The 72,089-nt window shown below is 38.7% G+C and overlaps 2 protein-coding genes and 2 long non-coding RNA genes across 6 annotated transcripts; 2 read left to right on the top strand and 2 right to left on the bottom strand.

Moving 5' to 3' along the window:
• Positions 1–32,786: 32,786 nt before the first annotated feature.
• LOC131599443 (uncharacterized) lies at positions 32,787–34,679 on the bottom strand. Its single transcript, XR_009282777.1, has 2 exons — positions 33,810–34,679; positions 32,787–33,130 (listed from the first exon to the last, which is right to left on the bottom strand). It is a non-coding gene; the product is annotated as an uncharacterized LOC131599443 (long non-coding RNA).
• Positions 34,680–35,061: 382 nt separating this feature from the next.
• Positions 35,062–36,671, top strand: LOC131597633 (PKS-NRPS hybrid synthetase cheA-like). The gene is made up of 4 exons (XM_058870317.1): positions 35,062–35,126; positions 35,408–35,960; positions 36,048–36,562; positions 36,641–36,671. Exons 1-4 carry the CDS (start codon positions 35,062–35,064, stop codon positions 36,669–36,671), a joined length of 1,164 nt encoding a protein of 387 aa, XP_058726300.1.
• On the top strand, positions 36,672–38,034 carry LOC131597631 (uncharacterized). The gene is made up of 2 exons (XM_058870316.1): positions 36,672–37,805; positions 37,876–38,034. Exons 1-2 carry the CDS (start codon positions 36,672–36,674, stop codon positions 38,032–38,034), a joined length of 1,293 nt encoding a protein of 430 aa, XP_058726299.1.
• A 10,851-nt stretch (positions 38,035–48,885) lies between these two features.
• Positions 48,886–50,515, bottom strand: LOC131599442 (uncharacterized). 3 transcript variants are annotated; one of them, XR_009282776.1, is made up of 4 exons: positions 50,171–50,515; positions 49,950–50,090; positions 49,595–49,828; positions 48,886–49,214 (listed from the first exon to the last, which is right to left on the bottom strand). It is a non-coding gene; the product is annotated as an uncharacterized LOC131599442 (long non-coding RNA). The 3 variants fall into 3 exon arrangements; XR_009282774.1 differs by having other exon boundaries at positions 49,950–50,515; XR_009282775.1 differs by having other exon boundaries at positions 49,595–49,822; positions 49,950–50,515.
• Positions 50,516–72,089: the final 21,574 nt, after the last annotated feature.

The raw sequence follows: 72,089 nt of genomic DNA, 5'->3' as shown, positions 1-72,089 counted from the left end.
CGCGCCAGATTCAAAGCTAAGTTCCAATCCCTCCTTTTATTTAATTATTAATTGTACCTTATAGATTAAATTATTAAATTAGGGTTTGATTCCGACTTTAATGAATTCCTCCTACACTCACCCCTTCTGTTTATTTTTCTTTTTCCAATTTTCAGGGTTAGCCAGCCGGTCAAAGCTCGATTAGTCGGTAACCCTGAAACTCAATTTACTTTATTTCTTCTTTAAATTATTACTTATGCCAAACCCTATTTCTTTATTGGGGGTTTAGATTTAGTATTGCTTTCTCCCCCATCCTCGTGGTTCATTATGTAACTGCTTCTGGTTTGTATTGTTTGGCCTTGAAGGCACTAAACACTGTATATATAAACTACGTGGTTAGTAATCCTAGGGAGTGATAACCTCGAACTGAATCTAGAATCACCTAATTACAAGATAATATAACTGAATCTGGTCACGTGATTGTTGCACCCACACATCTTTTATGGTAACCTCTCTTGTTGCCTGTTGCATGTTGCATGTTGCCTGTTGCTTGTTGCCTTGTGTTTTTCAGTGCAGAATAGCCAAGTCCCTTGAATACGAGGACGCCTCAGCAATGTTGCCCCCAGTTCATTCAGATCATAAGTCCCTAATGATGTTGCCTTCGATTCGCTAATATGACATCGTCCCTCGAAGTTGCCTACGAAATGCTGAGGTGTCCTCCGATTGCCTAAAAGTAAATGGCTATTCTGATCCTTCCCTTAGACTACCTGCCCCTCTATGGCAGGGACAGTCTTGTGGAGAACGATGATTCGACGACCCTTTAACCGCCAAATAAAAGGACTTCCCTACCCTCCTATGGTATGGGTAGCCCTGAAAGGTTAAAAGAACATTTTTCATCTAACCGGGTAATTTGCCCCTAATTGCTTTGCTCTGGTTTAAAAATCTTCTTATTACACTTCTTCTTAAAAAACTTCAATAAGGCTATGCTCAAGTCCTTATCTTTTTTCTTCTACATTTCTAAACTTTTGGTTTCAAAACTAAAGAGCAAAGCAATTAAGAGCCCATGGAAAACCATGGATGCAAAGGGTGCCTTACACCTTCCCTTTGTATAAATTACCCCCAGAACTCAGTTTTTATTTAAAAGGTTTTTCCTGTTCTTTTAGCCTTTCTATTAATTTGGATAAAATAAAAGTCGATGGCGACTCTTGCTTACCGCGACATTTCAAATAAAGTCAGTTCACCGTATTACACTAACATACTTCAACTAACATAGCTAACAGTCATGCATCATTCAATTACATACCTCATTCATACATAATGCATATACATACATGGCTCTCATTTATTTTGAGAAGCTCACTGCATCATACATTACATGCATCATAACATTGCATCAAGCTAATTTTACAATTCAGGATGGGATTCATGCTAACAAGAAGTACTATTATCACAATATCATCCCGTTGGTTGTGATCTCCTGCAAATAGCATCTCTAAGCCTATTCCTCATAATATCCTGGCTAGCACCAGTAAACGCAAATTTCAGGGCATTTTAGTGTTCAATCATCTTCTACCTTTAGATCATGATAGGCAGACGTGCCTATCTGACTCTTTAGGTTTAAGAAGATTGAACAGGGGCAGGTGTCATACCCCAAAATTTGCCCATCTCATTTCATCTTCAAGGGTTCAAGGTTCAATGGTTAAACTCAAGTCACTCTCTCCTAATCAAAGGGTCCTCAAGTTAGGGCTTTAGATTTTCTAAGGAGAAAAGATGTATCAAGGTTTCCAATGGATTTTATATGGTTTATCATGGTTCAATGTATCTCAATGTCAAAAGTCAAGCTTCAATTCCAAGGATTGCTCATTCAATGGCTCAGATGATCCACAGTCGACTAGTTTGATCTAAAAGTCAGCTATGGTCAAAGTATAGTCAAAACTCCTGATTTTTGGTCAAACATCAAGTATTTGAAGTTACATCCATCATTTGATCAAAGGTTGATCATGATTCATTAATAAACACTCAGAAATGAACAAAGTCAAAAGGTTCAAATTAGGGTTTTTTAAGTAAAAAGTCAACTGAACTTTGACTGAGCATAACTCTCTCATACTTTATCAGAAATTTCTCACTTATAGCCTACTCTGAAGGAAATTGGATTCTCTACAACTTTGTCTCTCACATGCTAAGGCCAGAAATGTTTCATTCAAGAGATATGGTCCAATACATTACAGTTCCTCCAAAAAGGTCATTAAAAGGACATCTTCTTCAAAAGCCCATAACATGAACATGTAAACTTCAATGGAGATGAAACCAAACAGGACATTTAGAGGACTCTTTAAGCTTTCTAAAAAGTCCTAAAACACCTCTATAGGATCAAAATTGAGAGAGATACGAGGTGTACAAGTTGGCCAAATTTCAAGAAAGACATGAAACCCTAAGTGAATAATTTTGGATTTTTTGGTTAATGGGCCTAAGATTTCCACTCCAAACGTGACCATGGCCCATAAAAGGACTCTTAAACCTTTTATTTTATTTTTATTATATTTATTTTTATTTACTTGAATTTTTATTCATTTAAACATTAATAAATCATATAAATATGAAATAAATAGTTTCAAATCAACGATTTATTTTCTAATCAAGTTTCAATGATCCAAATATCAAATATATCATGAAAGTTTCATGCTAAGGATGATTGGATGAGATTGAACAAAAATAGAAGCTTTTACATGAGATTTTCAATCAAATATGTTTAAGTGAATATCTTTGATTCTTTCCAATCCTATAACCCTAATTCACTTGGCTATATAAGGATATCTGGAACCAATGCCAAGGGGGGAAAAGGAGGAGGGAGGTAGCAGCCAAAGAACTAGGGTTTACATATCAAAAATTCCAAATCAAATTGCACCATTAAATTTCAAGTTTCAGCCATCCCCGATCAATTCTAAGTGTTCAATCTTCCTCCTGAAGTCCCCAGGATCTGATTCCTACCTTCATCGAAGCCCAGGCACGCAGAGGAAGTACATACAGGAGCACGAGTTTCACTTTCTCTTTCAAATTTCTTTTTCAATGTTTCACGCATTATGAATGTATTTTGGTTGTTTATTCATGATCACCATGATGTTTGAAGCGTTTCTGGGCCATTAAACATAAAAACTAGCGCATGAATCATAGTGCACCATTGTTAGGGCACTGAGATCGAGGAGCATCAAAACCATAGCTACAGGGCGTTTCAGTCCAAAGTAACGATTCCATTGAATTCGCAACCCTTTATTTGGTGGGTCTGGGCTATTTGTTTGTGCGTTTTGGTTGATTTTGCAGAGATTCGTAATATGCCTTCGCCGGAGAAGACGAATAAACCACCGCCGGTGGTGGTTTGAAATTTGCAGGCGGTGGTCAATGCTTATGTGTCCCGTTCATGCTTTCTGGTTGGAGGGTTTACGCGTGGGGTTTCTCTCTCCGCTTGTGATTCGTTCAAACATGCTAAACTGGGACCCATGGTTTGACTTACATTGAACTTGCTATTGGGCTGTGTTTGTTTTTTATTTGTTTAAATTGTTTGGTTTTATAAACAACTAATCACTGCAGTGGAGTTGGCAAGCGTGAAGGTTACGCAACCTCTGGGACCTGGGTTCGATACCCAGCGTCCTACAAACTTATTTTTACTTACATTTGCTGGTGAATGAAATCAAATCAGGTACGCATGACCCACCAAGGCCTACGATGCGTCCTCTCATCCTGGCCATTCAGATGCGCACCCAGCAAGATCAGATGTCCCAGTAGCGCAGACACACCATGGACACTCAAAGAGCCACCACATAGAATCAAAACCAGGTTTTTTCTATATATTTTTTATTTAATTATTTAGATTAAATGTAATTAGTTTTAATTTAATTTATTTATTTAATTAGGGTTAGAATAATAAAATTAGGATTAGGTTAATAACTAGGGCTTAGAATTATTTTCTCGATTATTTCGATTATTCGATTTAATTAAATTAATCAACTTTAATGGTAAAGATCACAAAAAACCCTAGAAAGTTATCAAAGTATTAGGGTTAGCCCAATCCCACTGGCCATTGGCCATAGTATTAGGATTAGGGTTTTCTAACCAACTTAGGTTTTAGCCAAACAATCTTAGAATTTTATCCACTTCGATTAAATTAATTGATCGCGGTGGGTAATAATCAATTGTTTAATTAATTTACTTCAAATCATTTATTTAAAATACATTTATTTTGCTAAAAGGTTTTAACCATTCTATTGGTTATGATGATTAGCAATATCTTTTAATTCGTTAGTGGTTTTAAACAAATCTATTGATTGTGATAACTAACGATAATCAATTTCCAAAACAATTAATTTATTTAAAATACACTTATTTTCTATTAGTGATAATCGAATCTATCGATTAGAATTGTTAGCAATCCTTTACTAATCTATTAATTATGGTGATCAAACCTATTGATCATTGCGATTAATAGTACAAATTATAATCAGGGTTGTACGCCATTTAAAACACACTTTTTCAAACCACAAATTTCAAAACTACGATAAGGTAACTCAAAATACCTTCAAACATTCATACTAAAATCTAAGGCGTACAACCCTGCCCCGAACTACGTTGACTCTGATCCTCCATAAGGAGGTACTTAGGCACTTGGCAACAAGGCGAGTCCCCTTTCCCAAAACCTCAATTCGTTCAAATATCACTTCTCGCCCTATTCATTTCCTTAGCTATTAAACCTTATTATTTAGCCATAAAACTTTTGCCTTAACTCAAAACCTTAGGAAAGGGTTAAGGGTGCCTAACACCTTCCCTTGTCCCGAATATAATAACTTACCCTGAATCTCTTAACTGCGTAGGGTTTCCTATTCGCCCTGGTAGAATAGGTGGCGACTCTAAAAGTCTAATATTTAAGGGCAGGTTGCTACAACTAGATCTGTCTTAGTGGGAATCCAATGGTCAGTCTGTTGAGGAGTACGATAGTCACGCGTAGGACCGGTGCACTGGATCTGCAGATAACTCAAAACATTTAAGTGGTACAATAATAAGGCCCTGGTATGGCTCGAACACTGAAACCTTGCATCATGGAGCTTCCGTCGTGACCAAATGATCTGCGCGCTTGGTTTGTTAGTGGGCACACAAACAAAAAAGAAATATTAAAATACATTCCTGTATTCAAATTCAAACCCAAATTATAACGTGGGTTCCCTATCACTTGTCACGGACGAATGGGAGAAGAAAAGAGAATCCAATTTCGTTGACCTTCCAATACCAACACGCCAACGCATGGTCTGACTTTCAAAGTAACTATTCATCATCTTCACGAAAACCATGGCTACAAATTTGCTTCCATTCTGTATAAAATTTGCTACGAAAAATTCGCAGCTACACCTGCACATGGAACGATCGCAAAAAAACATTCGAAAAAATACAAAAAAACAGCCCAGATTGCATAATTAAGGTATCCTGAACATGTTAGTGTGGTCATTTTGGTCAAAAAACGCGGGTAGGCATGAGAACGAGAGGCAAGTTTTGTTTTGCCCTAGCCATGGTGGAACTCAATCCCGGCCTCAAATCTTGCGAATGATGGTTTCAACCTTCTCTAAAACATCTTACAAACCTAAAGCAATCATCAAATCTTATTAAAATATAGCCATATGCAGAAAAAAAATTCAAGAGGCATGTAAACATGATGAACATGATATACGAATGGTGGGTGCTTTCATATGCTATAAAGCTCGTGCACTTACCTTGTGTTACTTAGGGATACGATAGAGTCCTTGGAAGCTCCTGGAAACGGCTGTAGGTGAAGGTTCAAAAGTGCAAGTTTGTTTGAAAATTCTAAAGTCAAAACCCTAGCTTTGTGGCTGCCCTCTTCGTCTTCTTTTCGTCCCCTATCCATTGGGTCTTGCTATGAATATATAGAGAGGTATTTTAGGGTTAATAACTTGGACTCAAACTCAATCCAATATTTGATTTTATTTGTATGAAATCCTTCTAATTTTGGACTCAAACTCAATCCAATATCTCCTTCCTTGTTTTCCTTGATTTTGTGAATTATTTAGGGTTAAAAAAATTAATCACACAATTTTGTATAATTTTATTTGATTTCATTTTGGATTTATATGAAATATTTCCAAAATTAAAGGAAAAAAACCATCACATGTTGTGAGATTATTTTAAGGGCCCGTAAGGTGATTTTAGATTGATCAAGAATTTAGAAAATATTCCCACCATTATTTATCATTTAATTATGATCATATTTGATTTTATTTGAATTTAAGTGACTTAATTCAAATAAAAATGAAATAAAAATAAAAATAAAGGATAATTGGTTAATGGGCCTATTGTGTGTTTAATGTCACGTGGAGAGTTCAAAACCTAAGGCCCAATGCTAAAAAATAACAAATTCCTCATTTAGGTTTTCACGCATTTCCTCAAAATCGACCAACTTGCGCAAGCCATAACTCCTTCAATATTTATCATATGGGGATGATCTAGGACTTTATGGAAAGCCCAAGATGTCCTTTATAAGCCACTTTAGTACCATTTTTCTATTTGAAGATTTTATCTTGATGATATGGGCTTTGACAAAAAACTGCTTTTGGTTGACTTTCTAGAAAGACCTGTAATGTTTTGGCTTATATCTCTTATGCGGAAGCATTTCTTGACCTTGGGCCCAACATAAAAGTTGTAGAGAATTGAATTTCCTTGAGAATGAGCTTTGGTTGGGAAATTTCTTATAAAGCATGAGAGAGATATGACTTGTCAAAGTTCAGTTGACTTTTAGGTCAAACTAGTCGACTGTTGACCATTTGAGCAATTGACTGAGCAATCTTTGGAATTGAAGCTTGAATTTTGTCATAGAGGTATTTTGAAACCTAATAAGAAATATGAAATCTATTGGAGACCTTGATTCAATAATTTCCTTCAGAGGATGCAAAACCCTAGTTCAGGAGATCTCTACTTAGGAGAGTGTGCCTTAGCTTAACCTTTGAGTCTTGCACTTATGCATGAGCTTTGAAGATGAAATGAGATGGGCAAATTTTGGGGTATGACAGCTGCCCCTGTTCAATCTTCTTACACTTGAGGATGTAGATTGGCTTGTGTGCCTGTCTGAATCTGAAGGTGGAAGAGGATTGAACACTAGAATACCCAGAAATTTGCACTATCGGGGATGGGCTTAGAGATGCCACCCTATTATTGAGAGAAATGATTGAGATGGGCTTAACAAGATGCCATATGGATGTTGGGAGTATGAAGTGGGATTAAAGATGTCATCCAGGCAGAGTATTGTCGGAGATGGGCTTAAAGATGCCATCCGGATGTTGAGAGACTTGATTGAGATGGGCTTGAAGATGCCATCCATCTTGATAGACTTGAGAGTCAGAATACGTCGTACGTTATACCGTATCTGAAGGATATACTTAGGATGAGCCGTACGTTATACTGAATCCACTGTATTGATAAGTGTCAAAGTAAGTCGTACGTTAGGCTATACTTTTAGGGCGATTCATACGCTAGACTGGGTCCAGTTTGCATTGTTAAATGTCTGGAAAAGCCGTACGTTAGGATGAAGGATGGGTCGTACGTTAGACCGGATCTAATTTTCATTGATAAATGTCTGGAAAGTCGTGCGTTAGGCTGAAAGATGGGTCGTACGTTAGACCGGATCCGATTGTTTTGAGAATGGTCGGAATGCACTATACGTTAGGTGGTATCCTAGGATGAGTCGTACGTTAGACTGAATCCTTTATATTGAGAAGTGTTTGTTGGAGATTGATCGTGTCAGTACCGTTCATAGTAACTGAATTAGATCTTGGAAGGATGATCGTGTCTATACCGTTCGTGATGATAGAATTAGATCTTGGAATATTGATCGTGTCAGTACCGTTCGTAGTATCTGAATTAGATCTTGGGAAGATGATCATGTCTACACCGTTCGTGATGATAGAATTAGATCTTGGAATATTGACCGTGTCAGCACCGTTCGTAGTAACTGATTTAGATCTTGGAAAGATGATCGTGTCTATGCCGTTCGTGATGGTAGAATTAGATCTTCAAGTGTTGATCGTGTCAGCACCGTTCGTAGTAACTGAGTTAGATCTTGGAATGTTTTCGATTACTGCCAGGGGGCTGATGTAGATATCATTGCCAGGGGACTAATATGATAAGGACCGACTGATCACTGCCAAGGGACTAACATGATGAGAAGTATTTTGATTACTGCCTGGGGACTAATGTAGATATCATTGCCAAGGGACTAATATGATAAGGACCAACTGATCACCGCCAAGGGACTAACATGATGAGAAGGATTTCGATTACTGCCAAGGGACTTGATCGGTCACCATTTTCATGTAATTGCATCATGCATTCGGTCCATATGTATCAATCTGGTAACACTTTGGTGTGAGTTTCGTGGAAAAATGTTTAAGTTCTTGCATTTTATTTGATTGTTCATTTCATTGTTGGTTTTATTTATTTATTTAAGCTCTAGATGTTTTTTATGCCGTTTGGTTAGTTGTGTACAAGTTTCAGGTTTGAACAAAGCATCTTGAGTGTCAAAGCAACAAGGAAGAAGGAAGGGCAAGAGAAAGATGAAAAATCACAAGTCTGGGGTCTAACACGGCCGGCCGTGCTTCAGCACACGGCCCGTGTCCTAACTCAGATCCAAGCCCATAGTAATTCCAGGGAGCCAACACGGCCGCCCGTGTGCCTGAGCACAGCGCGTGTTGGTAGTCAGCATCTTCCAATAGAAATTCCAGGGGGCCAACACGGCCGCCCGTGCGCCTGAGCACGGCCCGTGTTGGCAGGCGCGTGAATAACCAATATTTGAGTTTGGTGACACTCAAACTTATCCCAGGGGCACTTTTGACTTTGTACTGCTAAAGGCTTGTATGGAGACTATTTAGGTTTATGTTTTAATTTATTTTGGGACACTTTTTTGAGAGAGCGTAGAAGAGAATTTCAGATCAAGGTTTTGAAAGATAGCCTCATCAAAGTTTTGGAAGACGAAGAGATTCAACGGTGGACACCATTGAAGATCAGAGTTCTCCTAATCTTTGTAAATGTCTAAACTTTTTGATTTTGATTTCTTGAATATTATGAGAGGCTAAACCCCCCAATGCCAGGGGGGTGTCCCTGATTTGAATTGTAATGACTCTGAATATCGTTGTTCTTTAATCAAGTATTCATATTTTTCAATTTGATTGTTTAATGTTTTTTATGCTTTCTTTGTCGGCAAAACAAGATTGATCCACGGTTAGCAATCTGTAGGACTACGGTTGTTAAGGTTTTTAAACAATTAAATCTTATAGTTATCACCTAGGACTAGGGATACTGTAAGGTTATTTGAAAAATTCTTGATTATTTACATCTTTGGTTTACAAACCTTTGTTTCTAAGGACTTAGGCATTAGGATTGTAAACCAAAAGGTTTTCACTAAGGACTTTGGAAAACAACCTTAAGAACAAATAGTTGCAACATATGAACTTGTTGAAGAGATCTTTTTTTTACAGAGTCATTATAAGGCTGATCACACACCTACCTTGGCATTACTCAAACTTTATACTCAAAAGCTCAATTTTACTTTCAGCTTATTTATTTTAATTCTATTATTTCTATATAAGACAAATCCCCATATGATATTTTGTTTAATTGACTCATCACAATAATTTGTATTTCCTACGCAATCCTCGTGATCGATACTTGGGGTAAAACCCATTATTACTACATCGGTGAAAATAGTACACTTGCTATTTTTCCGATCAAGTTTTTGGCGCCGTTGCCGGGGATTGCCAAAATATAAGTTATTCCTCAGTCAATTAAAATTTTATTGCTCTGCAATCAAAATTTTATTTCTTTCGCAAAAATTTGATTTTTTTTTTATTTTGACTTATTTATTTTTATTTGTTTACTTCCAGCTAATAACTGTCTAATGTTGTATGCGAGGTAAGGCCTCAGCTGAACTTCTTTTTGACGCAGAACCAGAAAGATTACTGCGAGCACGACTCCGAGAAATTAAGCAAAAAAGACTGGCTTCAAAAGGAGAATCACCTACCGTTTCAGAATCGGAAGACGAAGAAAGAATATCTATTTCCTCCGAACATTCAGAATCTGAGCCTGAAACTATGGCAGCTGACCCACCTCCTCCAGAGAAGCTTTTAGGAGATTAAGGAAGAGCTAATGCACCACTTGGAAGAATGACCATCGTAAATCAACCGGTCAACGTGGCGCACTTCCAACTACATCCCTCAACTATCCGACAGTTAGAAAGCAAGCCGTTTGCGGGAAGAATCAATGAAGATGCAAATAAGCATCTACAGAGATTCCTCACCACAACAACATCATTAAAGATCGAAGGCCATTCTGAAGAAGCCAAGAGACTCGTGATGTTCCCATTCACGTTATCCGAAGACGCGGAAGAGTGGTTTTACTCACTTCCAGCTGGAAGCATCACAACATGGCAACAAATGGAAACGGCTTTCCTTAATGAGTATTTCCCTGCATCAGTCTTTATTCGAAAAAGATATGATATTATGAATTTCAAGCAGAAAGAAGGGGAATCGCTGGGAGATGCATACAAAAGGTTCAAGAGGTGTTTGGTTGCTTGTCCTACTCATAACATGGACCCAACCGAGCAAATGCAGACTTTTGTTAATGGTCTCCGACATAAGACAAAACAGCTTATCGACACTGCTGCCGATGGCTCAACTAATTTTTCAACAGCCACTGGTATCAAGAGAATCATAGAAGCTATCGCGCTAATGAGCACATTGAGTTATATGACCGTGCAATGAGCCAACCGGAAGGAACAATTGACTTGAAACTTGCTGATCAGGTAGTTAAAATGGAAGAACAAATCGCGGCTGAAGTAGAAAGAAGATTGAAGAAGATGAATATAAGTGAACAAAACGTAGCACAAGTTGAGCCAGTCGCCTCAGTTGTTTGTGAAATATGTAGTGGACCGCATTTTGCGATGCATTGTGTGGCAACGCAAGAACAGGTGAAACAGATTCATATGTTGAGGCAAAATAATCCATATGCCAATACATATAATCCGGGTTAGAAAAATCATCCTAATTTCGCCTGGAAGGATCAACAAGGAAACTTTCAAAAGCAAGGATCAAACCATTTTCAAGTTCCAGCTCAGACACAACAATACAGACCTCCACAACAACAACCTCCATATCAGCAACAGTTTCAGCACCACCCACAACAGTTCGAAACTCAAGGTCAACAACAGGTACCAAAGAAAGCAGATTGGGAAATCGCTTTTGAAAAGATGGTCGCTCACAATTCTCAATTCCAAGAGGAAACAAGAAGCACTCTTAGGAACAAAGGAGCTTCAATCAAAAATCTGGAAATCCAAATGAGTCAGATTGCACAACAAATGACCAACACTCAACCACAGGGTGCTCTACCAAGTGCTACGGTTACTAATCCCAAAGACAATAATCATGTGAACGCTGTGACAACAAGGAGCAATAAATCGAAGGAAACACATGAGAAGAACTCTGATGAAGAAGATATGTTGATTGAAGTTAATGTGGAGATTAAAGAAAATGAGGTAGTAAGGAAAGAGGTCACGGGTGAAGAAGGTGTAGTCCAAGAAAAAGTTGTTACACCTAAACCAGCAGTTAGACTTCCTTTCCCCACAAGGAATAAGAAGAAAGAACAACATGAGAAAAACTTCGAGAAGTTCCTAGAGATGTTCAAGAAACTTGAGCTAAATATTCCATTCTTAGAGGCACTAGAGCAAATGCCTACCTATGCGAAGTTCATGAAAGATATCATTTCAAAGAAGCGAACAATTGACAGTGACCCGATTATTCTAACTGAAACTTGTAGTGCTATTTTTCAGGGAATGAAGATCCCAGTTAAAAAGAGAGATCGAGGTTCAGTAACGATTCCATGCATAATTGGTGATAGGTCTTTCAAGAAAGCTTTGATCGATTTGGGGGCAAGTGTGAGTCTTATGTCATTATCCATTTACAAAAGATTGGGAATAGGTAAAGTACAAGATACTCGAATGACACTTCAGTTTGCTGACCAATCCGTTAAAAGACCCTACGGAGTGGTAGAAGATGTGTTGGTGAAAATCGACAAGTTCGTGTTTCCGATAGATTTTATTATTCTAGAGATGCCCGAAGATGAAGAAATACCAATCATTTTCGGAAGACATTTTCTAGAAACCGGGAGATGCTTGATCGACATAGAAGAAGTTACAATGACTTTGAAAGTTTATGATGAAGAATTGAAGATTGATGTGCGAAACACTATGAAGTACAAGGATGATGTTGCCACGAGTCAACACATTGAGGTAATTGAGCAAATTTGTGATGAAAAAAACTCTTTGACAACACAGAAGCTACCTTTGGAAAGAGTTCTGAGTCTATCAATCTTCGAAGAGGAGGAAATAATTGATGAAAAAGACAGTGAAGTTTTAGCCATGATGGAAACATCCTTTGTCAAAAATTCTCGCCACAACCGATGGGAGGATCTAAGGCAACCATTAGTGGAAGGAAGTAAAGACGAACCAAAGAAGGGGGCTGAACTAAAGCAATTACCGGAGAACCTCAAATACGTCTTTTTAGACACTGAATGTAAGTGCCCGGCTATCATAAGTTCTCATCTTGAATTCCTTCAAGAGGATAAGCTTGTCAAAGTCCTTAAAAAGCATAAAAGTGCTCTTGGATGGTCAATTGAAGACTTGAAAGGGATAAGTCCAACACTTTGCATGCACAAAATCTTAATGGAAGATGATCACAAACCGGTTGTCCAACCTCAACGACGACTAAATCCAGCGATGAAGGAGGTGGTTAGAAAGGAGGTGGTAAAACTTTTGGACGCAGGGATGATCTATCTAATATCTGACAGTTCATGGGTGAGTCCAGTGCATGTGGTGCCTAAGAAAGGTGGAACCACGGTAATCAAGAATGAAAAGAATGAGTTGATTCCCACAAGAACAATTACAGGGTGGAGAGTCTGTATAGATTACCGAAGATTGAATCTAGCAACTAGAAAAGATCACTTCCTGTTACCTTTCATCAACCAGATGTTAGAAAGGTTAGTGGGTCACGACTATTATTGTTTCCTCGATGGATACTCGGGGTATAATCAGATAGCTGTTGCAGCAGAAGACCAAGAGAAGACCACATTTACATGCCCTTTTGGTATTTTCGCCTACAAAAGAATGCCATTCGGGTTATGTAATGCCCCAGCCACCTTTCAGAGATTCATGCAATCTATTTTTGCAGATATGCTTGAGAAACATATGGAAGTATTCATGGATGATTTCTCGGTTTTTGGTAAGTCTTTTGATAATTGTTTGACTAACCTTGCTCTTGTTCTAGAAAGATGCCAACAGACCAACTTAATCCTCAACTGGGAGAAGTGCCATTTCATGGTACGTGAAGGTATAGTTTTGGGTCACAAAATTTCTCACAAAGGAATAGAAGTTGACCAAGCGAAGATAGAAGTCATAGCGAAATTGCCTCCGCCCATGAACGAAAAAGGTATTCGAAGTTTCTTAGGACATGCGGGTTTTTACCGTAGGTTCATAAGAGATTTCTCCAAAATTGCAAAACCATTAACTACATTGTTAGTTAAAGACAGAGCCTTTGTTTTCGATACAGAGTGTGCCATAGCATTTGATACTATAAAGCAAAAATTAGTGTCAGCACCAATTGTTGTAGCCACGGATTGGTCTCTACCTTTTGAGATCATGTGTGATGCCAGTGACATTGCAGTTGGGGCGGTTCTAGGACAATGTAGAGAAAATCTATTACATGTTATTTACTATGCAAGTCATGTGTTGAACCCTGCACAGATGAACTATGCAACTACTGAGAAGGAGTTGCTAGCGGTTGTTTATGCCTTTGATAAGTTCAGGCAATATCTGTTGGGTTCTAGAGTCATTGTTTATACTGACCATGCTGCTTTAAAGTATCTTTTTGCCAAACAGGACTCTAAACCAAGGTTGCTAAGATGGATCTTACTCCTTCAGGAGTTTGATGTGGAGATTCGTGACAAGAAAGGGTCTGAAAACACTGTGGCCGACCACTTGTCTCGCATGTCACCTATTGAAGAAACAGAAGATACGCGCCCAATAAAGGACTAGTTCGTTGATGAACATATCCTCGCTGTTGTTGGTGTGCCTTGGTTCGCAGACTATGCGAACTATTTGGTAGGTGGGATTATACCTGACGATTTTGACTATAACCGTAGAAAAAAGTTTTTACATGATTGCAGGTTCTACTTGTGGGATGATCCATTTTTATACAAGAAGAGTCTCGATGGATTAATCAGAAGACGTGTACCCGAGGAGGAACAACGGGACGTGCTAAAAGCATGCCACGACTCCGAATATGGAGGACATTTCAGCGGTGATAGAACGGCTGCAAAAGTCTTACAATCTGGTTTATATTGGCCCACGTTATTCAAAGACGCCCAAAGTATTGTGAAAGAATGCGACAGGTATCAGAGAACGGGGAACATTTCAAAAAGGAATCAGATGCCTCAGAAGGGTATACTGGAGGTGGAATTGTTTGATGTGTGGGGGATTGATTTCATGGGACCTTTTCCACCATCCTTTGGGAAGAACTACATTCTTGTAGCTGTGGATTACGTTTCTAAGTGGGTTGAAGCAGTAGCTTTACCTACAAATGACGCTAGGGTGGTAGTGAACTTCCTAAAGAACAATATTTTCTCAAGATTTGGGGTTCCCAGAGCACTCATAAGCGATGAAGGCACCCATTTCTTGAACAAGTTGATGGAGAATTTGCTGAAGAAGTACAATGTTAAGCACAAGATTGCAACTGCTTATCATCCTCAGACCATTGGTCAAGTAGAGGTTTCGAACAGACAAATCAAGCAGATTCTCGAAAAGACTGTCAGCGCTTCGAGAAAGGATTGGTCTCTTAAGCTTGAAGATGCACTATGGGCATACAGAACAGCATTCAAAACGCCTATAGGTATGTCCCCGTATCAGTTGGTTTAGTGTAAAGCGTGCCATCTACCACTCGAACTTGAGCACAAGGCGTTTTGGGCCACCAAATTCCTTAATTATGATATTGTGCAAGTTGGAGAGTCCCGAATTCTTCAACTCCATGAATTAGAAGAATTTAGGAATCAATCCTATGAGAATGCCAAAATTTATAAAGAAACAACAAAGAAATGGCATGATCAAAAGATTCAGAAGAAAGAATTTTGGGAAGGGCAACTGGTGCTGTTGTTTAACTCCAGATTAAAGTTATTTCCTGGGAAGTTAAAGTCAAGATGGTCGGGACCTTTTGTAGTGCATAAAGTATTCCCTACAGGGGCTATTGAGCTCAGAAATAATAACAATGGAGACACCTTCAAAGTGAATGGCCAAAGGTTGAAACCGTACAATCCTGGACAAGGAGCTATCACACTCGAGCACGTTCGTCTTGCATGATGAGATGAGCGACCGTCGAGCCATGCGACGTTAAACGCAGCGCTTCGTGGGAGGCAACCCACAGGTTTACTAATACTTTTCCTTTTGTTTTGTTAGTGTGTGTATGTTTTATGCAGGAGTGGGAAGTGGAGATCACAAAAAGGGAAAATGTGCGAAGAAAGGAACCAAGAAACTAAGAGGAGAAGTGCAACAGCACGCACAAGCACGGCCGCCCGTGCTCCAGCACACGGCCCGTGCGAGTTCTTGGAAGCAGCCCCATACAAAAAACAGGGGAGAAGCACGGCCGCCCGTGCTCCAGCACACGGCCCGTGCTGATAAGAAACCTCCTTCACTCAAAAAACCAGAGGCGACACACGGCCCCACGCATTTTAAAACACCCTTTTATTATAAACAACTCAGCATCTTCATCTTCCTCCTCACAAAAACCCTATTCTCCTCCAAACCTCCATACCTCCATCAATCTTCAACCTCACTTTTCTCCATCATCAAAGCTCCGAATCCACTTCTTCTTTCACAAAGTTGGGCCGTTTTTCGCCCTCTACACAGTGACGGTAATCTTTTTCCGTTTCTCTATATTTCAATTTTCGCTAATTTTTCAGGTACCCATTATGCCCCCAAAGAAAGCTGACAGAGGAAAGGCCGTTGTTGTCGAATCTTCAAGGCCCAAACAAAGAGTTCGCCGAACACCGAATGCACACAACATCATTTTTTGAAAAGGATGAGCATGTCCAAAGGTACAAGACTCTCTTGACTAGGAAGCTTGTTCCCACTAGGTATGTGTGTGATACCACTATGAATACATTAGGAATCCTAGATGATGTGACACAAATGTTTAACAATTTAGGGATTCTTGAATTCATGCACAATGATGCGCCCACATACGAGTGCATTACTTTAGAATTCCTAAGCTCTGTGGAATTTAATTTGGAAAAAAACTGGACTGGGCACTCTCTTGAGTATATTGGTACTCTAACCTTTCGGATTTATAATGAGGATCACTCTATGTCTGTAATTCAGCTTGGGCAATGCCTCCGGTTACCGTTAGTGGGACACGGGGCAGTGCCAAATGAGTTTTCTGCTTCTTCTTTTTGGTCATCTATTACAGGTTTACCACAATATGAAGCCCGAACCGCTAAGGCCTCTTGGATCCAGAATCCATGCTTTCGTTATGCACAAAAGGGGTTGGCTTTTACTTTGTTTGGGTGAGGTGACAACACAGGTGTCGCAACAAAAAGAGAGCTCTATCTTCTGTATGCTATGGTTAATGAGGAACTGTTGCACTCCAAAATTTGCCCATTTATTTATTTCCCATTTGGCTCTCAAACCACATTCATGTGCATACCTCATTTAGGCCATCTAACATTCATACATTCATTGATCAAATAACTTTGCATTGGATCAAGGATCTTGGAAGTTGGGGTTTTATACGGTCGTTCATGGTGGACTTTTTCTCCTAAAAGCTACAAGGTTTTCCTCTATGAATATTTACCAAAAATCAAACAAATATTAAAGAGTTTCTCATTTGAGTGTTTAAGTTTGTCAAGGTTCATCAGTAAAGTTTAAATCAGATGTCAGGTTAAGAGATTTCTCTATACTTCAAGCCTTATCCTTTTAAGGATTTCTCAAGGTGTTGTTGTTGTGCTGAACAGAAATACAAATACACGCCGTGACGTAAGAGATGGATTCATGGATCCCTTTTGGATCAAAGGGGTTTTGTTCTTATAGTCGTTACTTGTTGCTTTCAATGAAAGTCTCAGCAGAAGGTTAATTAATTAGATCTCATCAAGTGAGGATGGATGTGGATTCAACATGGTGAAGCATTCGTTCAAGTGTGCTATGAGTTCAATATTTCTAAATGGTGAGAAGCGTGATTCAAGGTTGTGGGTTATGGTTCTCTTTTGATATCGAGGATCTCATGTGCATGTTTTATGCATCAATTAAGAGTGATTCAAAGGAATTTGTGTACATGAGTTAGTTTGAGTTCAAGGTTAATAATTCAAATCCATTCAAAATTCGAATTCGAGAATCAATAGCATTCATCATTGTTCATTACATGTCCAAATCCAAATCACATCCATTATTCAACATTCAAAACCAATTGTTCAAGTGTTCGAATCCATCCAAATTTTATTACAAAATTACATAAAAATGTCCTTGGCCTATTGCTCCTCATCTCTAAACATCATTCATCAACACCGTGTTACAATGTCCCTATCCATACTTCCATTCAAAATTCAATACAAATGTCCATTACATTTACAACTATAATTATCTCAGGTCCATGATACATCACAAAATAAAAATTATTTACAGACCCCATAAAAACCAATTCAGCACCTCCAGCTATAGAAACCGCCCTTGCGTTAATCAGGAATAAAACCGACTTGCATAGCCTGCACAATAAAGAGCATACCAGTTCAGAATTCAAGCAATAACTAGCCCCACAACATCTAAACCAGTCAAAAATTCTGCAGTTGAATTTAAATACCCTGCATAATTAAACCGACTCGGCACATTACAAAACTATAAGAAAATCGACGTGCAAATTAACTTTAAACTCAACCACATCAGTGAATCAGTGAACCACCATGAGAAAAAACCACATCGGTTCGGCAACAAAAAAAAACCGGCTGCACTTCACAAGAGCAAAACCTGCAAGCAGAAATAGAGGTGGAGAAAACCAGTTCAAAAACTCTTCACAACAAGGAAAAACTCAGAAAGAGGCAACAGAATCGAACAAGAAAAGTATAACAGAATCGGGATTCACGTAACAGAAAAACAAACTGGGAATCAAGAAAATATCAGAGCTCAATTACAGAAACTTCACAACAAAAACAGAATGTAACAGAAAACAGAAATAACTAACCGATAACTGAATTGTAACAAACTCTTGAAGCCTTCTCTTTTGATCTCGCTCTCCCTCCATTCTTCAGTCTTCTGATATAAGAGAACTCTCTCTCTGAATTCAGGACGTTCAGACGTCCATTCTCCATAACAGACTTACTTCACTCATTTTCACCATCTTCATCTCTCATCATCCTTTGAACCTTCTTCTCCCAATCTCCAATTCTCAGCCATAGCCGAACCCTCAATCACCAATCTTGAACCTACACAAAAACAGAACCTCTCACTCTGCCATTTTTCCACAAATCACCACCTATCATTCATCACCCCAATCGTCTTCCTCTCTCAGATTCCACACTCTCTCTCTGTAACACACCATTCCTTCGTTTTCCTTCTCCTTCCACCCTCTCTGACCTCACTCACACAAAGCTCCTTCGATATATCCTCTGAAGTTTCACATCGAAACTTCATTGAGATAGAGCTAGACCTCAATCCATTCTTCACTGAATTCAGAATAACAACAACACGCAACACGCCAAAAGTTCCCAGAGAAATCGAAATGGAAAAGGAGTGGAAGAAGAAGAACGGATAGCGAACAAAAGAAAAAGGAGAAGAGCAAATCGAGCCATTACCTGAGTTTCGCGGTGGTCGGGAACCTCCGCCACCGCACCGGAAATTCAGGTCCGATCAACAGAGTCTCGCTGTTGCCGTTCGGTCATGAGAGGGAAGAAAATGCTCGCCGGAGATGAGCGTAGAGGTTTGAACGGGGAAGGGATGAGATAATCGCCGCCGCGGTGTTTCGATCGGAGAAGATTGAGACGAAGATCCTGCTGCCGTCGATTGAGAGAGGGAGAGAGTTTCTTCGTCAAGAATCTGAAAGGTCACAATCCGGTAACAACCCTAAGCCCTCTTTTATGATTTCTAATTATTTTTTAATTGATATTAGGCTTTAATTGTTTTTTATTGGAGACTAATTGTAAGTCAGTAAGGTAAATAACGAAGATTGAATCATAAATCTTGGAATTGATAATAAAAATCTGAAATAAAATCAATAAAAATCCTTTGGGCCATGTCAACGCGAATTTCTATTCACACCCCAGGAGCCCAGGCACACCATGGTCGTTTGGCCAGAAAATCTGTACAAATCAAATTGGGCTACGAATTATTATGTACACCCCCCTGTGTTGTTAGATTTTTCTCTTTTGCAATTTGTTTCTCTTCTAACTTTAGTTTGGTTAATCAATTTTAACTCCAATAAAAAAATGTGCAAAAATATGTTTTAGATAGCATAATGTGTGTAGATAATTGTGGTTTTTTTTTGTAGATTTTTAGGAATTAGTTTACTATTTTTAATAAATCTTTTCCTCACATGTGTTCATTCTACTTTTATGTTTAGTATGTTTTACAAAATAATTCGATTAGGGGCCTTAGGGATTGAATCCAATTGCCGATTTTTGTGTAGCTTCAGTAGACTAATACTTGATAATGTGTAAAAAAAATGAAAGTCCAAGTCCATGTTTTGGTTAGGTTTTCATTAGGTTTTCTATACCCGATTAATATGCGTTTCTAAATGGATAACCATGTGAATTTGACCTATAATTTGCTTTGCATTTATGCAATTGACTTAGTTTCTTTTTGTACATATAACTAGGGATGTTTAGAGGTCCTAAGACCTGTAATTAGATTTTTAAATCGTGTCTTCTTATTTTACTTGAACTCTCCGTTCTCACATGTAAATAACTTGTTTTTAGTTAGCGATTGTATCATAACTTGTCCAAATGACCTATAATTTTGTATGAGACTTCTTGACATGACTTTATGGTAGTTTAGAAACATATTAGGGGCTGTTCACTACTGACTTCTATCATTTGATTGCATTTTTCTAACTTCATTCACAATTTGAATTTACTAGCTAGTTTTGACCTAGTTTTGTCTAGTTTTTGTTAGAACTTTGTGTTGTTTCAAGCTAATGGACTAACATAGATTGGTACAAAGCCTTAGACCTATAAATGATATAATATGCTACTGACCTCAAATTTAGTTCATGTTTTCATTCGCTTTTTGTTTTGATTAATTGATGTTGATTCGCTAATTGTTAAGTAACGATTCATGCGATACTTTGGTAACTTCTTGTGAATATTTTCGTGTGATGCCATGATGCTTTTGTGTTTGATTTAGGACACTAATTTCTTTGGTTTGCTACTTCCCTAGGGCTTTCTTCTCTCTTTCTCATGCTTTGCCTCTTCATTCACACTTTGATTGTTGTTAGTTTAAGAGGCGACGATTGTTTGTTCTTCCTCCACCTTTTGTGGATTGTTTTCTCTTGGGATTCATTGTGTGTAGTCTCTCTTAGGAGTAGACTTGGTTAGGGACTTCATTAAGTCACCTACCTTGCTTGTTGCTTTTTCTTATCTCTTACTATATGCTTACCATGTTCCCTTAGGGTGGTGACTTCAATCTTCATTAAGATTAGTCACATAGAACAACTTAGGTTGTAGTCTATGCATGATAACATAGGTAGAGATCCCTTATCCTTGACCTTAGGGCCACTTGTAGAATAGAACAACTTAGATTAGAGAATAGGTTAGTTCCCCTTTGTTCATTCTTTTTCTTTTCAACTTTAAAACATTAACAAATAAAGATGCGAATCACATTAAGAAAGTGATAGAGAAATGAGTGGGATTCATTCCCTAATCTGTTTCTCAATCACTTAGTGGCATAGAAATGAGTGGGATTCATTCCCTAATCTGTTTCTCGGTCACTACTTAATGGGAGAGAAATGAGTGGGATTCATTCCCTAATCTGTTTCTCGAACATTAATTAATGGGATAGAAATGAGTGGGATTCATTCCCTAATCTGTTTCTTGAACATTATATAATGGGATAGAAGTGAGTGGGATTCATTCCCTAATCTGCTTCTCGATCATTATACATTTTATGTGATTCGAATCGCAAAGTAAATCCCCTTAAAAAATACCCAACCAAAAACACTTAAAACACCTAATAAAGGCTCGAATTAAAACAAAGTGACGAAGTGGTGCGAAACCTTGTATTGGGTTTTGTTCATCATGTAGTTACATAAAAAACACAAACCCAAGTTCACTCTTTTGCCTTGTTAGGCGCTTAAGAACATGTTGAATCCATTCCAAAGTAGGCGTATAAGTCTCCAAAGGTCGAGCATCGTGGATTGTGACCATAACCTCTGTTCAACTAAAAAACACAACAAATGGAAACTATGGAGCCGAACTACGGTCGTTCTGATTCCTGAAAAGGATACGTAGGCATTGGGTCGCGGGGCCTAAGCGAACACACTTGTAAATAATTCCTTCTTTTCCCCGTATTTCTTTTGCATTCATTCGCATTTAGGTTTAGACATAGACACATCCTTTAGATAGAAACAAACATAGGTGGATACCATCGAGTACGATGGGCGTGAGGGGTGCTAGCACCTTCCCCTTGCGTAACCGACTCCCGTACCTAGATTCTCTGGTCGAAAGACCTTGTTCTTATTCTGAGTTAGGTTTTCTGATATTCCTTTCCTGCGATGGGATAAATATATTAGTGGCGACTCTGATTCCATTTTTCGCGGTAGCGACAGGAACCAGTGAATATGGCTGCGTTTGCGGCAGATCATTTAGGTACCATGGGGCGTGCCAGTTCAGGTGGTATTTCTGTAGGAGGAATGATTACTCAAATTGCTGAATGGTGTGGATACCAGCCAGTAATGGATGGTGAGACCCCGTTGCAAGCATTGCATAAAATTGATCTCAATGCTCTGTGCAAACAAGGGATGCTCGAACCATCTCGAAATGGCCACATGTTGGTAAGCCGGTCTCGCAATTTGTTGCGATTACCGAATTCTGAAAAAACTAATGTTGATAATAGTGTGAATTGGTTATATACTGACGTTGACCCCGAGGAAGCAAGAGATGATGTTGTGTATGCAGATGAGGCAATGGATGAGGATGCACCAAGGAGGGAGCGGGCGGCTCCCCGTACTAGGACCTCACGTCATCAAGGTGAGGGATCCTCTTCTGCTGGCTGGACACCTTTAGATGTCGAGAAATTCCGTGCCGAACAAACTCTCCAAGGTGTGGAAATTAAGAGAATTGTGACAGAGCAACTCCGTCAAGGGGTTGCCATTGATGATATCCAACGAATGATGCAGCAGATGATGTTGCATTTTCCACCTCAGCACCCGCCTCCGCAGTAGACTGTGAGTCCTTTCCGCACTGAGGCTGAAACATTGGGGACAATGTTCAGTTTAGGTGGGGGAGGGGTCGTTTTCGTTTGTTTCTGTTTTAATTATCTAGTTTTTGTTTCCTTTGTTTTTGTTTTTTGTGGCTTTGTGTGGTATGTTTTTGTTTTTTCTTTGTTTGTTACAGATTGATTGACAACCACCGAATAACTGATGCAACTATAGTAAGTGGATGAGAGATACAACCTAAACTTGTTTCTTCAAGGCACCCTGGAAGTTGATGTCATCGGAGAAAAGTACCTGTTGGACGCATCGTGTCGCTACTGGATTGAAAAGAGTGGATGGCACTTGAACCAAAAAGAAATTGTATGACACTAGGAGTAGTCTGAAACCTGCAAGCTAATTTATCCAACATGGTGAGGTATATCAGAACCAAATACTGCGAATTCATCATGAGGGCATCCAGGTATGACTTTATCACTCTGGTTTTGCGTTTATTCTGCTGACACACTATGATATGAGGACACACACTGAGGCACTTGTTTGTTTTTACCCATGAGCCTTCACAACCACCTTTGATAATTCTTATCCGTTGTAAAACCCTTTTGAGCCATATCCCTTTGTTTGTTTTACCACATAAATTAACCCGAAGCCAAACTATCCGTACCCTTGCTCGGTATTCATGTTGCGTTGTTTTTTCTAATTTGTGCAAAAATAATAAGTTTGGGGTCGATCATGTAGAAGAGGCAAGTGCAAACGAAAAGTGAGACATTTAGATGTCATATAAAAAACAAAAAAAAAGAGCAAAAGCACTTGCCTAAACAAATAGACTCGAGAATAAGAAAAACATCCAGTTCAAAATGAATGGGTTGATGAGTCTAAGGATATAGATCCCTTGAAAAGAAAAATTCAAGCATAACAAAAGAAAAAAAAGAGAAGAGAAAACACAAGACAGGAATATCGAGCCACAAACCATTAGTACACCTCTTTCTTTGTCTATCCCACCGTACCTAAGCCCCGTTACATCCGAAAAAGACCTCAAATAGTGTGTGAATTCTGTCTGTGCAGTGAAAGTAGAATCTATTCAAAGCTAAGAGCTGATATTGCATATCTTGGTTTATGAGTGAAACACTTTAACCACGAGAGACTTGGTGAGATTGTGAGAAAGCTTGCAGGTGAAGGGATGCTCTGATGTGAAAATGCGATAGAAGATTGGTGTAATGTGCTGCAAGCTTGATTAAGAAGGTGGAAACACTATGCGAATAACATCGGTGACATTGAGGAAGTAAGAATCCAGGGTGACATCTATAAATGTCAATTGCATCACTTGAGGACAAGCAATGAGATAAGTTTGGGGTTGTGATCGGTCACCATTTTCATGTAATTGCATCATGCATTCGGTCCATATGTATCAATCCGGTAACACTTTGGTGTGAGTTTCGTGTAAAAATGTTTAAGTTCTTGCATTTTATTTGATTGTTCATTTCATTGTTGGTTTTATTTATTTATTTAAGCTCTAGATGTTTTTTATGCCGTTTGGTTAGTTGTGTACAAGTTTCAGGTTTGAACAAAGCATCTTGAGTGTCAAAGCAACAAGGAAGAAGGAAGGGCAAGAGAAAGATGAAATATCACAAGTCTGGGGTCAAACACGGTCGGTCGTGCTTCAGCACACGGCCCATGTCCTAACTCAGATCCAAGCCCATAGTAATACCAGGGAGCCAACACGGCCGCCCGTGTGCCTGAGCACGACCCGTGTTGGTAGTCAGCATCTTCCAATAGAAATTCCAGGGGGCCAACACGGCCGCCTGTGCACCTGAGCACGACCCATGTTGGCAGGCGCGTGAATGACCAATATTTGAGTTTGGTGACACTCAAACTTATCCCAGGGGCACTTTTGACTTTGTACTGCTAAAGGCTTGTATGGAGACTATTTAGGTTTATGTTTTAATTTATTTTGGGACACTTTTTTGAGAGAGCGTAGAAGAGAATTTCAGATCAAGGTTTTGAAAGATAGCTTCATCAAAGTTTTGGAAGACGAAGAGATTCAACGGTGGACACCTTTGAAGATCAGAGTTCTCCTAATCTTTGTAAATGTCTAAACTTTTTGATTTTGATTTCTTGAATATTATGAGAGGCTAAACCCCCCAATGCCAGGGGGTGTCCCTGATTTGAATTGTAATGACTCTGAATATCGTTGTTCTTTAATCAAGTATTCATATTTTGTAATTTGATTGTTTAATGTTTTTTATGCTTTCTTTGTCGGCAAAACAAGATTGATCCACGGTTAGAAATTTGTAGGACTACGGTTGTTAAGGTTTTTAAACAATTAAATCTTATAGTTATCACCTAGGACTAGGGATACCGTAAGGTTATTTGAAAAATTCTTGATTATTTACATCTTTGGTTTACAAACCTTTGTTTCTAAGGACTTAGGCATTAGGATTGTAAACCAAAAGGTTTTCACTAAGGACTTAGGAAAACAACCTTAAGAACAAATAGTTGCAACATATGAACTTGTTGAAGAGATCTTTTTTTTACAGAGTCATTATAAGGCTGATCACACACCTACCTTGGCATTACTCAAAATTTATACTCAAAAGCTCAATTTTACTTTCAGCTTATTTATTTTAATTCTATTATTTATATATAAGACAAATCCCCATATGAAATTTTGTTTAATTGACTCATCACAATAATTTGTATTTCCTACGCAATCCTCGTGATCGATACTTGGGATAAAACCCATTATTACCACATCGGTGAAAATAGTACACTTGCTATTTTTCCGATCAGGACTGATGTAGATATCATTGCCAAGGGACTAATATGATAAGGTCCAACTGATCACCGCCAGGGGACTAACATGATGGGAAGGATTTCGATTACTCCCAGGGGACTGATGTAACATATCATTGCTAGGGGACTGATGTAACATATCATTGCCATGGGACTTAATACGATATTTCACTGCCAGGGGACTAATGTGATATTTCACTGCCAGGGGACTAATGTGATGGGAGTTTGATAGGAATGATTATCAGAACGAATCTCCATCTGGATTGCTTTCGGAGAAGAAAATTTTCTTGTTAGAGTTGATAAGTTGTTTGATGACATTCGTCCACTTAGGAACGTACCTGAAAAACAAAGTTAGCAGCACGCAATGTCATGATGCATGGTAGGTAGTTATGTAATGATTAATTATGAACGATGTATGTATGCAACATGTTGTCAACCATGATTGTAGATCGTAGTATCGTCTGGAGGAAAAAAAATCCTTGACTGTTGTGAAGAATACAGAGTATAAGTCTTTTGTTTTAGTAGGAACTTCCGCTCCATGCTCGAGGATACTCAGCTGGGGATCTTTGAGTTCTGCTTGGGGAGAGAAGCAATTTGAATAGTTGATCTTGATGTACCCCGACTGGGGATAAGAGAGATGAATAGAATCTCCGATGTTCCATCTGATTCAGCTCAACTGTGAATGCCAATCTTTATGGAGATGGTGGATTTAGAGGAGAAATTATTCGAAGATAGCTTCTTGAAGAACGCTCTGTGGGGATATGATCTGTGGGAAGACGTGGATGCCTTGAACATTGCCCGCGGTAGTTATAGTAACTGGTGTCCCTGGCCTTGTATTGATTGGGACACACCAATGAGTATTGGTTGAAGTGTCGGACAGGTGTTGTATAGCTTTGCCCCAGCTAGTAGGGATTTTTGAGATATTCGCCTTGTGAGGATTCTCCGGGATACATACTATGGGTGATGCCCCTAGTACTCATAGACTTGGGAAATGCCCCTGATTGTTCGATGCTCCAGCGAGATTCTTTGAACCTTGACTTGATTGCCCCAGATTGATTGGACAAAACACGTCATGCCCCTTGTATTCATTGACTTCTAATTAACTGAGTCAGTTATAAGAGATGTTGCCGCTGAAATAGTTTCGTCTATCGGGATGACTTTTAGTCATTAGTTGTACCCTGTGCAAATTCTTTCTGATGCTAACATTTGAAATTATGTAGCAGAATATGTTTAATAATGAATTCATGAGATGCAATGCATACGTCTGTCTTGAGTATTTTTTGAAAAACATTAAAATAGGAGATGTAAAAGCGTGATGTTTATAAAAATGTGATGTTTGTAAAAACAAAATATCAACTCAGTATTTGTAGTAAACCTTAAGGAGTCAGGATACCTTCTTGGTGACAGTATGCTTTCGAGCTGACCATGCTTCAGTTAGAACTTTCAAGGGTTGTAACGTGGCTTGATTCACAGTTTAAGAAACAAAGAATAACGGCTCAAAGTTTATTTGTACCCATCCCAATCTTCGCGATGTTCTTCAATTCTGTGCTCAGTTAACTTTGTGTTTAAGTCCTAGCAACGCTTGAAGTCGTAACATTGACATTTGATGATGGTCAAAGCACCAAAAGTTTATTTGGACAGACAATCATCCTTTTTTGTAATTTTCCCTTTGTTAAGGATTTGTAGTGACCTCTTTTTTTTTACTTTGTTATCCCTAACTTTTGCCTGAACTGTTTATTTTGAGATTACAGTCAGCGGGATGTCTCGATTTTTAATAAGTCTCCTTCATAGGTTTTTGTTAGAACAAGATTTGTTCTGATTAATATTCTTAGTTTTGATGATAACAATGTATACGAATTTTGTATGAGATAATGTGGTACTCTAATACGATGCAATTTCCATTTTAGGAATTACATAAAGAGTATGCACAAAATCAGCGCAAGAAGCACTGACTCAGAAGGTTCAGCATGCAACATCAGAACATGGTCTGGCAAGACATCAGAAGATGGTCAAGCAGAATCAGAACATGGTCAAGGGAAGCATCAGAAGAACTTAAGATCAGAAGCAGAAGCACTGAAGTTCTCATGGTATCACGTTTATAAGCACTTCAAGGTCAGAAGACAAGAAGATGCTCTGCCCCAAGCTGTTTGACTCTGATGATATTCAAACGTTGCTTACACAAACATCAGATCAGAAGCAAGTACAAGATGGCAGGCTACGCTGACTGACAAAAGGAACGTTAGAAGCTATTAAAGGCAACATCAGTAGATTCAGCGAAAGCAAGGCTCGAGGTAGTTGACAAAAGAGTGAAACATTAAATGCAATACTGTACGGATTACGCAAACCATTAAATGCTCCCAACGGTCATCTTCTCAAAAGCCTATATATTGAAGTTCTGATGAGAAGCTGAATACAACACTTGCGCAAATTTACAAAAACGCTGTCAAATTCAAAAAGCTCTCAAACTTCATCTTCAACTTCACTACATTGCTGTTGTAATATATTAGTTAGATTAAGCTTAAACTTAAGAGAAAATCACAGTTGTGATAATAGCTTAATAAGAAGCATTTGTAACTCTTAAAAGAATTTGTTTACATTAAGTTGTAATAACTAGAGTGATCAAGTTGTTGATCAGTATACTCTAGAAAGTCTTAGAGGGTATCTAAGCAGTTTGTTCCTAGAGTGATCAGGTTGTGATCAGTATACTCTAGAAGACTTAGAAGTTGTCTAAGTGGAAAATCATTGTAATCTTGTGTGATTAGTGGATTAAATCCTCAGGTGAGGTAAATCACTCCAAGGGGGTGGACTGGAGTAGTTTAGTTAACAATGAACCAGGATAAAAATCATTGTGCAAATTGTGTTGATCTTACAAGTTTTAAAGCTACACTTATTCAAACCCCCCCTTTCTAAGCGTTTTTCTATCCTTCAATTGGCATCAGAGCGCCGGTTCTAAGGTGCAAGCACTTAACCGTGTTTAGAAAAGATTCAGGAAGAGAAAAACGCTTCAGTACAAGATGGCTGGTGAAGATCCAACTCACACATTTACATCTGGCTCTGCTGAGCAACACAATGGAAATGGTAACAATGGTTATACTAGACCACCAGTATTTGATGGTGAAAACTTTGAATACTGGAAAGATAAACTTGAAAGTTACTTCCTTGGTCTAGATGGTGATTTATGGGATCTTCTGATGGATGGTTATAAACATCCAATGAAAGCTACTGGCGTAAGGCTTACAAGACAAGAAATGAATGATGATCAAAAGAAGCTATTCAAAAATCATCATAAATGTAGGACTATTTTGCTTAATGCTATCTCTCATGCTGAGTATAAGAAGATATCTAACAGGGAAACTACCTATGATATATATGTGTCATTGAAAATGACCCATGAAGGAAATGCTCAAGTCAAGGAGACCAAAGCTCTTGCCCTAATCCAGAAATATGAAGCCTTCAATATGGAGGATGATGAAAATATTGATAAGATGTTCTCAAGATTTCAAACGCTAACTGCTGGATTAAGAGTTCTGGACAAAGGCTACACCAAGGCTGGTCATGTAAAGAAGATCATCAGAAGCTTTCCTAGAAGATGGGGTCCAATGGTGACTGCATTCAAGATTGCAAAGAATCTGAATGAAGTTTCTTTAGAAGAGCTAATCAGTGCCTTAAGAAGCCACAAGATAGAGCTGGATGCAAATGAACCTCAGAAGAAAGGTAAGTCTATTGCATTAAAATCTAATTTTAAAAAATGCACTAACGCTTTTCAGGCTGAAGAAAAAGATTCTGAAGAATCAGAATCATAAGAAGAAGATGAACTGTCCATAATCTCCAGAAGGGTTAACCAACTCTGGAAGAGCAAGCAAAGGAAGTTTAAGAACTTCAGAAGTTCAAAGAAGCCTGAAAGAGGAGAATCTTCTGGAGGCAGAAGATCTGACAAGAAGAAGGTCATTTGCTATGAGTGCAATGAGCCTAGACACTTCAAGGGTGAATGTCCAAAACTTCAGAAGGAGAATCCCAAAAAGAAGTTTCATAAGAAGAAGGGTCTTATGGCAACATGGGATGACTCTAAATCAAAATCAGAATCAGACTCTGAAGGAGAGCAAGCAAACCTTGCACTGATGGCCACAGTGGATGATGGATCAGAATCTACATCAGAATCAGATTCTGAAGAGGTATTTTCTGAACTATCTAGAGAAGAGTTAGTTTCCAGTTTAACTGAACTTCTGGAACTCAAGGCTCATCTTAGTATCAAATACAAAAAGCTGAAAAAGCTATTTGAATCTGAAACTAAGAAGCTGGAAGTGGAAAATTCTGGACTGAAGGAAAAAGTTTTAAAATTATCCAAAGACATTGGATCTCCTTCTGAATCAGAAAAATCAATTCCTAGCCTCAATCATATTCTGAAAGAATATGACTCGAGCTTCAGAAAGTTTCTATCTAGAAGTATTGGCAGAAGTCACCTTGCTTCTATGATATATGGAGTTTCTGGAAACAAAAGGATTGGCGTTGGCTATGAGGGTGATACCCCACGTAAATTTGAACCTGTTGATGATATGAAAATCACATACAAGCCATTGTATGAGCAGTTCAAATATGGCCACTCACATGATATTAGGCTCACTTCACATGCACAAAGCTTTCATACTACACACACCAAGAAGCATGTGACACAACCTAAAAGATATCATGCTACCAAACCTAAAGAATATCATGCTGTCCCTCCTGTTAATTATTATGCTAAACCCAAGTTCAATCAGAACATGAGGAAAACTAACAAGAAAGGACCCAAGAAATTGTGGGTACCTAAGGAGAATATAATTTCTGTTGCAGATATCCTTGGCAGCAAAGAAGACAAAGCACAAAATGTCATGGTACCTGGACTCTGGGTGCTCGCGACACATGACGGGAAGAAGGTCTATGTTCCAAGACCTGGTGCTTAAGTCTGGTGGAGAAGTAAAGTTTGGAGGAGATCAGAAGGGCAAGATTACTGGCTCTGGAACCATAAGTATTGGTAACTCTCCTTCCATAACTAATGTACTTCTTGTAGAAGGATTAACGTATAACTTATTGTCCATAAGTCAATTAAGTGACAATGGTTATGATATAATCTTCAATCAAAAGTCTTGCAAGGCTGTAAGTCAGAAGGATGGCTCAATCCTATTTACAGGCAAGAGAAAGAACAACATTTATAAGATTGATCTATATGATCTTGAGAAGCAGAATGTGACATGCCTTATGTCTGTTTATGAAGAGCAATGGGTCTGGCACAGAAGATTAGGACATGCTAGTTTGAGAAAGATTTCTCAGATTAACAAACTAAATCTGGCCAGAGGACTCCCAAATCTGAAATACAAATCAGGTGCTCTTTGTGAAGTATGTCAGAAGGGCAAGTTCTCCAAACCTGCATTCAAATCTAAGAATGTTGTCTCTTCCTCTAGGCCGTTGGAACTTCTGCACATTGATCTGTTTGGACCAGTCAAAACAGCATCTGTCAGAGGGAAGAAATATGGATTAGTCATCGTAGATGATTATAGCCGCTGGACATGGGTAAAGTTCTTAAAACACAAGGATGAGTCTCATTCAGTGTTCTTTGAATTCTGCACTCAGATTCAATCTGAGAAGGAGTGTAAAATCATAAAGGTCAGAAGTGATCATGGTGGTGAATTTGAGAACAGATTCTTTGAGGAGTTCTTCAAAGAAAATGGCATTGCCCATGATTTCTCTTGCCCTAGAACTCCACAGCAAAATGGAGTTGTAGAGCGAAAGAATAGGACTCTACAAGATATGGCCAGAACCATGATCAATGAAACCAATATGGCTAAGCACTTCTGGGCAGAAGCAATAAACACTGCATGTTATATTCAGAATAGAATCTCTATAAGACCTATTCTAAATAAGACTCCTTATGAATTGTGGAAGAACAGAAAGCCCAACATTTCATATTTTCATCCTTTTGGATGTGTTTGTTTTATTCTAAATACTAAAGATCATCTTGGTAAGTTTGATTCTAAGGCACAAAAATGTTTCCTTCTTGGATATTCTGAACGCTCCAAAGGCTACAGAGTATACAATACTGAAACATTGGTTGTAGAAGAATCAATCAATATTAGATTTGATGATAAGCTTGGTCTTGAAAAGCCAAAGCAGTTTGAGAATTTTGCAGATATAGATATTGATATATCAGAAGCTGAAGTACCAAGAAGTAAAGTTTCAGAAGCTGAAAGTCTCATAAGCAAAGGATCAGAAGATCAAGTTGCTGCATCTTTAGAGAATCTCAGGATTTCTGAAGAGCCAACAGTCAGAAGATCTTTTAGACTCACCTCAGCTCACTCAGAAGATGTGATCCTTGGAAAGAAAGATGATCCTATCAGAACAAGAGCATTCCTTAAGAACAATGCAGAATGTCAATTAGGTCTTGTCTCTTTGATCGAGCCAACTTCTGTTGATCAAGCTCTAGAAGATCCAGACTGGATAATTGCCATGCAAGAAGAACTGAATCAGTTTACAAGGAATGATGTATGGGATCTGGTTCCTAGACCAAAAGGATTTAACATCATTTGTACAAAGTGGGAGTTCCTAAATAAGCTAAGTGAGAAGGGAGAAGTGGTAAGAAACAAAGCCAGATTGGTGGCTCAGGGTTATAGTCAGCAAGAAGGTATTGACTATATAGAAACCTTTGCACCAGTGGCCAGGTTAGAGTCTATTCGCTTATTAATTTCTTTTGCCACTTGTTGCACCCGAAAATTTGCCCATCCTAATTTATTTATAACTGGTTTAAACATTACATTCATCTGCATACTTCCATTAGGTCATCCAACATATCATGCATTCATCCAACAATAGGGCCCGACATTGGATCATTGGTCATGAAAATTAGGGTTTCATTATCTTTTGTAAGTTTGCTTCAACTGAAGTTCCCCTGGATTATGGATCAGGGTTTATTTCCCTATCATGTATAATGATAAAGAGTTCGGAGGAATATCATAATGAGGTTTATTTATTCGTCTATGTGTCATAAATAAAGAAGCAGGTGGTATGTGATATTTAGCTAGATGGACTTCATGATTCATGTATATGAGCAACTAAATGAAATTCTTGGCTTGGAGCTTGTTTCCTTGAATAATTAGTGATCAGTTGGGTTGTTGGACTTATCTCGTGGATCGATGATCAGGTGTTTTCACGGGTCGAGAAGTATATTCTTTCTTTAAGAGATTATATTCATCCATTTTGATTTGACAATACATTGGAATCTCATTAGGAACTCATGTTGTAAATTATAAAGAGAGTTAGACGTTTTGAGTATATTATTCAAAGTTCGTTCAGAATTCATCACGATTTCGAGAACAAATTCATCATCCACTTTCAATACCGACATGATTCTAATCCAAGAACCAATCTCATTGTATCCATAATATGTCACCATATACAATTTCAAGCTCAAAGGGCCATTACAATTATACTTTATACACACAAGAAAATTCCAATTGTTTATTACAAATTGTTCATTACAAATTCACACCAAAATAGTCCAAATCCCTTCATGTTTACATTCAATTCTCCATGATTGTCATTGTTATTCCATGTTGCTTTGAACTTCCATAATGAACATGTTACAAACCATAAAAAGATCATTACATTTCAAATCCTGTTACATCCATAATGTGTCACCATTACAGTATATTACAAAACCAAATTCAATCCATTGGTGTTCCTAACCCTAAACTTCACCATGAGTATGTTCCTTCAAGCTTCCATAGATCATCTTCTGCCCATCCTCACCAATGTATCTGCTGCAAGTTAATTGCTGCACTATTCCGACCAATTCTGCAGTCATGAATAGAAGCTCAAATAAAACCCACAATCCTGTCCTGCATAATCAAAGCCAGCAAGCCGTATTCAGTTCAAAACGGAATTGGACAGCAAGTTATCAACAAGAAATCAGAAGAAAGAAATTCCTTAAGTTCTAGCTGCAGCCCTGTATAAAAATCAGAATGCACGACCATACACATACGCTAAACCAGTTCCAAAAATATGCCTTCATACAGCCTTGCATACATAAACCTCACCACATTTTTAACTCTCCGATTCCTAACCATGTAACCTATTTCCTAACAGTTTTCTAACACTAACAGTTTCGAACTAACTAACCTTCTAGAAAGACTAACAGTTTGTTACCCTTTTACTAATTAAACCAAACAGGAATCCATAACCCAACTGTCATAACAGAAACTAATTGCAACTAACTTACATTACCAGCCATTTACTAACCTCCACTTTCCTACCTCATTCACACTGTAACTAACTCTCCTAACAGTTGTAACAAACCCACATAACAGAACCAACAAATTCCTAACCAATTCTCAACCACCTAACTGATCATAACTAACTATTTCCTAACTGTCACTAACCACCTTATAACAGAATTCTGAGTAACTAACTCCGGATATCCTAACAGAGTTAACAGAAACTAACAGAAAAGGGGAAGAAGAAAAGAAACAGTTATCAAGCAGAAGCAATAGAGAATCGAAAAAGTGAGAAATAACTAACCTGCAGAATCGATTTTCCTCACTGCTATAAAAGATAACTTTCTCCACAATTCACTTCTTCAATCACCCTTCCCTTCCACGACTTCACTCTCTCTGGCTTCAACCATTCTTCACCCACCACTTTCTTCATGCTCTATTCATCAATCTCACTTCATCTTCATCTTTCTCACTCTCACTCAGAATCCACCAACCTTCACTTTGGCAACCTCTCTTCTCCATCACATCCACGCTCGTCTTCCACCCTCACCACCATTAGAGCACAACCACAAGCCTCACTCAGAGTTCCTCCCTTGAACTCTGAGTGAAGGTGTGCTAAACCACTCTTCTTCGTCTCTACCACCTCACCGTGACTCTCCACACGACAACTCTCACTCAACACACAAGCAACGGCATAAATCTCAGAATTCCAGAAAAAGAAAGCGAAGAAGAAGAAGTGAACAGAAAGAACCGAGAGATTAATAGTTCACCTGAAGATTACTCGCTTTCAATTGCGTGCAGGCTTGGATCATCTCTGGTTTTCTCAACTCAAAATATCTCGGCACTTCAGGTAAATCTTCAGAACTCTCCTTCTTGCGTGTTCTTAATGCTTTATCATTGCTGATGCTAGTCCATCCTTCGCCCTTCTTTAAATTTCCTGAATCCCGTGCGTTTTTGCAAATCGTTGATACTAAGAACTTAGGGTTCATATTTCCCCTTGTCTATCTGCGGCGATTAGAGTGTTCTATCTGTGAAATTGAGGTCGGGGTAGGGTTCAGATGGAAACAGAGGTCATGATTTTATATGTTATTAAGTGTAACGTCATGCTCCGCCGCCTCCGGCGCGGCGGAAGCGATTTCCGGCGAAAATGTGAGAACGAGAGAGTCTGAGTGAGAGAAGGTCGATTGACACACAACCCTAATTCCTTTCTAATTTCTATTTTATTCATTTAATTGTTTTTTATTGTAATTATTATTCTGATTAAGACAATAAATTGGATCAAACAATAAAATCGTACATGGGCCGTTTTACCCTTTGCAGAAAATTATACCCTGTACCCCTACGTTTATCCCAATACCCCGACAATTTTTTAAAAATTCCAATTTTATCCTTTTTTTACTTTTAATTTTTAAATTTTTTTTTATTTTTTCATTGTTACTGTTTGTACGGACGGTAAAGAGTGAAAAGAAGATTGTTACGTCGTCTGAACCGGATAACCAGACATGCAGTTTTCCGGTTTGTTTTTTTAAAACTTTCATCAACCGGATATCCCAGGGATGGGTATTCCGGTTTGTTTTATTTCAGCTTTTACCAACCGGATATCCCATGTATGGGTATTCCGGTTTGTTAAATTTCAAGTTTTCCCAACCGGATATCCCCTTTGTGGGTATTCCGGTTCTTGTTTTTTTTAATTTTTTCCTTTTTTTTTAAATTACTTTAATTTTAACTTTTTATTTTTTTTTAATTATATATGAAACTAAATTAATTATATATATATATATATATATATATATATATATATATATATTTAGGTGTGGATCCTCCTTTGAAGAAATGCGATGTAACTCAAACATGTGTGGATACAACTGATGTTTTTGTAACTGGTCAAAAATTTGCTACAAGAGAAGAGGCGATAAGTTGGATTAAGGACGTTGGAATCAGGAATAAAGTAACAGTTATAATAGCTCGTTCAGATATCAAAACAGGCAAGCGAGGAAGAAGTGATAAATTAATATTTGGTTGTGATAGAGGTGGAAAATACAAAAAAACAGATAGCGAAACCCAGAGTGCTAGTAAGAGATGTGGTTGTCCTTTCAAAATTAGGTCAACACCGTCGAAAGATGGTTCTGGATGGAAGATCGATGTAAAATGCGGAGTACACAACCACGGGTTACCTGATAGATTTGAAGGTCATGCTTTCGTAAGTCGACTAAATACAGATGATAAGCAACATATTGTTGATTTGACAAAACGCCATGTTCCACCAAGACACATATTATTGTCATTGCAAGAGCGTGACCCGGAGAATGTCACTCGGATCACGCAAATATACAAACATAAGAGTAAGATACAAAAAGACATAAGGGGTCCTAGAACAGAAATGCAACAATTGCTCAAGTTGGTTGAAGAATCAGGTTATGTTTACTGGAGTAGGAAAAAGGATGAGTCAGAAATTGTGAGAGATATTTTTTGGGCACATCCAGAATCAGTGAAGTTGTTGAATATGTTTCCTATTGTATTGATTATGGACTGCACATACAAGACAAACAAGTACAGGCAACCGTTGTTTGAAATAGTTGGTATGACATCAACTAAATTAACATTTGCTGTTGCATTTGCCTATATGGAATCTGAGCAGACAGAGACTTTTTGTTGGGTATTGGATAAGTTGAAACAGTTGTTTATCAAGCAGGATAATTGTCCTCAAGTAATCTTGACTGATAGAGATCTTGCTTTAATGAAAGCCATTGAAACAATATTTCCAAAGACAGCTAATTTGCTTTGCCGATTACACATCAACAAAAACGTGAAATCAAAGTGTAAGGAACATGTTGTGGATGATATGCGAGAAACAGTGGAGAAAATGTGGTTTGAACTGATAAAGGCTAGTGATGAGATGGAGTACCATCAACGGTTGAAACAACTTAAGGATGCATGTGTTGACTCCAAAGGTTTTATTGATTATGTGAATGACACGTGGTTGACACCGCACAGACATCGATTTGTCGAAGCATGGATCAATCAAGTGTTACATTTGGGCAACACAACAACAAATAGGTATGTTTATGTGATTTTATCGACATTGTTTCTTTATATTAATATTACAGATAATTAGTTGTTTTTTTTTATTTTAAGGGTGGAGTCTGCGCATTGGAAACTTAAGTAAATGTTAGAGAATAGCTTAGGTGATTTATGCAAATGTTGGGAGGCTATGAATGACAACATCAAGATACAAGTGGGCAACATTAGAGCTTCATTTCAGAAGAGTTTTTATGAAGTTGAGCATGCACATACTAGTCCTTTTTATTCAAATTTGCGTGGTTCAGTATCAAGAGCTGCATTGAGGCAGATTGCTGAAGAGTGGTTGAGGATTGACATGGTGGGTACCGATACGCAAAAGTGCGGATGTACTCATAGAAAAGTATATGGGTTACCATGTGCTTGTGAGTTAGGGAGATATACATTGAGTGGTGATGCGATACCAATTGAGGCTATTCATATTCATTGGAGGAAACTAAGTATGAAAGGAAATCAAGATATAGATGCAGATGATGGATCAGAAATAGACATGACAAATGCAATCGATGAAATTTGGAAAATGTGGAGGTCATTAGATGTTGTCGGAAAAAGAGCATTAAAAAGCAGAGTGTGTGAGATTGCTTATCCAACTACAACAAAGATGTGTCCACCGCCTGAAAAAATTAAAACCAAAGGAGGGGTTAAGAAAAAAGGGAAGAGACCTGTGGGATATGATGTTTATCGTGATCCTTCAGGATATGAGTATGTTGATCAATCACATTTGAGTTCTCAAAAATCTTCAAAGAGGTTATATTCACAACTATCTCAAACCTCAAAAAATAGAGAATTTGATAAATACATTGTACAATTTCCAGATTACATCAGACCATTTATTGATGACATTGTTGATGTAATGGATGATGGAAATTGTGGTTTTAGAGCCATTGCATCTTTGCATGGTTATGGCACAGATGGATGGTCAATGGTTCGTCGGGATTTGGAGAAAGAGATTATAGGTCCTAGAAGCAAGTTGTATGAGGATTTATTTGGTCAACGCCTTCCAACAGTGAGATCATCGTTGGTGATAGAAAATTTAGGTCAACAACCACCAAATAAATGGATGACGTTACCTGAGTTGGGCTATGTAATAGCTAATCGGTATAATGTTGTTCTCGTCTCTTTAGGTCACCTTAGTTTGAGTTACTTTCCTATGACGAGTGCACATTCACCTAATGCATCCATTTACTGTATCGGCTTTGTCAATGGAAATCATTGGGTTCAGGTAGTTAGAAACACATTTTTCGTACATTCAATCCCTATTCGTGTTTTTCTGATATTTATTTTATGTGCAGGTAAACATGAATGAAGGATTCCCGTTGCCACCTGTCACAACTGATTGGACGAAATATCGCACAAAAGATGCAACTTCTTGGATGGTAGGATTTGCCGGGCGGTTACAACATTGGCAACGGCTAATGCCTATACTACCAAAACATGTCAGCTTAGATTGATTTTATGATATTACAACATTAGTACTATTGGATTTTAATATGTTGCCAAATGGATTATAAATAATTAATCTCAAACTATAAGTCTTATAATAACACAGACGTCTACAAGTCTCATAACAATACATAAGTCTCAAACTAAAACATAAATATAAACATAAAATGTGACATCAATCAGACTCATGGTCATAAGTAATTGGACCTTCCCTAGGTAATGGTCCGCCCTGTGCAAGTCTGAGTGCTCTAAATATCTCCAGAAACTGTTCGTCTTCAGGAACAGCCTGATGACGCTGTAAGTAATGATGAAGCTCATGAGATATATATGATAATCTCGGGTCTGACGGTCCTTCGTCATAGACAGGCACTGGTACCTCCATCGGCTGATCACCTCTTGGTGCTCTCAATATAGGATGTGACACCGTATAATACCACGCCAAATAATCATCGTCTGTCTCATATGGTATGGTGGCAAACGCAGCTGGGGGATCATCGTGGGATCGGGTCACCTGCAACACACTCTGCCTATATGTAGCCCACTCAACATCCACATCAAGTGTGTCTACATTAGGAGGAGCAGTCGGTATGTACTGTCTGTATCCAAACTGACGCAAGCATCTGTCAGGTAAATATAGAACTACAGTACCAAACCACTTCAAACCACCCCGATACAAACAGATATCATCAAAATGACGATGTTTCAGGATGTCATCTCTCAACAAAAGCAGATAATAGATGCGTATCTACCCTCAACAAACTAGTATGCTGCAAAGATGAAAGGCCAGATGCAACTAACCAATTTTCCATCTGCCTTGGGAGCATTGCCGGAACCCATCCTATTAATTTGCTGCCATGTGCAGCAACCTTTAAGGTCGGCTTTGGTCGTCTCTCCTGAAAATAATTTGTAATATATGTTAATATATAAGTACATGTAATTTAAAAAAACATTTAAGAAAATATTTACGTACCTCGCCCAACCATAAATGATATGCAACGTGCCTCTGATATCTAACCAATAATGATGTATCCGTAGGTCCTCCGGGAAATGCCGGATGCTGCGGATCAACCTCAGGAGCAGCTCCCTCGCCATCAGCCTCTCGACGTTGTCTTCCTCTTTGACGCATTCCGTCGATCGCACCTCCTCTTCTTCGAACCACTAAAAAACAAAAAATAAAATAGTTAACAATTAAATAAAATGATATTAAAAAAAAACAAAAAAAAAATAGGAACCGGATACCCAAAGACTGGGTTATCCGGCTAAGGACCAGAAGAACCGGAAATCCCCTTGTTGGGTTATCCGGCTGAGACGTAAGTGAACCGGAAACCCCATCAATGGGTTATCCGGCTATGTAAAAGGAAAAAAAATGAACCGGAAACCCCATAGCTGGGTTATCCGGCTGAGATATTTTTTTAAAAAACTTACTTTCTCCAAGTCTGCTAAACCGGAACTCTGATGGCTGGGTTATCCGGTTTTGGGCAAGAAAATTCCAAAACGTGAAAATGAGTGAAAAGTGAAAATTTGGGTAATTTTCACTATTTATACAGGGGTAATTTTGTCCTAAATTTTTTTTGGTAGGGGTATTGGGATAAAAGCAGGGGTACAGGGTATAATTTTCCCCTTTGCACCCTCATTTGGCCCATTGTCTTTTGGCAAATAAAAGCTGTAACAAAAACAATTCTGTTGGGCTCAGGCTTCTGGGCCCTGCGCCCCTTTTGGTTTTTCACCATATAGTTCATTTGACACCCCCTGTTTCCTTTTATTTTCAATTGATTAAATTCATGTCCTACTTAGTTTTTCACCATTTCTTTTAGTAATAAAAAATGCTGACTTTTCTTATTTTTTTTTTAGACCTTTAATCCAATTTTTGACTTAGAAAATAATCACAAAAAAAATTAGTTTAAGCTTTTATTTTAATTCTTGTGCTTGTTTAGAATTCTTGTTTTTTTTTGTCACATAAAAAACCTTATAAAAAAATAGTAGTATTTTTGGTCCATTTTTACTATATTTTTTACTTGTACCTATATGTTTGTATTAGTTTTGTACCATCGTATCATTCTTAATTTTTGACTTCTAATTGTGACTTTAATTTCCATGTTTCCTTAAATCCTTAACTTTAGGTAGAAACCATGATAACATTAGGATCTAGAAATTCCCTTTTAAACATTAGGCTAGTTATTCATTTTAGGCTAGTTTGCTTTTCCTTTTCTTTTCAACTTTAAAACATTTAATAAAGGAAGAGGCGAATCACACTTCACTAAAAGTGGGAGAGAAATGAGTGGAATTTATTCCCTAATCTGTTTCTCAATCACTTAGTGTAGAGAAATGAGTGAGATTCATTTCCCTAATCTGTTTCTCGATCACTATATAGAGAAATGAGTGAGATTTATTCCCTAATCTGTTTCTCAATCACTTAGTGTAGAGAAATGAGTGGGATTCATTCCCTAATCTGTTTCTCGATCACTATATAGAGAAATGAGTGGGATTCATTCCCTAATCTGTTTCTCTACCATTATACACTCTTATGTGATTCAACTCGCAGATTAATTCCCCTTAAAAATCACCAATCAAAAACATCTAAAATACTTAATAAAGGCTCAGACCTAAACAAAGTAATGAAGTGGTGCGAAACCTTGTATTGGGTTTTGTTCATCATGGAATTACCCTAAAAAACACAAACCAATATTCTCTCTTCTCTCTCTTGCCTCCGAGGCATTCTTTCTCTTGCCTTCAGGGCATTCTTTCTCCTAATTGGACACGTTATTTCCGCTTCATTCCCAGCTTAAGACTCCAGAGGTCGAGCAGCGGAGTGCGAATGTAACTGTTCAACTAAAAAACACAAAAACAAACAAAAACATGTGAGCCGAACTACGGCGCTCTAATTCCTGAAAAGGATACGTAGGCATTAGGTCGCGGGGCCTAAGCGAGCACAACTATTTATAATCCTTATTTTCCCTGTGTTTCTTCTTCTTTCCTTTGCATGCATTTCCTTAGTAATTAAGCTTTAGATTTATACACCTTTAGAATAGAACAAACATAAGTGGATCCTGTGGAGTACCACAGACGTGAGGGGTGCTAATACCTTCCCCTTGCGTAACCGACTTCTTACCCGATCTTTGGTTGCAAAACCTTTTCTTATCCTTTCTTTATTCTAGGTTTTATGGTATTCCTTTCCCTCTTTGGGATAAATATATTGGTGGCGACTCTGTCTCATTTCCCGAGCGTGCGACACCACTCAACTTAACATCATTCTATATCAGATGGATGTTAAGAGTACCTTCTTAAATGGCTATATAGATGAGGAAGTCTATGTCCACCAACCTCCTGGTTTTGAAGACTCTAAGTCTCCATAACATGTTTTCAAACTTAAGAAATCATTGTATGGGTTGAAGCAAGCTCCTAGAGCATGTATGAAAGATTAAGTTCTTTCCTTCTGAACAATGGTTTCACTAGAGGACAAGTGGATACGACTCTCTTCTGTAAAACTTCTAAGAAGGACATTTTAATTTGTCAAATTTATGTTGATGATATTATTTTTGGAACATCTAATGCTTCACTTGGAAAGGAGTTTGCTAAGTTTATGCAGGCTGAATTTGAAATGAGTATGATGGGAGAACTCAAGTATTTTCTAGGGATTCAAATCAATCAAACTTCTGATGGAACTTATGTTCATCAAACGAAGTATGTGAAAGAACTTTTGAAGAAGTTTAATCTTTCTGAAAGCAAAGAAGCCAAAACTCCTATGCATCCAACGTGTGTTCTAGGTAAGGATGAGGTAAGTAAGAAGGTAGATCAGAAGTTGTACAGAGGCATGATTGGATCTCTTCTATATTTAACTGCTTCTAGACTTGACATTCTATTCAGTGTTTGTTTGTGCGCTAGATTCCAATCAGATCCTAGAGAATCTCACTTAACTGTTGTTAAGAGAATTCTAAGGTATCTGAAAGGTACTACTAATGTTGGTTTAGTCTACAGAAGATCTAAAGAATACAACTTAGTAGGATTTTGTGATGTTGATTAAGCTGGAGATAGAATTGAAAGGAAGAGTACTTCAGGAAGTTGTCAATTTCTTGGAAGTCACTTGATCTCCTGGTACAGCAAGAAGCAAGCTACCATTTCCCTCTCAACAACAGAAGCAGAATATGTTGCTGCTGCTGGTTGTAGCACACAAATGCTCTAGATGAAGAGTCAGCTAGAAGATTATCAAATATATGAGAGTAACATTCCTATCTTCTGTGATAATACTTCTGCCATATGTTTATCTAAGAATCCTATCTTGCATTCCAAAGCTAAACATATTGAGATTAAACATCATTTTATTCGGGACTATGTTCAAAAGGGTGTTCTCTCTTTAAACTTCGTGGATATAGACCATCAATGGGCTGATATCTTTACAAAACCCCTTGCTGAAGATAGATTTAAGTTCATTCTGAAGAATATCAGTATGGATTTATGCCCAGAATGAGAAGATGAGAAGGTCTTATGTATGACTAAGTTCTGAAATGTGTTGGGATTATGTTTTTATAAGAAGTTCTGATAATGATCAATTAGAAGTTCTGATTCTGTTATTACTAACGTTTCATTATCTAAGTTGACTCAGAATCTCTTTTAAAGCAAAACAGCTGTCACCAGTTTTCCAGAAAATGAACACGTGTTCACTATTTTTGGACAAGCATGCGTGCAGTTGAGAAGACGCCGCCCTAGGTACCTGTGCAAATCATTTCACTTTGTTACTTTATCTCTCCTAACGTCATATCTCATTAAATGCAAATTGATGTCATGTTTTTCTGTAATCATTTCATTTAAACCATATTGCATTTATTATTTTCTTTTATTCAACTTTTTAAATACTCCTATTCATCTTCATTTCATCTTTTTCACTCTCTCTCTTCATTCGTCCCTCTCTTTTTGCATTCATCGCATAAACCCTAGCTTGTGTCTGCAACTTAGCATTTCACCATGAATACTTCATCAAGTTCCTCAAGTCAAGCCGAAGTTTCTTCCACTCATCTGGTTTTCAGCAAGCATGGGTATGCTCAATTGAAGACATGTTCCATTCCCACTGCAGAGATGGAAGTTCTTTGTGAGTCTTCAGTGGATTTTGAAAATCTGAAAGCACATGGTTTCAAACCTGAAGCAAAGACAATGGCACAAGGGTGGTCAAACTAACTTGATAGATTGGTTGGACCAATTTATCCGGCTCTTGTGAAAGATTTCTGGGCTCATGCAACGGTTACTCCAACTGCAATCATCTCCTTCGTGTTAGGGCATGAAGTTGTGATTACTGAGAAGTTGATAAGGAAGCTGAACAACCTGGATGATGAAGAAAGATGTACTGGTCCACTTCCTGCCAGAGTTAGTTGGCCACAGGTTGAAGGACAAATATCTTATGCTACTGGTCTTCAATCTCATCAAACTGGTACATTGAGGGCGTTCTATCAAGTCTGGGCTGAGATTATTCTGGGATCTCTTCATCATAGAAGAAGATCATTATCCTCCATGTACATTAGTCCTGATCACAAATACACTCTCTTCTGCATTGGAAGAAGAATTGAACTCAACATCTCCAACATTCTTTTTCAGAATCTGAAGATGTCTATTGAAGAGTCAAGAGATGAAGAACGTGAGAAGTACCCTCACCTTCCAAGAAATATTATTCCTTTCGCCAGAATGATTTTTGACATTCTGATAGAAAGAGATTTGATGAACTCTCTAAGGGCTATTGGAACGTCCAAGTTCTTTGGAGTCATTCAAGGGCATGTCATCAATGCTTTTGATCTGCTAAGATTGGAACTTATCAGGGAGGTAACTTCTGCTCCTGTAATCTTCCCAGATATTCTGACTAGAAGAATTCCAGTTGAAGGCTTTGCTACCTTGTTCCAAGCTGAACTTCACAAGGCTGTTAAGCATTATTTGGAAGCTTCTGTTAGAACTCAATCTTCTGTTGATCCTGCATGGATTCGTGGAAGAGTGCTTCCTTCTCTGGCTGACCTTTAGAATAAGGATAATAAGAGGCCAAGCAAGCCAAGAAGCAAAGGATCACCTATGATCCTGACAAGGTCAACACTCCTGAATATCAACAGCAGCGCCTCAGAGAATCTTTCCGTTCTGCAAGAACTGGCAACTCCTCCAGGCATGTTTACACTCCTCCTTCTGAACCACAAAACACTTTCACCATACCAAATCCTCCCCCACCATCTCTTTCTACACCTGTCTTGAACCCTACTCCACTAAATATCTATCCCCAACTCCTTCTGATATCCCATCCTCATCAACCATCCCCACAGATATTCCATCTTCTTCAACCACTGCAGTTCCACCTTCTCTATCCCATCCCTTACCTACCAGAAAATCCAACCCATACTGCCTCCTCTACCCTGACTACAAATTCACCTTCAACCCTCCTGAACCTGAACCCCATATCTACCTAGAGTTGTTCAGACAAAAAGTTGTTAGTAGGCTGGATCTCTTGAGAGATGCCTTCTTCAATAACCTTGATGATGTTTCTACTAGAAACCTTTGGAGAAGCTTTCGCCAAGATTTTCAGGTGGGAGTTATGGCTGTTCAGAAGAGACTAGTGGTTGCTGCACCTGGTTATGCTGGTTTTCTTCTAGAAGTTGATGATGGAAGATATTTTCATCCCATTAGAAACAGGAGAGTTCTTGAGGAAAATATGTTTGTTGATGAGTTGCTAGATAATCCTTGCAGGGATATTGTGGTCTAGAGACCTAAATATCCAGTTCTGACTGGGGAATTCAAGTCTTTGTTTGACTTTCTGAGGGAAAATCCTTCTGAAGAAGACCCCAATATGGTCATTCCAGAAGTTGTTGACCCGCCGGAAGTTGAAGGTCCTTCTGCACCAAGGAATATTGCTGCCATTCTTCAAGCTCTTGAGAATGGAGATTCTGATCTTCCTGCTGCAGAATATGAAGGAGATGCCTCTATAGAAGAAGCTAATGTTGAAGATCATCCTGCTGGGACTATTCCTATTGAGGAAAATCAAGTTGATGATCTTACTATGGAAGCTACGATTGTGAATGCTGTCCCTCTGGACAGAAGTTGTGAAGCTTCTTCTAGTGAACCCTCTCTTCTGGTGAAGACTCTAGAGGTTATTCAGAAGAATCGGGCTGAGCTAACTTCTCGTATGGACAACCAAGATACCATCAATGCTGAGTTCCGCTCATTCATGGAGAGACAGACTGAGAGCAATGCTGGGATTCATGACATGCTGGCCAAGATTATGTCTAAGCTAGGGTCGTCTTAGTCCTTTGTGTCTTAGTTGTTTTTCTTTGTTTCTTGCATCTGTCTTCTATGCATCTTCCTTGTATTTTCTGATAATTCTCTTTTGCAAATCAATGAAAATTATCCTTCTTTCTCTCATATTGTTTGTTTTTCATCTGAATCTTTTGTGTTTTTTGATGTTATGACAAAAAGGGGGAGAAACTATGATAATTGATCTGATTTATTTTATCAGTTGCTGGGAGAAAGTCTACACATTTCTAACAGAACTTGCAAGTTCTATGTCTTTGAGTGTTTTTGCAGGAATTGAAGATATTCTTAAAAGCTCAACATGAGAAGCAAAGACATGAGGAAAAGCAATTCTGTATGGAAACAAGCTCATGGAAATTGAAGCAAGTTGAGTGCTGTGAAACTTCAAGATCAGAAGCAAGAAGGAAGAATGTTATGATATTCTGATGATAGAATATGCTCTAACACATTCTTATTCCTTATGTGTTCTGATGCATGTTTTAGTTCTAAATATGCTCTGAAACATTATTGTTTTGCTCTGATACATATTATATGTCCTGATACATATTTTATGTTCCGATTCATTCATGCTCTGACTTTTGTCGTTTAGTTTGTTCTGTAACATTTCAGGATGTAGAGATGCTCTGATGATGCTCTGGTACATTCAACAATGTTCTGATACAATCTAGCATGTAATGATTCAAGAAGAAATTCAAGCACTGAAGATGTCCTATGGAAGCAAGAAGCAGAAGCTATGAATGTTCTGAAGATCTAAGCATATGTGATCGTCTCAACTGAAATGGAAAATACTCAGGGAAGTCCTTTATTTATAAATCTCTTCCAGTATTTATTTCAGGGGGAGATTGTTAATCTCAGGGGGAGACATATTCACACACTATGTTTATATGCTTATGCTATAGCTGTGTAATTTTCTTTAGCCGTCTGATATTCTGATTGCAAATTCATATCATTTATATATGTTTTTGTCATCATCAAAAAGGGGGAGATTGTTAGAACAAGATTTGTTCTGATCAATATTCCTAGTTTTGATGATAACAATGTATATGAATTTTGTATGAGATAATGTGGTACTCTAATACTACGCAATTTCCATTTTAGGAATTACATAAAGAGTATGCACAAAATCAGCGCAAGAAGCACTGACTCAGAAGGTTCAGCATGCAACATCAGAACATGGTCTGGCAAGACATCAGAAGATGGTCAAGCAGAATCAGAACATGGTCTATGGAAGCATCAGAAGAACTTAAGATCAGAAGCAGAAGCACTAAAGTTCTCATGGTATCACGTTTAGAAGCACTTCAAGGTCAGAAGACAAGAAGATGCTCTGCACCAAGCTGTTTGACTCTGATGATATTCAAACGTTGTTTACACAAACATCAGATCAGAAGCAAGTACAAGATGGCAGGCTACGCTGACTGACAAAAGGAACGTTAAAAGCTATTAAAGGCAACGTCAGTAGACTCAGCGAAAGCAAGGCTCGAGGTAGTTGACAAAAGAGTGAAACATTAAATGCAATGCTGTACGGATTACGCAAAGCATTAAATGCTCCCAACGGTCATCTTCTCAAAAGCCTATATATTGAAGTTCTGATGAGAAGCTGAATACAACATTTGTGCAAATATACAGAAACGCTGTCAAATTCAAAAAGCTCTCAAACTTCATCTTCAACCTCACTACATTGCTGTTGTAATATATTAGTGAGATTAAGCTTAAACTTAAGAGAAAATCACGGTTGTGATAATAGATTACTAAGAAGCATTTGTAACGCTTAAAAGATTTTGTTTACATTAAGTTGTAAGAACTAGAGTGATCAAGTTGTTGATCAGTATACTCTAGAAAGTCTTAGAGGGTATCTAAGCAGTTTGTTCCTAGAGTGATTAGGTTGTGATCAGTATACTCTATAAGACTTAGAAGTTGTCTAAGTGGAAAACCATTGTAATCTTGTGTGATTAGTGGATTAAATCCTCAGGTGAGGTAAATCATTCCAAGGGGTGGACTGGAGTAGTTTAGTTAACAACGAACCAGGATAAAAATCATTGTGCAAATTGTGTTTATCTTACAAGTTTTAAAGCTACACTTATTCAAACCCCCCCTTTCTAAGTGTTTTTCTATCCTTAAATTTTGACTTAACAACTTTTCCTTTTTGGTGGATATTGACTGCCTGACTTAATGGTTGCGAAAACCCATCATTACTTGTGGAAACAACAGCTAGTATAATTATGTTAACTGAGTGACTACCCTGCCCCAGGTTATGATCAAGGTTTCAATTTATTCATGAAAGAAAACTTCTACTCCTTAGGCTCAAAGGGGTTGACGAGGGATTAATATCCGTATATCTCCGCTGTTTAGGAATTGAAACAATGCCTGTACATCGTTAGCACAGTGTGTTCGAAAGCATACTGTAAGTGGTTGCGGCATCGTTTTCGTCATCCTCCTTCAAAAGACTTACAGCTTAGCAGGAATTGAATATCACAAAATATAAACAAAGTAAGGACACGGTTGAAATGAGTGATGGTGAAATATATTATTCAAGACAGACATATGTAATGCACTGATGATGATTATTAAAATAGATAATGTCTATCATAAGTCAAATGTTTAAACAAATAGAAAAGAAATAGCAAATGAAAGTAAATCTAATGATCTAAAAATCCATCCTTCTAGCCATCCACAACATTAATAATCTTGTTGTAATTAGGCATGGGGGAAGTGATCACGTTAGGGGTCACAAGAGGGTCGAACTCGATCTCACCAGCATCGATCATGTCTTGGATCTTAATCTTTAGTGCCCAGCAGCTATTGGTGTCGAGCCTGGGACTATTAGAATGATAGGCACATCGCACGTTTGGATTGTGCTTAGCGGAGGAAGTGTTGATGTGCTTAGGAGGATCCCTCACAGTAATCATTCCTGCCTTCAACAGATATTGCAGTGCCTGATCTAATGACATGTTAATTTTGGTGAATTGACGCTTAGGTGCATATGGCTTGCGTCGTTATTGTGGAACTGCCCCAACAGATAGGCTGCGTTCATTACGACTTTTCTGGTTGTACACATCATTGACTTCATTCTTCCCATTATATGACTTTTTTGTAGCACTGTCATACCCCAATTTTTGACCTAAAATCCCACGTCCCATTTTGCATCATTTGCATAACAAGGGTTCACCAGTGTTTTGAACATTTCACCGATTCTCGAGTTGGATTTCAAAGATCGTAACTCCTTTAATGTTCAACACTTTGAGACGTTTCTTTTTGCACACTATCATAAATGATGTTGTCTATAAGTTATCTTCAAAGCTAGTTATGCTTAAAAGACAATGGAAGCTATTGAATTGTCATAAGTCATTTTCTTGACTTAAAATGTTCTTAACTTCTAATTTCAATTCATTCTATAATCATTTCTTCAAGGATGGAGATTCTTATGGTGAGATCGTCCATAGAACAAGATTTTGAGTTTGAAGATTCATTGATGGGTTAACCATGTTAGGAGATTGAGATTTAGGGTCTTAGTGAAGAAGATTTGAGGATTCATTTGAATAAAGTCATTAATTTCAATTCCATTCAAGTTTGCAAATATTCTCCAAGTGAAGTTCACAAAAGTTCATCAAATTCTACAAGGACTATTTCTAAGGAAAATGTTCTTATTCAATTCAAGAAATTAATACAAGATTCAAGCTACATGAAATTTCCTAAAGTCATGATCCAAAGTTCTCTAAACCTATGTTATTAGCTTCATCATCTTCAAAAAAAACCTTTGCTTATGCCTTGTCCCTATCTTTGCAAGAGAATTTGTCCACATGCTACTCCTGCACAAAAGCATCCTTGCTGTCCAAAACAGCCCTGCAGCAATAGACAAAATAGTCCATAAACTTACTGCTGTAACTAGTCCAAACATTTCACCAAAATGGGTACACAAAACCTGCATCAAAGAAAACACAACTCAGTGTACCATAATTGTTCAAAACCTATCATATTTTTCCCCCCAAAACCCATAATTTTGTCTATAAAACAGTTTGGTTCACAGTAACAAGGGGACAAAAAATCGGCAGCCACACTTGACCACAAAAACCCTAGAGAAATCTCTCAATCATAACAACAAGGAGCAGCCATCACAAAACTCAGAAAAACCCTTCATTCACCTCACTAAAGACTCTCCATTCTCATTAAATCAGTAGAGTTTCACACTGAAACTTTATTTGATTTGAGTCTCAACTCACTCCATTCAGCTACAGCACAGAGCTAGAAGAAGAGACATAGCATTAATTGCACAAAGCTAGAAGGAGAAGGTATAACATTTACCTGAAAAAACACTTTATTTATCTGCTGCTTTTCTTTGTAAATTTGTAGTCTTGAAATCATAGTGGATTGGTGTTTTCTCTTTGGAACTTCTTTTCCAATACCATGGCTAAATAGTCGTTATAACCACCGATGAAAAGCCCTTGAGGAGAAAGTTGGAACTCCATGGTGCTGAGGTGATATCAAAACCTTGAACAAACTCAATCTGTTACCGTTTCCCTTAAACCGTGTCTGTTTCTTTTACACAAAATTATAATCAGTTTGTTTTGCTCGAAACTACAAGATACAACTCAAATAACAAACCATACCATAAATTTATCAGTTAAGCGATTAACATGTATTCAAGTTTTGAACTTACCACTTAAAAAAACCGATAATGATCCTAATACTTTCATGAGAGCATTCCTATGCTGACTTCACTTGATCGTTAAGGAGAATCGGTTCATTACTTTCTCAGTGTTTTCTCTGTGTTCTTACTTTCGTTCGTGTTTCATTACAACTGTGTAAATTGTGTTATGCATAAAGAAACAACCAAACAATTAGAACTTTAGTTTTATATAATGTATAGTTCTTGTTTACCTTGTAGAAGAATGGCCGAGAATGACCCAAACACAATCGCAAAGTGCTTGATTCGCTTGATTGATAAAGAGACCGGTCTATTGGGTTTCAAAGATCGACTTAAGGGGTCAATTTGGGGACTAGGGTTTTTCTGTTTGTTCGATTATTTCGATTGATTAAAACTGAACCAAGAGAATCGTGAGAAAATGAAAGCAGAGGGAAGAACGAATAGAGATCGAGGGGATTATTGAGAGGATAATCAAGAGAGAGACGGTATACTGTTGTTGTTGTTATGTTCATTAGATCGAGAGAGAAAGTACGAGTTCAGTGAGGAGAGGTTTTTTCACGTTAGGGATGAGGCGCGTCTTTGCCTCTAGGGTTTTCAATTAAACCCGTTTTTTTATTTTGTGTGAATTTATTGGGTTCGAATCCGGTTCAACCGGTCCATCCCAGGTTTTGTTTGCCAATATCATATTTTTTTCTCTTGGGTGCGAATCTTTTTCACCACCCAAGAGGGGTTTGTACGTACTTGTACAAGTTGCTCTTTAAAGCATTTAAGCGATGGGCGTTAAGCCTTTGTTTGAATGTTTGAATTCCATTAAATTTTCCTTGCCCAAGTGCAAGCACCTAATTCAAAAACTCGTCTTTCCGCCCAAGTGCGATTAGACCCCCTTTTCATAAGTAAAATCAACCAACAAATTCGTAGTTCCCCCAAACTACGATTGCTCTGACTTTCCCATTGCACGAGGGAATACGTAGGCACAAGATACAAATATCTTGGCGAGCATAATAATAAAAAACCATATTTTGTTTCTTTCTTTCTTTCCATTAACTTAATAAAGAACGCAAGTAAATATCACGCTAACATCGATCACAAGAATAACTAAATGGGTCCCATCGAGTACGATGGAGGTGAGGGGTGCTAATACCTTCCCCTTGCTTAACCGACTCCCGAACCCGTTTTTGGTTACAACGATTGTCTTTTTTCTTTTATTCGAGGGTTTTATCATTATTTTCCATTTCCCTTTGGAATAAATAAAATTTGGTGGCGACTCTGTATTTCGAATGTGCAAATGCTCGAATATTTTTTGCCGGCCGTTACAAGCACTAGATGAAGTAACCACTTGAATCTTACCACTTAAGATTCCGCTTTCTACACGCTCTCCAGTCAGTATCACATCAGTAAAACCAGATGCTGAACTCCCCAACAAATGAATATAAAAAGGACAAGTTAGTGTACTCATAAACATGTCGACCAACTCTCTTTCAGCTAAAGGAGGTTGCACTCTTCCAGCCAGGTCCCTCCATTTCTGAGCATACTCTTTGAAGCTTTCTTTAGGGCCCATAGACATATTTTGAAGTTGCATGCGGGTTGGCGCGAGGTCAGCATTGTATTGGTATTGCTTGTAGAAAGCAATTGCCAAATCTTCCCAAGTATGGATGTTGGCACCCTCGAGTTGATAGTACCATTCCAGTTGTGTTCCAGTCAAACTTTCCTGAAAGAAGTGGATCCAGAGCTTCTTGTCAGCAGTATGAGGCTGAATCTTCCTCACATAGAACATCAAGTGCAGTTTAGGGCAGGAGACTCCGTCATACTTAGCAAAGGTAGGAGTCATGAATTTGGGAGGGACAACAACCCCTAGGATGAGTCCCAATTCCTCAAAATCCAAGTCGGGTACTTTTTGAATTTCCATAGTTTTCATGCGCTCTTCTAGCAACTTGTATTTGTCATCAGGGTGTTCCTCCTCATGGTAGTAGAAGTCCTCTTCTTCCTCAGAGGGCTTGACAAAATCATGGTTACTTTTTGCATCAGTTTTGACACTAGCATCTTTGTCATGTTCATCGTCGTCACTGTCTTCAGAGGCTTCGGCTTCCTTGGGTTGCAAGATCGGACCTCTAAACCTTATCCCCAGAGTCTTCTTGTCCTTCTTCTTCTTTTTAGTCAGCATGGTTTTCAGCTCTTCTTGCCCCTTGGCTAAGTTCAGAATCAGGGCTTGGAACTCAGCATTCTGAGCCTGAAGGTCTTTGACTGATTGCTCGAGATTCATGATGCTGAAATAAACAGCGAGGAAAGATGAGAAAATCATCATAGGAAACCTGTTATGCGATGTTATGAATGCAGATGAAACATTTTCAAGGATCTTTAAGTAATTTAGTTAGCAATATTTTTAAAAAAATGACTTGGTCGCATCTTCGTTTGAAGAACTCTGACTCTTGGAGGTTCTTCTGTGGGAATTGAGCTCACCATATCCAGTGGGTCATAGCCTCTGATTCGGGATGCTTCTGAATTTGAAGGTACATAGCTAGAGGAAAATAAATCCTCTTGCCCCTTGATAGGTAATGAGTCTCTGAATTGGAAGACACATGGCTAGAGGAAAATAAATTCGCTTGCCCCTTGATAGGAATTCAGTCCTTGATAAGAGCACCTGAAATTGTGCGCCCTAAATCCCTAAGATCCTTGAAAGGGTTAGTTAACATGATATGTTATAATGTCATGATGTCATGCAGATGTAATGCATTAAGTAAGGCATAAGGTAATAAGGATGAATAAGTCATATAAACAAATCCTGCGAGGAAATCAGAGGGTTAGTAGCACACACAAGCAAGTCACACAAATATCCTTAGGTTTAAAGGCTTGCATGGAGTCTGACCAGGTAAGATACCCTTCCCCAAAGGTACTTCTATGGATAAAGAGATTTTAGCAACAGGGTTCTACCAGTTACTCAGAATTGTCAGCCCCTCTAAAGCACCCTCGAACATGGTACATACATACTACACAATGATACTTTAAGAAGAAACCTATCTAAGTTGTAGTATCGGGTCGCGACCATAACTTGACATGCATCAAGAATAGCCCTCCCACTACGTTCCTAAAAGTCAAGATGGGTTAAAGTTGACTAATGGTCCTTGAGCTCCGACGCACCCAAAGCTACATACGTAAACCTCTCTCATGCAAAAGAGGTACATAATAACAAGTGGAGGCCTAACTCAAGCGCGAACTCTCATATTGACCAATCTCAAGCATGCACAAGGGAGGTCTCCATGACTATGCCGCTCCTATCTCAAGTGTAATTGAATCCGAGTATAGGATTCGTCCTTCATTTAATTCCCAAGCAACCTTTAAAATAAAGCAAGCAAAATAAACAATTGAAAACATTTAAGTGATCCTAAACTTTAAGGTAAACCCTCTTTTTATTATAAAACCCTAGCTGAGTCGCTAGTTCTGTAATACGGTGGGAGAACTGACTTTTGAAATGTCGCGGATAGCAAGAGTCGCCACCGACTTTTATTTTATCCAATATATAGAAAGGCTAAAAGAACAGAAAAAACCTTTTTAAAAGACCTTGATTTCGGGGGGTAAGTTATACAAAGGGAAGGTGTAAGCACCCATTGTATCCATGGTTATCCATGGGCTCTTAATTGCTTAGCTTACTTTTATTTTAAAAATGTTTGAAGTATGGGGAAAAAAGTTTGAATAAGAACTTTAGCTTGTAAATAAGCGCAGTCTTTTTGAAAAGAGTGGGAAAAGATTTTGAATTTTGAATTTGAATTTGAATAGAGCAAGCAATCAGGAGCACCTACCCTAAGTTAGAAAAATTGTTCTTTTAGACTTTAATGGGAAAGGGCTATCCATACCATAAAGAGGGCAGGTAGTCCTTTCATTGGATTTAAAAAGGGTCATCGAAATTATCGTTCGCCACAAGACTGTCCCTGCCATAAAGGGGGCAAGTAGTCTTAGGGAAGGATATAATAGTCATTTTAGGCAATAGGCGAGGATACCTTAGCAATTGGACAATCATCTTATTTCGAGGCAACATCGAGGGACTAGATCTCATATGATGATGATAATGAACTGAGGCAGCATTTGCTTTAGGTATCCTCGGAATCGAGGGACTTGACGATTTTAGAATTGTAACTAAAAGGAAACAGGCAGCATGAGAAGGGTTACCCTAAAGGTGTGTGTGTGGCACAATCAAGTGATTCAGTTCGGATATTTTATATTGTAATTAGTGAACTATGTTAATTTTAGCAAGGCTTGCACTCCCTAGGATTACTAACCACGCAGTTAAAAATAAAGGCAGAAGTTTAAAAGTTCCTACGCTATTACAATAAACACCCGTGGGTAGAAAAATAAAGGCGAAAAATAAAATCCTAAATCTATTACAATAAACACCTGCAGATGAATAGAGGCAAAATAATAGAAACCCTACGCTATTACATGGCTTTGGGGCAGATACAATATAGAGGAAGAATTGGGCGTGAAAATAAAAGCAGGATAAAATTGAAAGGGAAACGAAAAGGCGAATAAAAAAGGTTAAGGCTATAACAAACTTAAAATTAATTATTGGTTAAAACGTAATTAATTTTTAAACGACTAATCCTCATTAAATTATTTAACCTAAAATTAACTAATTAAATTATTAATAATTAAAACCTAAACTAATTAACTTATTTTTAAAGAAAACAAATTTAATTATTTTAGGAAGAAAAAGTATTAATTTAAAGAAGTAAAAGAAAAAATAAGATTAAAAAATTTTTGGAAAGAAAAGGTGGACTTTTGAAGGTCCATGGTGAACTGGCGTGTTCTGGATTCGTTAGATCTGTCTTAGTGGGAATTCAATGGTCAGTCCGTTGAGGAGTACGATAGTCACGCGTAGGACTGGTGCACTGGATTTGCAGATAACTCAAAACATTTAAGTGGTAAAATAATATGGCCCTGGTATGGCTCGAACACTGAAACCTTGCATCATGGAGCTTCCATCGTGACCAAATGACATGCGCGCTTGGTTTGTTTGTGGGCATGCAAATAAAAAAGAAATATTAAAATACATTCCTGTATTCAAATTCAAACTCAAATTATAACGTGGGTCCCCTATCACTTGTCACGGACGAATGGGAGAAGGAAAGAGAATCCAATTTCGTTGACCTTCCAATACCAACACACCAACGCATGGTCTGACTTTCAAAGTAACTATTCATCATCTTCACGAAAACCATGTGTCGCTACCGCGAAAATTAACAGAGTCGCCACTAACATATTTATCCTGAAAAGGAAGGGAATGCCAGCAAACCACAAAACAAAACAACGGTCTCACGACCAGATAAGAGGGTAAGGGAGTCGGTTACGCGAGGGGAAGGTGCTAGCACCCCTCGCGCCCATCGTACTCGATGGTATCCACGCCTGTGTCTAAATCTATGGGTGTGTAAGCAAACTACGCTAATCTGGACTAAAATGAATGCAGAACGTAGGGAAAAGAAAGGATTGTGCTCGCACGGGCCCTACCCCGCTGCCTACGTATCTGTTTTGCAGAATCAGAGCTACCGTAGCTCGGCTAACTAATTTCTATTTGTTTTTGTGTTTTTTAGGTGAACGAGTTACATTCGCACTCCGCTGCTCGACCTTTGGAGACTTATGCTTGGGAATGGAGCGGAAATAACAAGCTCTTAAGAAAAGAAAATGAAAGAGTGTGGTTTGTGTTTTAAAAGATGCATGAGGAAAACCTAGGCTAAGGGGGAAAGCTTGCTACCTAATGTTATCATACAAAGGGTGCAAATCTAAACTAAACTAACAACCTACGAGAAAAAGGGGAAGCATACAATAATATCACACAAACGAGCATCCGCTCGTAAAGCAAACAAACCAACGGTACTGACCGAATGGTAGAAAAGCGGTCCCGCCATAGCCAAGGGGAGCAGCTCAACCCAAGTCAACCAAGCATTAGACCTCGCGAAAATGATCGGGCCATAGACAAGAGGGTGGACCCCTCTCAGCAACCAAGCCGTCACGGATTGTAAAGGAAAACGGTGCGTGCGTACACCGAGCATCAGCGTCGAGCAACGCGAGCTATAAGAAAGGCGGGGGTCCGGCTGCATGAACCCTTTTCCTGACATACTCGATAACAAGATCTTGTGCAGGTTCGGAAGCAAGCAACGCGTAGCGTGCGCATACCGAACGGACTCGATGAGACTAGGCGGGGGTTGATCGCTAACCCTTTCCGCGTGCCTTCCAAGAGGACTTAACGGAGTGCCATATAGGACTTATTACACCGTGACTCCCTGCCGCAAAGCACAAATATAAACACACCAACAAAAACAGAGCCTCTTTCGAGGGCTTGGCCAGATGCATGTCTAGGTCCTACTTCTCATGTTATAGGATGATGCGAGAAAGCGGTAAAAGGGACAAGGAGACAATACTGAACGGATAGCAAATCCGCAATGAGCTAGCAAGTGCAAGCAGAGAAGTCTGAAATACTTCGCGTAAGCCATCATCAAGCACAACGAGTCAGAAAGCGTCATCGTGAAAATAAATCACGAGCGACATGTGGTACACGTCGAGCATAACCACATGAGCAACCTGCAAGAGAACACAAGCCAGACAAGACAGGAATATACATCTCAATGAATGAGAGATCAGATGAATCGCCTCGGGCATAAGTTCGTGTCCCACAAATAAAGTGGAACACGACGCAAATCAATCGCACCGGAAGCAAATTTGTGTCCCACAAATAAAGTGGAACACGAAGCAAGTCAAATCGCAATCAAAGGCTCTCTCGAAGTACCTCGCACATCTCAACAACCAAATCAGTAATAACAAGGAGACACGCACCCGCCATAGAAAATAATAGAAATTAAATTCTAAGTAAATCCTAAACAAAAATCTAACAAGATTAAATTGTTTTTTATAGCATTTTATCAAAGAATTATAACTAAACTATGTAACAAAAGAATTAAATTCTAACAAAGAAATATTACATTTTTTTATGTTATTTTTATCAAGTTAAGAAACTAACAAAAATGAAACTAAAGCAACGATTTTATTATGGCATTTTATATCTTGGAAATTCTAACAACAATTATTGTTTTCATGACATTTTTATTAGAAAAAAGAAATAAGAAATAAAACTAGTTCTAAACAATTAAATCTAATGTGAAAATATGTACACAAGGGGTTTATTATGAAACTGGTGGTGCAGACAGAGGTAAGGGCGCATGGCCCATGGCAGAACTTGGCCCATCAGATTTTTGTATTGTTTTTTCAGAAATGACAAAAATTGAGTGTGAAGTTGGGCTCTAAGGGGAGGTAAGCATCAGCAATTCGTGTGAGGCCCATAATAGTTGTTTTTGTTACAATTCCTCTTCAGCAACAACAAAAAAACGTGAGATGGACCTATGGGGTTGGAGACCGAATTATTGAGCCTAAGTGTAAGATCCATGGCCCACTTTCAATCTTAATCTCTTCAATTATCAGTTTTATTATCCATATTAACAATCTCATTAATCCTAATCAACATCAATTAATACAATTAATCTCAGCTAATTATAAGCAAAAGAGGGATTAGGGTTTAGAATTGTGCCTCTTGAGATTTTCTGAACGAACTCTCCCATATGTAAACGCAGACGGCGGCCGGAGACAAACTTCTCCGATCAATCTCCCAATCGCCGACACACTCGTACTCTCCTCTCCCTTCGTCTCAATCTCGAGCTCTCTCGATTGAAGCCTTTCCATTCACTCTCTTCTCCGATTTCTCATCGTCTCCCTCTCGATTCATTGTCTAACTCTCCGATTCGCTACTCCGACGATGCTTTGAACATGATAAGAAGAGCGACGAGACGTTCAGAGAAATATCAGGTACGCGTTGAACCTTCTTCTCACCTCTTCGTCCCTTTCTTCAATCTCCGATGCGTTAACGCTGTTTGTAATTGTTGCGGTGCGAGGGCGTTGATTGCAGTTGAAGATGAAGAAGTTGATTGAATCAATGGATGTTACGCGAAGCGACGACGATTGGTAAAGATGCTCAATGATGATCGAAGATTTGGTGCCATCGCGATGTGAAGATTGTTGAAGTTTATTGATGATCGAAGAAGATTGATTATGGTTCTGAGATTTGGAGACTCGGAGAAGAAAGTTGAAGATGAGTTCCAAGTTTTGTTACGATTCCGTTTTCTGATCTCCTATGAAGCTTTTTTCTGAGTTTTGGTTTCGATGAATCCAGAAAAGAAAGATTTCGGTTAGGTGTTTGTTGGATGAAGAATTTGAGATTGTGAAGAAATTGAAGATGATTGGGAAGAAGATGAAGGTGATGGTTTCAGATTGAAGGTGATGAATGGTTATGGTTGAAGGTTGATGTATGAGGATTATGAACACAGTTCAGAGGGAGAGAGGTTCTCAGATTTTTGCTTTTTTTCTCAATTCGGTTATGGACGATCCTTCAAGATCCAAGGGTGAGAGCAAAAAGTTTGTTACATTCTGTTACGATTTTTCTTCTCCATTTTTCTGTTATTCCTTTTCTTCAGCTTTCTGTTAGAAATTTTTTGTTAGCAATTTCCCTGAACCTGTTCCCTTTTATGCTGCTACTTGGCTTGTGGTACTTTGGTGCAACACGGTTTTGAGCTTGGGTCGGTTTCCTTGTATTGGAAGCTGCAAGTCTGAACCGGTTTTCTTTATATGATTATGCAGGTTGTTTCAACATGGTTTAAGCTACGGAATCGACGTGGTCCGATTTCCATGAATTTCTCGGCATCATAGCATGAAAGAACTGAATGCTTGACCACGGTAGTTTGGAAGAATTGAATCAATGCCTGAAACTTGTAGAAGCAACTTAGAATATGAAGCCAAGAGCATCTTTGTATAATTTTGTATGAATCTGTAAATGTAATTTGAACATGGGCTATGGTATATATTTTTGTAATGAAGTATGGACTCTTCTTGAATTTGGATGGTGATGGACTTTTATGAATGTATGGACTTTTGTGTATTTGAATTTGGATTTTGAATGAAGATTAACACAAAGATGAGCAAAACTTGAACAAATGAATGATTGAGGGAACCTGAATAAAATTCATCAATACTTAATGAATCCTTTTTTTATGAGTGAACTCCAATCCACTTGCAACTTCAATGGACCCCGAACTCTATTTAATAGCATCAATCTAACTCAAACTTGCACGGGAAGCCACCAATAAATCACAAGTATAATGTTGTCACTGACACAATGCTCTCTTTTAAGCTCATACCCTTTTATTATGACTCACTATCTTGCAATTCATCCCACAAACCTCTTGAATTAATGATCTCGAAATAACAGAACTCTTTATTTTTTCTCGATTTTCGAACGACGAAATAAACGTCTTTGATAACTTATAGCTCAAATAAAGAGGGCAAATTTTGGGGTGCAACAGCTGCCCCTATTCAAACTTCTTGAACCTGACGAGCGAGAAACGAAAGTTTCGAACCGTTGAGGTGGAAGGAGATTGAATACCAGAATGAACTCGAAAATTTGCGCTCTTGATCAATAGAAGATTCCATCTTGCAATAAGAAGGAATGTACCACCCCGCAAGCAGGGAGAAAAAACTTCAATTGACCTGGATAATTAAATATGCTCCAACTTGTAATAAGAAGGAACGGGCACCCACAGGCAGGGGAAACACTTCAAATGATCTGGGCATCAAGAGAAGGAACATCTCGACTGATCTGAGTATCAGACGTAGCAGATGTCTCCGAACTTGCATCGGGATAGATGTCTTAAGTCGATCTGTGAATCGAGGGAGATACATCGGTTGAATCGGACATCAACGGGTAATAGGTATCTCTGATCTGGGAATCATGATCTGGGAATCTGGGCAGACATCTCTTCTGATGCAATTAAATCATCAGGTAGATATTCCAACTAATCTGGGAATTAGCGGCTAGCTCCTTCGTAAGACCACGGGGATCCGGAGGCGGCTCCTTCAACTGAACTGGAAATCAGGATAGGAACAATATCTCTTCCGAACTGTGTACGCCGGGGAAAGAATGCCTTTAAACTGATCTGGACATGATGCCAGAAAATAAGTAGGACAATCTTCATCTGAATGAAAAGGTCAATCAGGCAGATATCTCCATCTGATCTAATGATATCAGTGGCTTGCTCCTTCGTAAGACTTTGGGAGATCCGGAGGCGGTTCCTTCAACTAATCTGAAACTGGATATTAGGATAGGAACAAATATCTCTTCCGAACTGTGTACGCCGGGTAAAGAAAACGTCCTCAACTGATAGTAAGGTATCAGGACTGGGCAAACGAGTTTCTTCTTCTGAACGAACTTAATCGTCAGGGAGTAGATATTTCCAACTGATCTGATGTATCAGAAGGCTTGCTCCTTCGGAAGATCTTGGGAGATCCGGAGGCGGTTCCTTCAACTGAGCTGAATATCAGGATAGGAACAAATATCTTCCACCGATCTGGGGGCATCGGGAATAGGAATGTCTTTGAACTGATCTGAGCTATGCCAGAAAATAAGTAGAACAATCCTCTTCTGATTCAAAACATCAGGATAAGCGCCTGCAATGACTAGGCGAATATTGCTCTCTAGGGAGCATTTAAATCTGGATAACTTTCCTGCAGAAAGAAACAACAGATATGATATGATTTATGCATGATGCATGTATGAATGTTGTTTCATGGAGTAGTATCCCGGTGATGGAAATGCTACAGCTTAGATAATGCAATGCGAATGATGCATGATTCAGACGCTGCTTAGAGAGACAACGGAGGAGCACAGAATTGCTGAAGCAGTCTTGGAGAGAATATGGAACTCTGTGGGGAAGACAAGATGAGTGACCTGAAGTCACTATTGCGAGCTGACAAAGATGGATCAGAAATATGCTGGAGATGGTCAAATCTAGACGTGAACTCTTGATGGGGAATAAATCCTGCTTGGGGATATGAACATCCTGATTAACTGCTTGGGTAATACCCTGTCAACTTCATTGGAGAAGCAAATTCTCAACACTCTGGGGATGTAGAGACGAGAGCAAGTCATGAAGACCACTCTGATGAGGAATGACACACTTACTGGTGCATAAAGCGTTCCGCTGGGGATATCCTTGAAGGATACATGCTGAGGATGCAAGTGAAACTCTTTTGAGGAGAGAAACTCAATAGGGAACATGAATACTCCCACATAGTGATCTGCTAGGGAAATGAGAGATCTGCTGGGGATAAGGAATTCGGCATAAGAACCTCTTGTTAAGGCAACTCCACTGGGGAATAAGATGACTCTCCTGGGGACAACAGGTCAATCTGTTGGGGAGAGAAACGCTCTGCTGGGGAAAATGAGGCATTCGGGCAAGGAACCTCATTGAGAGCTTGCTGGGGAATCAGATACCATTCAATCATGATTCAACTGGGGAGAAGGTATTCCAACGGGGAATAATACTTCTGAAGCACGAAGATTGCATCGAGATGTGCTTTGCTAAGGAGATGAGAATCTTGGAACAAAGAAAACCTCATTTGAATATACTCAGCTGGGGAATGAGGATCTCTCACTTTGCTAGATCTGCCGATGTACTGACATGGCGTACTCGAAAGGATATACCTGCGAGATATACAGATGAAAATGCCCCAGGACATAGCATGACATCCATGGGATTTCCTCACATGGCAGAGGATGGTGATGCTCACCCACAATGGGCTAATGCAAGAGCAAACAGATTGTCAGAAAACTGAGCTTTGAAACTTTCCAAACAAGTAATGGATTCACGAGCTGACAGGCCAGCAATGATTAGAACACCAAATAAGTATCGGCCGGAGTATCAAACATGCATTGATTCGGAGAGAATGCCACCAGGAAGTGGGCTTAATGGGTCAAGCCAGTATTGACTTCAAAGGGACCAAACAGGCATTGGCTTTCACAGTGTTCTGAATATTCGTATTGATTGTAAAGATGCCAACAGGTATTGAACTTTCAGCTTCTAACTGCTGAGGATGACGACCCTGACGATTCTCAAGTTCATAAGTTGTTTAGCTCACACCCGAACTTTAAACTGAACACCTCCTGAAGAGGATAGAATGCCAATGCATAGTGCCTTGCCCTAGTCTGTAAGGACTTTGAAGAAATTCGTCTTGTAAGGACCTTCTGATATCCGTTCATATCAAACTGACTTGCCCCAGTATCAAGAATTTTGGCACCATGCCCCTGCCTGACCTGTATTGGAGGTAGCTTCGACTGTGCTTGGGTGAATGCCCCTGATTGCTTAGCGTTTTGAGAGATTCTTCGAATCTTGACCTGATTGCCTCAGATTGATTGAAAAGTTACTCGATAGAGTAATCAAATGCTTTTGTGCCCTTGAGGGTGATCAGACTTTGAAATATTACTACCTTTGCTCAACGGAGTTCGGAAGACAACTTGTCCTTCGGGAGAAATAAAACTTTTCATCTGAAGTTCATGATGGAAACTTTTTTGATGTCAAGCACTTGTTCATATGCAAAGAATGTTTATTATGAGAAATATAATTTTAATGCACAAAGTATGTTTGTCTTGAAGTTTAAAGAAACTTTATGAAAGGATGTCGTAACATCGAGTTTTTATGAAAGAAAGAAAAGATGGTGTGATACCAACTCAAGCGTTTAGCGGATCTCCTAGGAGTCAACATACCGTATTCTCATGTATAGTCTGCTTTTGAATTAACTCTGCTTCAATTAGGACTTTTAAGGGTCGTAACGTGGCCAGGTTCACGGTTTAAGAAAAAAGGATTTTTTAGGCTCAAATTATTTGGTGCCCACCCCCTTCGTGATGTTCTCCAGTCCTAAGTTCAGTTAACTTGACACGAGCATTCATCTTTCAAGAGGAGTTTGGAAATGATTGAGGAGTCAATGAGGTCTTCAGGACACGACAATCACTTTACCTTTCGTTTTTGGTGTCTGATCACACGACTTTGTTCTTTGCTAAGGATTCTTATTTTGTAATCCTTGTTTTTTGTTGCTTTTCTTTTTTTTTGTTTCCCTAACTTTTGCCTGGACAAATTCTTTTGAATTTTGATTTGGATGTCCAGCGGGATGCCCTAACTTTTGCCTAAGTCACATGTTTTCAAGTTGTTGACTTAGCGGGCTTTCTTTCTTTTTTCTTTTCTTTTTGATTCATTTTTTTTTCTTTTGAACAAGTCGTGTGATCCTGAATCTCTGATTTGTTGGAAGTGCATAGTGACTGCCTGAGTCATTGATTGATGAAGCATTACCATTGTGGTATCGTCATATTTTGACCTCCTGATGTGAGGGATAAACCACAGCGGCTTTGATGTTGGTCTCGACCTCCTGATGTGAGGGATAAATTTGATGTCTCGACCTCCTGAGGTGAGGGATAACCGTTGTGGATTTGACTTTCCTCAACCTTTTGAAAGATAGCCATTATTGTATCTTTAGATGTGTGCTCCTGATGAATTTTGAATGCTCAATCAGGTTAACTGAATACTACCCTGCCCCTGGGTTAAATGTGAGGGTTTTTTCGTATAAAAAATAAACTCCTACTTCAAGGCTCAAAGGGGTTAACGAAGGTTTCACTCCCTTATATCTCCAGTGTTTGGGAATTTGAAACAATGCTTGTACATCATCAACAGGGTTCTACTCAAAAGCATACCATTTGAGGTTTTTAGTATTATGTTCATCATTCTCCCTTTGGAGTTACCATGCTTTGTTAACAAGAGTTAAATATCACAAAAAGCGTAGAAAAACATATAAGAGCAAAAAGCGAATGGATTTTTTCAAGACAAACATATCCAATGCATTATTATTATAGTTCAAAAACAAACAAGTTTTGCATGCAACAGTATTGAACAAAGCAAGAAAGCTTAAACATGAACATGCATGATGAATTAAGAATTGCCAATGTTGAGGAGATCCTCTCCGTATGGACTTATTGCTTCAGAAGATCCGCTGAATCGAAGGAGAACTTCAATTCTGGCCCTCAAGTGCGAATGTGATAGCCTTTGAGTAAACCAGGTCTTGTACCTTGCCTCTGAATGTCTGACATCCTTCAATCAGATAACCAAATGCCCCAACATGGAAAACACACCAAGCACTACATCAGAACACTTTAGACCACTTCATGGAAGAAGATTTCGGCAAAGTCATACAGAAGTTGCAAGTGTCCAGCTTTAGGGATTTGAGTTGTGCCAGTGGTGCACAAACTCAAGATACAAGGCGTCTTGCTTATCCCTCGGTCGGGAGCCCCAAATATAGTGACTGGAGTTTATGGATGCTTTAGGGATTTGAGCTGCCAATGATGCGAACTCAAGAACACGGAGTCTTGCTTATCCCTCGGTCGGAAGCCCCAAATATAGCTGCTGGATCAGTAATCACCGTCATGAATGGAGGAACTTTGTATTACTATCAGCGAACAACAATAAATTCTGACGCTTGGTTATCAAAGTCATTACTTGGAACACACAATAGCTATTATGAAGGGAACCTCTGGCAGTACCAATTCCAAGTGATTCTCATGAGTTACTCCTCGAGGAAGAACAAACAATTTACTTGCGGTGGATGAAATAGAATTGAGCAGTAGGAACCATTATGAATAAACTCAAACATCTCTGCCTCGAGCAAGTCCTGGACTCTTTGTACCTCAACACCTTATAAGGCTTGACATTATGATCAAGTGCCCCGAGAATGGAAAACACCGAGTATTGTCATCGAAATCAGGAGAGCTATATGTGGTGAGAAACACCCAAAGCACGAATCTTAACCAACTGAAATTCCATTAAGCAGGGAAGCCACTAAATACCAGGCATTGAGATCACAACAACTTGTTTCTCATATTCTTTCTGTCTCTATTGACAAGTAATGGTTGTTGAAAAGGAAACTCCATGAGGAGGAGGTGACTCAGGATGTGAAGCAGATCCTTGAGAATAAGAGGTGTCTATATGAGCCACTTTTGATTACTGCTGGGCAGAAGATTCTGGCGAAGTCACACCGAATTTGTAAGTGCTTTAGGGATTCGAGCAATGCAAATGGTGCAATGCTCAAGATAGACAATGTCTTGCTTATCCCTCGTGCGGGAGCCCCAAACAACTTCAAAGACTTGCAGATCCTAACATCAAGACCAGGTGCCCCAGAATAGAACTCACACCTAGTGCCATCATCATCAAGCAGAGAACTTGCAAACATCAATACAGTACGGAACTTAACCAGTTGAAAATAAAGCAACCATGGAAGCAAATGAGCATAAGACAAGTCTTCAACAAGAACCTCAATGGAGCTTTCCTCTTGATCACCCCACAAAGTTGTTTCATGACTAATCTTTGAACACACAGTAAGAACAAATCAAGTCTCTGAATCTGGTGAAAGTACCAAGTCTGAATAAGAGATCATCGATCCTGAACACCTGTTATGCATGAAATGTATGAGATGCATGGTATGGATGAAATGCCATGTTCATTCAATTTCCAAGGAATTCTCGTTTTTTTTATTTTTTTGCAAGCGAGAGATGGAAAAGCTCAACACGAGGCTTAAAGATATGATTCCTTGGAATTGGAAGGAACATGTATGCTAGTTATTTTTTGTACATCATTTTTTTGGAAAGTAAATATGCAATGATGCAAGGTGGTGGGACTTTGAATGTCTCCCACCGGACATGTCTGGATTTCTGGTAACACACATAGTACAAAGTCAAAGGTTCGGCCCCAAAATAGTATACCACTCGGAACATAGAATGTCAATCCACAGAACCAAAGCCCATAGAACATAGATTACCATTCGAACAAGAACCAAAGTAACCCTCGAACAAGAACCAAAGTAACCCTCGAACAAGAACCACGGTAACCCTCGAACAAGAACCACGGTAACCCTCGAACGAGGATAGCGGTAACCCACGAACGAGAACAGCGGTAACCCTCGAACAAGAACCAAAGTCACCATCAATGTACCTGTTAAGCAATGATTGATTCCCGCCCCACTCACGGGTAAATCTAGGCCAGGGTAGGTCGAAAAGCCAACAGAGGATCGAATGTAGGCGTTATCATACGATATTGCCTCATTCCACCAAGCTCTGCCCGTGGATACGTGCTCAGATCAATCAGGCATACGCCTTCTGTCCGTCACGGCCACTCTATTCCTAGTTCCTATGATATCACTCATAGCCTGGGTATTGGGCCTTTTACCTCTTGAAACACCCACCCACAGATAGAAATCCATACAGTCCAGAATATGATGCAAAAAAGTAAAAGCGCACATAGAATGCAATGCAAACAGGTAAATATGCAAAGCAGTAAAGCACCCAAAGATAAACACACAAGCGCTAGGATCGACTCGCTGAGTCCGGACCAGCAACAGGTCGAGACGTCCCCAGCAGAGTCGCCAGCTGTCGCTACCCGCGAAAATTAACAGAGTCGCCACTAACATATTTATCCTGAAAAGGAAGGGAATGCCAGCAAACCACAAAACAAAACAACGGTCTCACGACCAGATAAGAGGGTAATGGAGTCGGTTACGCGAGGGGAAGGTGCTAGCACCCCTCGCGCCCATCGTACTCGATGGTATCCACGCCTGTGTCTAAATCTATGGGTGTGTAAGCAAACTACGCTAATCTGGACTAAAATGAATGCAGAACGTAGGGAAAAGAAAGGATTGTGCTCGCACGGGCCCTACCCCGCTGCCTACGTATCTGTTTTGCAGAATCAGAGCTACCGTAGCTCGGCTAACTAATTTCTATTTGCTTTTGTGTTTTTTAGGTGAACGAGTTACATTCGCACTCCGCTGCTCGACCTTTGGAGACTTATGCTTGGGAATGGAGCGGAAATAACAAGCTCTTAAGAAAAGAAAATGAAAGAGTATGGTTTGTGTTTTAAAAGATGCATGAGGAAAACCTAGGCTAAGGGGGAAAGCTTGCTACCTAATGTTATCATACAAAGGGTGCAAATCTAAACTAAACTAACAACCTACGAGAAAAAGGGGAAGCATACAATAATATCACACAAACGAGCATCCGCTCGTAAAGCAAACAAACCAACGGTACTGACCGAATGGTAGAAAAGCGGTCCCGCCATAGCCAAGGGGAGCAGCTCAACCCAAGTCAACCAAGCATTAGACCTCGCGAAAATGATCGGGCCATAGACAAGAGGGCGGACCCCTCTCAGCAACCAAGCCGTCACGGATTGTAAAGGAAAACGGTGCGTGCGTACACCGAGCATCAGCGTCGAGCAACGCGAGCTATAAGAAAGGCGGGGGTCCGGCTGCATGAACCCTTTTCCTGACATACTCGATAACAAGATCTTGTGCAGGTTCGGAAGCAAGCAACGCGTAGCGTGCGCATACCGAACGGACTCGATGAGACTAGGCGGGGGTTGATCGCTAACCCTTTCCGCGTGCCTTCCAAGAGGACTTAACGGAGTGCCATATAGGACTTATTACACCGTGACTCCCTGCCGCAAAGCACAAATATAAACACACCAACAAAAACAGAGCCTCTTTCGAGGGCTTGGCCAGATGCATGTCTAGGTCCTACTTCTCATGTTATAGGATGATGCGAGAAAGCGGTAAAAGGGACAAGGAGACAATACTGAACGGATAGCAAATCCGCAATGAGCTAGCAAGTGCAAGCAGAGAAGTCTGAAATACTTCGCGTAAGCCATCATCAAGCACAACGAGTCAGAAAGCGTCATCGTGAAAATAAATCACGAGCGACATGTGGTACACGTCGAGCATAACCACATAAGCAACCTGCAAGAGAACACAAGCCAGACAAGACAGGAATATACATCTCAATGAATGAGAGATCAGATGAATCGCCTCGGGCATAAGTTCGTGTCCCACAAATAAAGTGGAACACGACGCAAATCAATCGCACCGGAAGCAAATTTGTGTCCCACAAATAAAGTGGAACACGAAGCAAGTCAAATCGCAATCAAAGGCTCTCTCGAAGTACCTCGCACATCTCAACAACCAAATCAGTAATAACAAGGAGACACGCACCCGCCATAGAAAATAATAGAAATTAAATTCTAAGTAAATCCTAAACAAAAATCTAACAAGATTAAATTGTTTTTTTATAGCATTTTATCAAAGAATTATAACTAAACTATGTAACAAAACAATTAAATTCTAACAAAGAAATATTACATTTTTTTATGTTATTTTTATCAAGTTAAGAAACTAACAAAAATGAAACTAAAGCAACGATTTTATTATGGCATTTTATATCATGGAAATTCTAACAACAATTATTGTTTTCATGACATTTTTATTAGAAAAAAGAAATAAGAAATAAAACTAGTTCTAAACAATTAAATCTAATGTGAAAATATGTACACAAGGGGTTTATTATGAAACTGGTGGTGCAGACAGAGGTAAGGGCGCATGGCCCATGGCAGAACTTGGCCCATCAGATTTTTGTATTGTTTTTTTCAGAAATGACAAAAATTGAGTGTGAAGTTGGGCTCTAAGGGGAGGTAAGCATCAGCAATTCGTGTGAGGCCCATAATAGTTGTTTTTGTTACAATTCCTCTTCAGCAACAACAAAAAAACGTGAGATGGACCTATGGGGTTGGAGACCGAATTATTGAGCCTAAGTGTAAGATCCATGGCCCACTTTCAATCTTAATCTCTTCAATTATCAGTTTTATTATCCATATTAACAATCTCATTAATCCCAATCAACATCAATTAATACAATTAATCTCAGCTAATTATAAGCAAAAGAGGGATTAGGGTTTAGAATTGTGCCTCTTGAGATTTTCTGAACGAACTCTCCCATATGAAAACGCAGACGGCGGCCGGAGACAAACTTCTCCGATCAATCTCCCAATCGCCGACAAACTTGTACTCTCCTCTCCCTTCGTCTCAATCTCGAGCTCTCTCGATTGAAGCCTTTCCATTCACTCTCTTCTCCGATTTCTCATCGTCTCCCTCTCGATTCATTGTCTAACTCTCCGATTCGCTACTCCGGCGATGCTTTGAACATGATAAGAAGAGCGAAGAGACGTTCAGAGAAATATCAGGTACGCGTTGAACCTTCTTCTCACCTCTTCGTCGCTTTCTTCAATCTCCGATGCGTTAACGCTGTTTGTAATTGTTGCGGCGCGAGGGCGTTGATTGCAGTTGAAGATGAAGAAGTTGATTGAATCAATGGATGTTACGCGAAGCGACGACGATTGGTAAAGATGCTCAATGATGATCGAAGATTTGGTGCCATCGCGATGTGAAGATTGTTGAAGTTTATTGATGATTGAAGAAGATTGATTATGGTTCTGAGATTTGGAGACTCGGAGAAGAAAGTTGAAGATGAGTTCCAAGTTTTGTTACGATTCCGTTTTCTGATCTCCTATGAAGCTTTTTTATGAGTTTTGGTTTTGATGAATCCAGAAAAGAAAGATTTCGGTTAGGTGTTTGTTGGATGAAGAATTTGAGATTGTGAAGAAATTGAAGATGATTGGGAAGAAGATGAAGGTGATGGTTTCAGATTGAAGGTGATGAATGGTTATGGTTGAAGGTTGATGTATGAGGATTATGAACACAGTTCAGAGGGAGAGAAAGGTTCTCAGATTTTTGCTTTTTTTCTCAATTCGGTTATGGACGATCCTTCAAGATCCAAGGGTGAGAGCAAAAAGTTTGTTACATTCTGTTACGATTTTTCTTCTCCATTTTTCTGTTATTCCTTTTCTTCAGCTTTCTGTTAGAAATTTTTTGTTAGCAATTTCCCTGAACCTGTTCCCTTTTATGCTGCTACTTGGCTTGTGGTACTTTGGTGCAACACGGCTTTGAGCTTGGGTCGGTTTCGTTGTATTGGAAGCTGCAAGTTTGAACCGGTTTTCTTTATATGATTATGCAGGTTGTTTCAACATGGTTTAAGCTACGGAATCGACGTGGTCCGATTTCCATGAATTTCTCGGCATCATAGCATGAAAGAACTGAATGCTTGACCACGGTAGTTTGGAAGAATTGAATCAATGCCTGAAAATTGTAGAAGCAACTTAGAATATGAAGCCAAGAGCATCTTTGTATAATTTTGTATGAATCTGTAAATGTAATTTGAACATGGGCTATGGTATATATTTTTGTAATGAAGTATGGACTCTTCTTGAATTTGGATGGTGATGGACTTTTATGAATGTATGGACTTTTGTGTATTTGAATTTGGATTTTGAATGAAGATTAACACAAAGATGAGCAAAACTTGAACAAATGAATGATTGAGGGAACCTGAATAAAATTCATCAATACTTAATGAATCCTTTTTTTATGAGTGAACTCCAATCCACTTGCAACTTCAATGGACCCCGAACTCTATTTAATAGCATCAATCTAACTCAAACTTGCACGGGAAGCCACCAATAAATCGCAAGTATAATGTTGTCACTGACACAATGCTCTCTTTTAAGCTCATACCCTTTTATTATGACTCACTATCTTGCAATTCATCCCACAAACCTCTTGAATTAATGATCTCGAAATAACAGAACTCTTTATTTTTTCTCGATTTTCGAACGACGAAATAAACGTCTTTGATAACTTATAGCTCAAATAAAGAGGGCAAATTTTGGGGTGCAACACCATGGCTACAAATTTGCTTCCATTCTGTATAAAATTTGCTACGAAAATTTCGCAGCTACACCTGTACATGGTACAATCGCAAAAAAACATTCGAAAAAATACAAAAACAACCCAGATTGCGTAAATAAGGTATCCTGAACATGTTAGTGTGGTCGTTTTGGTCAAAAAATGCGGGTAGGCATGAGAACGAGAGGCAAGTTTTGTTTTTCCCTAGCCATGGTGGAACTCAATCCCGACCTCAAATCTTGTGACCGATGGTTCCAACCTTCTCTAAAACATATTACAAACTCAAAGCAATCATCAAATCTCATTAAAATATAGCCATATGCAGAAAACGAAATTCAAGAGGCATGTAAACATGATGAACATGGTATGCGAATGATGGGTGCTTTCATATGCTATAAAGCCCGTGCACTTACCTTGTGTTACTTAGGGATACAATAGAGTCCTTAGAAGCTCCTGGAAACGGTTGTAGGTGAAGGTTCAAAAGTGCAAGTTTGTTTGAAAATTCTAGAGTCAAAACCCTAGCTTTGTGGCTGCCCTCTTCGTCTTCTTTTCGTCCCCTCTCCATTAGGTCTTGCTATGAATATATAGAGGTATTTTAGGGTTAATAACTTGGGTCAAAAGTCATGTGATTGGTAAGAGAAAATTTTTGGAAAACATTTGATTTTATTTGTATGAAATCCTTCTAATTTTGGACTCAAACTCAATCCAATATCTCCTTCCTTGTTTTCCTTGATTTTGTGAATTATTTAGGGTTAAAAAAATTAATCACACAATTTTGTATAATTTTATTTGATTTCATTTTGGACTTATACAAAATATTTCCAAAATTAAAGGAAATAAAACCATGACATGTTGTGAGATTATTTTAGGGGCCCCCAAGGTGATTTTAGATGGATCAAGAATTTAGAAAATATTCCCACCATTATTTATCATTTAATTATGATCATATTTGATTTTATTTGAATTTAAGTGATTTAATTCAAATAAAAATGAAATAAAAATCAAAAAAATAAAGGATAATTGGTTAATGGGCCTATTGTGTGCTTAATGTCACGTGGAGAGCTCAAAACCTAAGGCCCAATGCTCAAAAATAACAAATTCCTCATTCAGGTTTTCATGCATTTCCTCAAAATTGACCAACTTGCGCAAGCCATAACTCCTTCAATATTTATCACATGGGGATGATCTAGGACTTTATGGAAAGCCTAAGATGTCCTTTATAAGCCACTTTAGAACCATTTTTCCATTTGGAGATTTTATCTTGATGATATGGGCTTTGATAAAAAACTGCTTTTGGTTGACTTTCTAGAAAGACCTGTAATGTTTTGGCTTATATCTCTTATGCGGAAGCATTTCTTGACCTTGGGCCCAACATAAAAGTTGTAGAGAATTGAATTTCCTTGAGAATGAGCTTTGGTTGGGAAATTTCTGATAAAGCATGAGAGAGATATGACTTGTCAAAGTTTAGTTGACTTTTAGGTCAAACTAGTCGACTGTTGACCATTTGAGCAATTGACTGAGCAATCTTTGGAATTGAAGCTTGAATTTTGTCATAGAGGTATTTTGAAACCTAATAAGCAATATGAAATCTATTGGAGACCTTGATTCAATAATTTCATTTAGAGGATGCAA

Source organism: Vicia villosa, linkage group LG4, assembly GCF_029867415.1.
Source record: "Vicia villosa cultivar HV-30 ecotype Madison, WI linkage group LG4, Vvil1.0, whole genome shotgun sequence".
NCBI classification, from domain to species: domain Eukaryota; kingdom Viridiplantae; phylum Streptophyta; class Magnoliopsida; order Fabales; family Fabaceae; genus Vicia; species Vicia villosa.
The sequence above is the reverse complement of the archived record's forward strand: the minus strand, read 5'-3'. Positions and strand labels throughout refer to the sequence as shown.

Bases quoted from the DNA above. Each gene is read 5' to 3' on its own strand.
- LOC131597633 (XM_058870317.1), top strand. From the start codon at position 35,062: ATGGGTATTCCGGTTTGTTTTATTTCAGCTTTTACCAACCGGATATCC. The intron at 35,127-35,407 runs GTTTGTTAAATT...ATTTGCTACAAG, and splicing joins TCCCATGTATGGGTATTCCG to AGAAGAGGCGATAAGTTGGA. The intron at 36,563-36,640 runs GTATGTTTATGT...TTTTATTTTAAG, and splicing joins GGCAACACAACAACAAATAG to GGTGGAGTCTGCGCATTGGA.
- LOC131597631 (XM_058870316.1), top strand. From the start codon at position 36,672: ATGTTAGAGAATAGCTTAGGTGATTTATGCAAATGTTGGGAGGCTATG. The intron at 37,806-37,875 runs GTAGTTAGAAAC...TTTTATGTGCAG, and splicing joins ATGGAAATCATTGGGTTCAG to GTAAACATGAATGAAGGATT.